General features: G+C 35.6%; 1 pseudogene; it reads left to right on the plus strand.

Moving 5' to 3' along the window:
* The first annotated feature begins 25,322 nt into the window (after positions 1–25,322).
* LOC136794213 (uncharacterized) lies at positions 25,323–36,507 on the plus strand (annotated as a pseudogene).
* Positions 36,508–72,089: the final 35,582 nt, after the last annotated feature.

Below are 72,089 nucleotides of genomic sequence, written 5' to 3' on the forward strand. Positions count from 1 at the left end.
AACAGTTTACATTTAATCCCTTATTTGCATAGTTATATTTCTGTTAAAATCATGAAAGTTTATTCCAACTGAAGCTTCATGCTGCTTGGTTACTTTTTATTGTTATTACATTAGTATGGCTTATTATTCATACTCTTTTGAATCCAACTATTTTCTAAGTGGTTTACATATTTCAAATAGTATTACTTCAGTTTCTTTTGCATTCTATTTATATCCTCAAACTAACTAATATAACCTTTAAAATATTATAAATGTCTAAATCTCTGTAACCCAAAGATGAAAGGCATTTTAAAATCTTGATCTTCATACTGTTTTTTTCTATGATTCTATATTTTAATTAAATTTTTAAAACTCTTGAAAAAATATTTAAATTGCAAAATACTTTATTTTCAAAGTAAATAACTTTATGTTAAGAATTTTAATAAGTTTAAGATTATCTCCCCAAAGTTGTCTGGGTAAATTTCCAGAAGATATGAATTCTAGATATAGGATGAGGGTTTGAGAACCACTCCATTTCTGAAAAAAGTACATATAATGCAGATTACCCAAACCCCTAATGTTTCAGTTTCTCTGACATAGTCTGGATAGAATGCTTGACAAATTTTGTTTAAAAATTGTGAAATATATATAAAAGAGATGAGTAAACATATAAATGTATGTGTACAGTTTAACAATCAATAATTAAATAATCCTCAAATTCTTAGCCATCAAATTAAAAAAGAAAGCATCACCAGTATATTAAACTGCCAATCTGTGTAATATTGTGCCCCTTTCCTATTTTCCAGACAAATGGTTATGCATAATTTGGGTTAATGATTCATTTGTTTTTTCCAACATAATCCTGTTGGATTTTCTTCTAAGGAAAAAGAAAGATAAGAAATGGGTAGTTCAACCCAAGACAAGGATGAAGGGAGTTCCCAGGAAATTAGAGAAAAGAAATATCAGTAAAACACTCATGCATCGGGGCAGAAAATCAACCAATTCAAATTGGAGTGGAAGGATGGAGGTTTTAAGGAATAATATCTCCAAGAAAAAAAACAATGGATCAATTCATGGGGGAATTAAAGGCTTTTAAACTTCTGACAAAGATTTAGAGAATGAATAAGAAGACTAAGTATGTGAAAATTAATGCAGTTATCAACTCCAAAAAAGGAATTATAAAATAAATATACTATATAGATATCTGTAAATAACATTTACAAAGATGAAATAATACAAATCCCAATTATTATTCAAAAAGAATAATGATGCAATACATTTGGTAAGATGTAGGACCTGTGGGATTTTATGCACTTATGTGTCTGCACATTTGTGTATGTGTGTTTGTGCATAAAATGTGGACCGTGAATGAGAGCTAAAACCTTGTCCACCCTATTAGTAAGTCAACAAATTGGAGGTTAAAAAAAGAAAAAGCACTAAAAATGTCAGTTATCAATATCTAAATAGTATAAAACACAGCTAAAGTTTGAAAATAACATTAAAAAATAAGAACACATTCAATTATCAATATCTATAAAATATCGGTAGAACCAGCTAAAGTTTTAAAAATGTTTTTCTCTCTAGAAGAATCATGAAGGATAACTATTTAACATTTAAAACTACATCTAAGGATTCCACAAAAATATTTTTGGTAAAATGTTATCATAAAATAAATATATTTATATGCATATTCCAATGTTATTTTTATTGAGATACTGATGAATAAATGTAAAATGCTGGTCGTCATGAGTGGAAATGATTCGTTTCTCTAGACCAGTTTTTGTCATCGACAGAATAATTAAAATAATTTGGGGCTTTAACTTTCTGATTTATTTTCTTTGAAATGAAATTCCCAGTAAAGACAATTATTATACACTATCTATAGTCTTTACATCATTTTATGAAAAACTTTGTGTTAATGATAATGTTACTGACACTACACTATAGAAATAGAAATGTTTGCCGTAATATTTTCTATTCATTGTTTTCTTTAATAGCCTATCCTTACCTTCCTACATTCTAAGAACCAAGTATTTGCTACCAGTTCTCCATAGGGTAGAAACAGAAGTAGAACCCCAATTCGAATTCTTTTTCATCTTAAATTATGACCTACTGCCTTCCTGTACTACTCAGAGGTTCATAAAAAGGGATTAAAATTATATCATTTTTGATATAATAACTTTTGATGAAACTAATACTAATAGTTTATTTTAAATTATTTTCTTCTAAGTTAATCACTTCTGGGCAACTGGCTATAGCATTTATATTTAGTCCCTTCATACCCTCTAGAATTAGATTGGTTTACCCTTTAGAAAAAAATTGTATTTTACAGCAGGATTCAAAATGATCCTTATTAAATTCTAAAATATTTCTGTTAGGTCAGTGTATCTGTAGTTATTAAAGTCATATTTTTTTTATTGTCTCCACAGCACACCCAAGACGCAACCAAAGATATAAGTGGTTTTCCACTAAAATGCTGTTAATTATTTTTACAAATTTGATGACTAAGTAATCCAAATATAAACAGTAAATACAATTATCCTAACTTTTCTCCTTCTATGGAATATTTAAAATCCTTACTTAATTAAAAAATATTTGAAGCCCCAAAATTTATTGTAATTTTGAGTTAGAAAATATCCCATTAACTAGATGAAAAGGTCTGTTCTCACTGTTGATACCTTTTGCTTTGAATAAATAAAAAACACAGACAACTGCTTATATCCACCCAAAGCTTTGTGTGACTTCTAAGTACTGAATTATGTATTTCATATAAGTGGATTTTTCTTGTATGGCTTATTTTTCCAACATAATTCCCAGCTGAATTCAATTTTCATGTAAGTGAGGAAACAGCTATCCTAGCTTAAGGTAGACAGCTACATAAGATAAAAAGGAAAATGAATGTATATTACTAATACAGATGAACAAACATCTCATCTATATTTGGATTAATATACTGGGAAATTGCTCACTCATGTAGTTTATGAATGTGGCAATCAAATGTGATCAAAATGCACAATACTATAACAGAAAGTCTTGCAAAATAAAAGCATGTTCAAGTATAGTTTAAATAAATCCATCATTATACAATAGGTTAAACAAGGGAAGTATACAATTTTAGTAGGGCATTCTTATTTTCTGAGAACACTATTATTAATAGAAATCAATTGTGCTTATTCTCTAAAATATCTTTTTGTTCTGTAAAATAAAATGTTCTGGTGTAAATTAACTACAGGTTTATAAAGTATGGCATTTAAAAATATTCTTATATATTTCAAACTCAACATGTCTTACCAATTGCAGAGTAAACAAATGAATATAATTTATAAAAATGATTTTCATTTTTGATATAACTTATGTCCATGTGTTTTTCTCTTAGTTCCCAGGTACATCGTTTTCACATCTAATAGGACAATATTTATACAATATTTATATATCATGATATTTGCAATACAATTGAACTATAATAAAGTGTCAATTTCCTTGTAATATAGGTTGTTAGTACTGCTAAAGCTATCACTAAATTTATTCCTTTTTCTTTATTTAAAATTTATGTAACTACCCCATTACATATAGGTTTAATCAATTTTTAAGATTATTGGCAAAATCAATATAACATTCCATTTTGGGGCTATATACAAATCCCCTTTATATCTTTATTTATATATTTTTATTATATACTGTTAAATCTTTATTATTATCTTTAAATATTAAAAAGAGGTAATAAACAAATAAATTATTTTCAATAAAATTTTACACATTAAATATATTTCTAGTGCATCAGTCACAGAAATGCTGCCTAGAGATGTGTATCTAGCATCACTGCTACTAAGTAAACTACTAAGCAAACTGCATAATCTCACTATATTGTGTGCATAAACGTTGCAGGTAAGTGGGTGCTTTGTTATTCAGAGAGAACATAAACTTCTTTAATCATTATAACAGATGTTTAAGCATGGATTTCAGAAAGGCAATTTTGCTACTTTAAGGAGACAATTTAATAAGCAAAATAATGCAGAATGCTTAAGAAATACTCTTCTTTTGAAAATGGAAAATCAGTTCTATAAAACTTGAAGGTTTATTTGAGCTATGTCTCCTGTTTTTTATATGGAATGAGTTGTTCTGGTATAATGCTAATAATGGTTTATGCTAACTTTATGGGGGTATCGTGGGAAAGTTAAACTGCAGTTCATGTATAAAGTGTTCATTATGAAATGAAAAAAAAAAATCCCTTCTTGTTATTTGTAAGCTTTTATATTTTTTAATCATTTTAAAGATAGCCTAAAGACTGACAATGTAAATAATACTAATAATTGACATTAATAGACATTATGTGTCAAGTATCAACAAGCACTTTGCATGAACTATTCAATTTAATTATTATGGTTGTGTCTACCCAACAATGATAGCTAAAAATTCTAGTGCATAAAAAAGATGACTCACAAATTTTCAGATACTTGAAAAATGTATATTACTGTAATATATAGCCTATTTAATCGATTGTGCATGTACAGATGGTTAACTCTTTTTCTCCTTGGGGCTTCTAACATTTTTAAATAAAAACCAAAAAATACTTAAGCACTCAGTCAATTGCAAAATCATTGGGAAATGCTGTTTTGTTGTGACAGTAGAGTAAGTTCAAGTTATGATGCAACTCTCCTGCAATGATAGAAAAATATATAAAGAGTAAGAGCTAAAGTCAAACAGCTGTTATGAGTAATTTCATATATTCATGGCCCAGCTAGAGAACAGACAATTGGCATGAATACCTTTAAGATTAGAGAAAAATCCAATTTTTTATGACCATGACATAAACTGAAAATATAAGATTCAGTCACGCTAGCTCAGTGCAGTTATCTTTGGTTTTTTTGTTTATGGTCTGTGGGTATTGGAGGAGAGGGGTGAGGAATGAAGGCACGGGCAGCAGAGACAGAAGATATAAGCACAGGAGTGCAGCTTTCAAATCCTCCTGATCATGACACAGTAGTATGGATAAAAATATATGTCTACTTTCATATGTAAATATTCATTAAGCTGAGATTAAAAAATAAATTGCAGGGGGCTTCCCTGGTGGCGCAGTGGTTGAGAATCCGCCTGCCAATGCAGGGGACACGGGTTCGTGCCCCAGTCCGGGAGGATCCCACATACTGCGGAGCAGCTGGGCCCGTGAGCCATGGCCGCTGAGCCTGTGCGTCCGGAGCCTGTGCTCCGCAACGGGAGAGGCCACAACAGTGAGAGGCCCACATACCACAAAAAAATAAAAAATAAAAAAATAAAAAATAATAATAAATTGCAGGACCAACATTTAGTGAATGCTTAAAGAGGAAAAGCATCTGAGAGAGCCAATATGTTGGGGAGGACTGTAAAATCATTCTAAAACGGGGATCTGATCTTCACATTTCTAACCCAAGATTGAGAAATGTGTCGTCACTTTCATCTATTGGACTGCAAGGTTTGTGTAAATAAGCTTGGAAACAATAGCAACGAGAATGAATTGGAATGGACATTTGGATATAATAGGTCACACAAAGTGTGTGGGTTGCTAGAATCCCTCCTCCTTCCTGGGAGGGTCTTGGAGTGGCAACTTTCAGATGCTGACAGAACGAGATGAAAAATCACTTTGTGGATGCTGTGTTTCCAACAAGCAGAACTGAAGTCCAACTTCTTGGAATCTTTCACTTTGAGATGATATAGAAATCTTATGAGGCTGCATACCCCTAAGAAGGAGAAGCCTCTCTCACGACTGGAGCAGGTTTCTTTCTGAGACTAGGAAAAGACATCTGTTACCCCAGGAGAGAAATCATAAGTCATCCTGAACTTCTCTTACTCTCTTTGATGCTCTAGGCCAAATAAAAGGAAACAGGCCATCAGCTTTCAGCAAGAGTGGTATACAGGAAATAACTGTTTACTAGACCAGAGTGTATATTAAAAGTTCAAGTACTGGGGGGGACTTGTAAAGCTTGGTGCTTTTTAAATTTGATTTAGCTGTTCTAATTTGTTTACTATCTCTTGTAACACTGCCCCATGAAAAGATATGATTCTCTAATGGTTTGTAATGTATCATATGAGGTGTGTAAAACCGAAGATTGTTACTCGTAGATACCAAGGATTTGTTACTCTTAGATATGCCCTTAAGCAAGATTGGATTTTGACTTATAATTAGTTTTTCATATACTAATTAATAATGTACTTCTAAAACATGCAAAGTAAATAACCAGCAGAGAGTGTTTTCTTCTGATTTCAATTGTGAGCAAAAAGGCTACACTAGCCTCCTAAACACTGGTAGTATGTTTTGCTTCCCTTTTAAATAAAAAATGTGAAAGTAGCTTGATTACCATCTCAGTAAATCTGAAATGTATATTTTCTGGCCATTTAAGCAAAAGTATTTTTCTTTTTCTTCCATTACTAATGTTTATTTAGTCCTTCACGTGATTCTTGCTGGTGCACGTTAGTTAGACAACTTTCGTTTTTTAGTTATAGAAATGCCTGGGTAGGTAGGTCCCTGTGGCATAATAACTGGATCTGAGGGTTCAGATGAAGTTTGTTCTCTCTCTGTTTTTGTCTCTGTCTTCTCTCTCTCCATGCAAGATAAAAATTCCATGCAAGAGGGTAAGTTGAAACTAGTTCCCACAACTTCTGTCCCTCATATGACCATGTCACCAACTCGAATAGAAAAGTCCCAGGGGAGACTGTGATTGGCCCACCTACATCTCATACCTACCCCTAAATCTGTGTAGCAGAAGATGAGTGAGATCTGATTAGTCAACCTAGATCCTGAGTCCACACCTGTCATGGGATGGGATACTATATCTGACAGCACCACTACTCCCACTAGGACCAAAGCATTAAGGATGGGGTGGTCTTCAAAGGAAAGGATGCTAGACAAGAAATTTAAGTCCACCATGGTATACACCAAGCCAGAATCATGAAATGCAGAGCAAGCCTACATACATCAGTATTAAAATAGTTATTTACTTACCATATTAGTCAGGGTTCAGTCAGAAAATAACACCAGTTACTTTTTTTTTTGCGGTATGCGAGCCTCTAATTGTTGTGGCCTCTCCCGTTGAGGAGCACAGGCTCCAGACGCGCAGGCTCAGCGGCCATGGCTCACGGGCCCAGCCGCTCCGTGGCATGTGGGATCTTCCCAGACGGGGGCACGAACCCATGTCTCCTGCATCGGCAGGCAGACTCTCAACCACTGCGCCACCAGGGAAGCCCAACACCAGTTACTTTTGAATGTAGAGAATTAGTTAAACAGGTACTGGAAGATGTAAAAGACAGGTAACACAGAGCTATTTCAGAGCTGGTAACTGCAAGAAGCAGCTAGAACCTCCATGTCTGGGAGACACTTACCCCCCAAAAAGAGGGTGAAATTTTTAGAACCTAGAAGGTTGGAGGGGTGTACCTGGAGTTCTGGGAGCCAGACCTCTGAGGAGAGAATATTGGCCCACTAGAACTGGTGTCTGTGAGGGACCATTCCTGGATGAGGTTCATTCCTGGATGTGAAAATGCAAACTGGAAACAGGTGCCAGATGCCACTCTGAGGGTGGAGAACATTTCCTGAAGGGACAATGAAAGGAAAAGAATGCAAAACAAGGAGGAGCAAGTCCTTTCTTCATCCTCCAGACTTCTCGTCTCCTTCTAGTGGCCCCTGTTGGCAAAGCTTAACGCGGTTCCTGCTGGCAAAGCAGAAATGTATTTCATAGAGTCCCAGCCTCAGCATGACAAAGAAGAGGCTAGAAGGGCAGATTTAAAGCTAAGAAACAACAGCTTAATAACTAGCACATCAATGATGGCAGCATCAATTCTGCATCAGCTGGAGAATATTTATGCACTAGCGATGAGGTTTTGTCTATCTATGGATACACTAATAATTAGAAACATACACACCTAAGTGCAAGTTACTATCAGACATCTCCTGGGGCTCAGTCCAGTCTCATGACCCAGTAGGTACTTAAAACTTTGTAGTCTTACATCAGGTTCTTTCTTCTCTAGTTGGAGGGTTTGGGAATCATAATCTACTTAGACCTTGGAGCGTGTTTATCACCCTTTCAGGGAAGGAGGTATCCGAAGCTTTTCTTTGCATTATGAATTCAGAACTGTCAGCTGAGACTATTGCTTGGATGCAGCCTATTTGAACAGAAACAATTTTTAGGCAGGTATTTTTTCCTTTAAGTTTATTCTGAACTTTAAAAAGAAAAGAAAACCAAAGTCTTTGAATTTTCTAAAAATATCAGTTTTAATTCAGTTCTCTTTGTTTTCCTTTTTTAAGATTTTCTTATACTTCTACTCTCCTCCTAGAACATCCCAAACATTGTTTTAGAAATACTAAAATATTTAGTTGATTTTTTTAGTCAACCTTAAAATTAATGACAGATACAAGAAAAAACAGAAATTAGGATTTTATTATGATAAAGATGGCCTGAATTCCTTTAGGAGGACTGTAGCAATCTTGATAAGCCTGCATAAATGATTTGTTTTTGAAAATTCACTAAATAGCAGTGGAAAAGTTTAATGTGAAATCTCACCACAGCTAATTATATGTATTAGCTCTGTTGAGTAGTTTGCTAGCCCAGATAACCTTTAAACTTTGGCTGTAATGGTAATTTACTTAATGGAGGGTCTTAATAGAAATATTGAAACAAATGTACCTCCTTAGATTTACTGAGATTGGATTGGGAAGTTAGAAGACATGAATGTGCTGTACACACATACTGACAGAAAACCATGTCATTTTAATGATTCATAATTTCTAATTAGCCATGATTATTCTGAGTGGTTGTGGATATACATTTTAATTGTAGCACATACAGTAATTTCCAATTTCCGTGGAGACGCTGATGAAGTGAAAGTCGTACTGCAAAGTCATCATTTAAATATTTGAGAAATGGAAGGCTTTGAGAGGGGTAAATATCCACAGCTAATTATAATTTCTATTGATCTCTGAAGTTAATTTTGTCCCTGTAATACAGATAGCTGTCTCCTTTCTCTTCCCTAGCTCAACGTCATGGTGGGGTTTTGAAATTGTGATGCCCTGTTCTCAGTGGATGGAGAGAATCCTATACTTCCATCATGTATCCGACTTTTCCAAAGACAGAAAAGTAGTCAAAGTTGTAGAGGCAGGTCAGGCGGAGCAAGTGAACAAAATCTCATTGTAGTTGGAGAGTTTAGTTTGAATTAGGACTGAGTGCTGAAGGCAGAAAGGCCTCACCTTGACACTCATATTTCACCTGATTTTTAAATAGAATTATTTGGAGGGTACTTAGATTTATCTTGTATTTATAGGCTTTCAAGTCCAAAGTGAAAGAAATGGTAGGTCTGCAAGCAAATGACATGTCTCTCAGTGGTTTCTGTTGTGAGAAGAGGAAATAAAGCAAGTTAGCAGATGTGTATCTCCATGATGATTAAAACAACTTAAAGCTATTTGATGGCTTCTTCTAGATACAGGGATATTCTATGTATCTTCTAGGTCTTGGATTATATGGCACAGAAAAGCTGAAATAAGTATACCTAAAATAGCCTTCTTGGAAGTGGTGCTCACCTCTATTCATTTGGAGCCCAGAAACTGAATGCAATTATCAAGGAGTCTATTCCATGTCAACATCCATTTGTAATGACACACAGAGCATTTCTTAACTTGAGGTTTCATGAAGACAATGGGGAGATTGGCTATGAACAAATATACCTACATTTAGATTGAGAAATGGGTGTAATTTATGGTAGAGTTAACCAAAACAAAAAATTACTTGTCAAAACTATAAATGATATTCTGAGGATTTGATATAATCTTTCAACTTCTCATCATCAATAAAATGGTGATAATACTTAGCAGGATATGACCAAGTGAATAACCTCTGCCTTTGATTAATCAGATCTGAATTTCTTTTCTTATATTCTGTTTGACTTAGTGTACCTTTCATGTTTGTCTTATGCAACAGCAATAGGCTTAATTACATAGTGTCCATATATCTATCCCAATTACTAATTGCAAAAAAAAATGCTTGAAATTTATTTAAATTACTGTAACATCAATAAGTAAAATTGTTATAAATTTTGAAAAGTGCATAAATACATTTATATAGTTAACAAATACATATTAATGCATAGATCCTCTATGTGCTATTATATTTACTTCAGATTACCAAAACATTCTTGTGCCTATTGCAATGAAAGGAAATATAAATGAGAATGTACTTACTTAGTACAGTGCTTGGCACATACTTATAATTCTATTTTTTATTATTACTAATAAATATATGTGTTCCGTAATAAATATTATAAATGGAATGAGGCATACATTACAATGATATATGTGATCCTTACCTCCTTGAAACTTATGGTTTAGCAGGAAAGTCAGCTAATTAAACAACAAAGCCAGTAAAGGTTAATAAATATTGTGATAGACCAAGTATAGGTTTTGTTGAAAATATAATAACAGGAGCAAAATATCCAACCTAGTGGCTACTTTTCTTTTTGTACTAAAGCTCTGTATGCACATAGTTTAAATTCTCTCTCTCTCTCTCTATATATATATATATATATTTTTTTTTTTAATTGAAGAAATGGTTTGATCTGAGCTCTCCAATTTCCAAATAGTTTCCAATCTTTTCAGAGATTAAAGGGCCTTTCATTTTGAGTTAGAGTTGAAAACTGACATCCCATTGGGCAAGACTCTATGCTCTTTGACAACTATTTTTAAAACATAATTATACTCTCTAGGTAAGCAACTTAAACATTTAATTGTTTTGCCATTTCACACCCAATGTTAAGTAATTTTCTCTTTATGTATAGTATTCTATCACTTTATATAGGTCATGAGGTAGACATACAGAGAAATATATAGAGAGAAATTAGTTTAAAGTTAACTTTCCTAAGAAAGCACAAAAACAATTATATTGAGAGCAGAGTCACCAGGGATCAATGACCACTTTACAAAAATAGTTAAGGTTATCAAAAAAGATTCTTCAAATTGCAGTCACAACTTAAAGGGTCATTACCCAATTCCTCTGAGTGATGACGTTTAACTGCAAGTTCATGGCTCTCCAGGGTTCCATTACTGGGCATGCTGAGAAGTAAGGGTGGTGTCTATAAATTTTGTGACAACTTTTGCTCTGTATATACATTATGCATCTTTTTGGAGAGAGGGTCTATACTTTTAATCTGTTTCTCAGACCATAAAATGGCAAGAAACCCTATTCTCAAGTGTGTGTCAACTTAAATCTATAGGAAGCGACCAAATGACAGAAGTAGCAGTCCATAGCCTCTTCCAGCTGGAACTAGATGACTACTGGTGAGCCTCTGTTCTAATTTTCTTTCAAAACCCCACAAGATTGATCACGAGTCATTTTTCAGTGTGCCACAAGGAGCCATAAAGTCCCTATGACAGTTTCCTTAAAGGTTAGCTTGTTGATTTGTGACTTAGAAAGTCTTTTATTCCAGCATGTGATTTTCTTGAGGAGTTTGTGGGGAAAGATCACGACAAGAAAGGAGGACATTTATGACATGATAAGCAGTGCGTGCTGGGGCTTTCACGCTGTGTAGAGGATGGATGAGGGCGGGCATTATGTTATACCTAGTAACCTGATGTCTTGAGGATGCCTTGTGCTTTTAAGAAGGACACTCAGTCCTAGTGGAGTGTCACCTTTATATATAGGCGGCAGAGCTGTGCCATTAACTTTGTGAGGTATTGAATAATCTCAGTAGTTGTCAAAGCTCAGACTTGGAGCAGTTTTTCCTGGGTTCAGATCCTGGCCTTCTCACTTAGATGCTCTGTTCCTCTGGGCAGCTTTCTTAATCCTGTCTGCCTCATTTGTAAAATAAACATGGTAGTAATATTACCTACTTACTGCATGGGCTTGTTCTTAGAATTAAATGTTATTATTTGTTAAGTATGTAGAAGAATGTCTAAACACTGTTTAAAAAAATAAAACCAAGTTCTGAAGTCCATGTTGATAGACAGGTAATATCTAAATTGCTGGGAGTTGGGAACTATACTCAATACTCTGTAATAACCTATGAGGGAAAAGAATCTGAAAAAGAATAGATATATGTATGTATAACTGAATCACTTTGCTGTATACTTGAAACTAACACAATCTTGTAAATCAACCATACTTCAATTTAAAAGAAAGAAAGAAAAGCATTTCCCCAGCTTACTAGAAACTATACAAAGCATTTTCTCTAATGACTGCATTAATGGTCTACTGTGGGAATATACTGAAATTAAAAAAAAATTGCTGGGAGTCATATTTTCTATTGATCTGATTGCCTGATACCATTGCCCTCCATTAAGTATTTTAATGGCTCTACTGCTTGCTGCTTTGGTTTAGATGTGAGGAAAGAGGCCTCAGGTCCCACCTGTGTGGTCCTGGCCACTAGAGCAATTGACAAGAGCAAGACATGTTTGAGAGACGTCACTCAAATGTTTGTGCATTGGGAAATATTTTAGTTCAAGTTGTTGGGGTCTGGGATGGCTTTGCAGTAAGGTGTAGGAAAGTGCTAGAGAAAGAAAAGACATTAACGGTAGGAATATGGGCTTTGGGGAGCTTATCAATTTGCCTGAATTCTGATCCAGCTGAGAAAATCTTGGACATTTCAAACATGTATTACCTTAAGATTATCTTGAGAGTGTGGGTATACAAGGGGTGGTGAAATAATCTGACTCCAATTCAAGAGACGGCCTTTAATATATTCTTTAAATTCAGAAGAAACACTTTTCCTCCTAAACATCAAGATATGCAAATAAACAAGGATACCATGTCTTATTCTTTCATCTTACACCTGTTGAGTTAAAATATACATATATCACTTCTAAATCTCTTAATCTAATTTGAGCCAAAAGACACCAGTTCATTTTTCAGCAGAACTGTCTAATTAATCTTCTCTTTTAAAAAAAAATTAATTTATTTATTTCTTTGTTTTTGGCTATATTGTGTCTTCATTGCTGTGTGCGGGCTTTCTCTAGTTGCGGTGAGTGGAGGCTGCTCTTCACTGTGGTACGTGGGATGCTCATCGCGGTGCCTTCTCTTGTTGCAGAGCACAGGCTCTAGGCACGTGGACTTCAGTTGTTGCAGCACATCGGCTCAGTAGTTGTGGCTCGTGGGCTTAGTTGCTCTGTGGCATCTGGGATATTCCCAGACTAGGGCTGGAACCCATGTCCCCTGCATTGGCAGGTGGATTCTTAACCACTGCACCACCAGGGAAGTCCCTCTAATTAATCTCTTCGAATGACAGTTGTCAAAAGTTTTCCTGCGTATTGTCATGCAGTTCTTGTCTCAATATTTAGCTGCTGCAACTATAATTCAGAATTGTAATCACTCACCATCCTGGAGACTTCTAGTTGCTAAAGATTTTAAATTAAAATGTTCCCAGTGGATAGTAGAGTAATATGATAGATTCCATTGAAACTCATTCTCAATAAGGTCTATCACTGGAGTGAATTTTCTAGATAAATCAAGTCCCTCAATGCCACTATTGATGAAATTGATTCTTCAAAGACCGTCTGCATATGTAAAAGGTATACTCCTAATTTATTTTGTCTCCATGTACATGGTAAGACAATGATATATGAAGTAGTGTTTCCCAAATTTGGCTCATCCTGAGAATTACATGGGGAAGTGATCTATGGTAGGCTCGAAATTTTATTTTAAACAAATGTCCCAAGTGATTTGAGAATCAGGGAAACATATCGATGTAAAGTAAGGTGCAAAATGGTTCAGACTTACTAGGACATTTGGGAGAGAGTGAACAGTTTCTTAAGACTCAACAGAATTATTCTCTTCTGGGCTTTATAAGCATTGCTTTTTATTAATCAGAGAAATTAGTGGCAGGAAGTATGAATAAAAATAGAAGTCTAGAGGATGCAGGTTTTACAGACCACTTCTATTTAACAAAGCTGACACGTTTTTACATAATGAAAACAGAAACATAATTGCCAAAAAATTGTAGATTTAATTCAAATCTCAAAACAATAATCATGTAGATTTACTTAAAATCTCAGCATTTTAAGAGAATTGTGTGGGGTTGATAACACAAGAGAGAAATTATGTATTTGTTCAAATAATGGAAACTCACAAGAAGCCTGGAGACTAATACAGTTTTAAATACTAGCTGGGATTCCTCCTTGGTAGTCAAATAGTTAAATCAGACACATCACTTTATTGGGGTTGGAAAAAAAACATGGGATGGGATTCAATGCTTTTTGTTTACTTAATTTAGAGGTAAGAAGGTAGATTATGAACATATAATTTAACCCCCAAATAGACCAGAACTCTTTACTGATAAAAATCAGTGAATAAGAAGCTACCCATCCATGAGCCCCAGTGTCTACCCATGCAGCCCTCCAATGTACACTCTAGTGTCTGTATATGATCCAGAGATCTGACTGTTCCAAAACTGGAATCTTAATTGACACCTGCCTTCCCAGGTCACTGATCTGCACTTCTTTATAGTTTCGTCACTGTGATTTCTAAATTATTTCATCCTTCTAGGTCTCAAACTGTCCTTGGATAGTTTCCTAGGACCTCATTTCCCTAACTCCTTATCAGCCATCAAAATGTCCTGTAAACTGAAGGAGTTACGCATAGATGCCAAAGATGATCTTTATATAGATCATTTTTCCTGACTCTTAATAGTCTGTTAACTAGTAATCCACAACTTTATCTCTCATTTCCTGTCTGCTCCTGCTTTTGCACACCTCACCATCAATATCTCATGTAACGTTAGCCACTTTGTCATGATCATAAACTCAAACTGCACTGGAAGCCTAATAACAGAACTATTTTCTCCTCATTTCTGCTTCTTTGCCCCCAGCAGTTATGTTCCTGAAATGAGAGTCATTCTCATTAAGGAGAATTAGGGACAGACTTTAAACTCTGGTCTTTATGTAGTTCCACAGGCTTTGGAGGGCACAGCTGGTCAGGGAGAAGGAGGGGTTTCCATTTGTGCGAATTGCTGTTCATTTTTATTATTTGGGCCAGATTTGTTTCAGATATGACTCGATCTTCTTTATTTCTTACTCCAGAACATGGCTGACTGGGAGTCCATACCAGGAATACAAATATGGCAACTTTGTTATTTTCTCACTCACTTGTGTTTGCTCGCATATCACCTGACCTGGTTGCTCTGCAGGCAACTATTAAATACTTGTGTGCTTTTACCAGTGTTTGTGAATCCAACACTCAGGGCTGAAACTTTTAAGCACTCGCCTATTTCTAATACTCTTATGGATTCATGCCCTCATCACCTCTCTTTTACATACTTAGCAGCCTTGAAAATAAAGAATATGGTCATTTAAATACCAATAAGTCAAAATACACTAATAGCAAATAAGAAAATGCAGAAGCCACTTCTAAACCTTCTTTCCCGTCAATACAGCATGCAAGTCTGACTGACACACAAACCAATAGTCTTCCCCTTACAACAAATTTCCTCTTGTCTGTGGGTTGAATTTAATTTTACTTCTCTTTTCTGGTTGTTTTAAAACTACCAGAAAACAAGTAACAAAAATCCAATTATGATTTAACTTACTGATATGAAATACTAGAAGAAAAAATAATGTCTTTATTATAGTTAGTTTACTTAACTATAAATTATATAATTGACTAAATGAAGAGATTCCATCATAGATCATTTTAAAATAAGTACTCTAGAAATTAGTAATAGAAATAACATTAAAATTCCTGTGGAAATGAATCTACATAATCTAGTTTGTTGGGTGACAAATTTTAAAAGATAAAATCTATAGGCTAATATCTTTTAAAGTATGAGAGTCTTTAACAATCACTAATATAATTTATTTATATTAGAATACTTTCTACTTTTTGACTGAAAACCTATCTATATGCAGGTAACAGGAAGAAAAAGAACCACCATATGACATGGGAAATACACCAAACACTTAATCAGACCTTTTTGGATACACCCAGAATTGACTGTATGTTTATAGTGTTATAACAAAAAAATACTCTGAATATTGTCAAGAAGGAATAAATAGAAAATTATAACAATCAATAGGCTCTGATTATCCTTGAAGATATAGAATTTTCATACTTAATAAAACTCAGACGTCCAAGTTCCCCTCCTGCGGTTCCATTAAAGTGTTTTTCAGACATCAATTTAACATAAAAATTCAGAATGAGACTGATTGTAACAATATTCAAATTCCCAGAAATGGTATAAAATTATATCTTTAATTACAATAAAATTTCTAAAACTAGTGATTCACTTTGAGAGTCTATATTCTTTCACAATACTATAACATATTTGGAGCAAATAAGTTCATCAGTTTCCATTTCTGTAATGTTCACCATCTAGTCCAGGAAGAGAGCCTTTGATTGGCCACTCATATGATTTTAGGTGGAAGTGTTTGTGTTAGAGGATTATCCAGAGTAATCTTTTTCTTTCCATTCCTGTTCTTCAGAACACTAAAGATGCTGCTTTAGCCTTTCCAGGCCATTACATATGGCTAAAGGGTTTATTCTCCTCCTTGGTCTCCTGTTCTTACCCCTATTTCAAGATCCAACCTACACCCCATGGTTTCTCCTAGCCTCTTTTCATAGATTCTTATCATTGCCATATAACCAATTGTCCGTAATGAGATATTCTTTTATTTAGGGCAGCAGGAGTAAAAAGAGAGGGGAGTTAGAGAGAAAAAGGAACATTTATACTTGTCTGTACATGACTTTATTAACAAGCTGATTCCACATTTTGGATATTTTGTCAACAGACTATGATTCATAGCCTCAGCACTGTTTCAAAACATGTCTGGTTTCCCAAGGAGCATTTCCCCGCCAAATTAATTTACAAAAAACAAGTTACAACCTACTTTCTTAATATAATCCTAATATAATCTCTGATTACAGTTTTATTTATTCAAAATCCATTGAGTACTTTTTCTAATGAATACAAACTGCCTTTGCACACTTTAGCTAAGTGCCACAATTTTTTTAGGATTAAAACACATTAGGCAGTCTCTGTCAATCGACTCTTCATTACATATCTGGAAAGACACACACAAACTTATACACCTTTACCACTAGCTTTTTTACTCTATGATTTTCGTGTGCACATGAGACTGAGTATTAAGATGCGGTTTTAGTCAAGGTCCTGCCTCTAATTGTATGACTGTGGACAAATCCAGGGCAGATTACTATGGAACTAATAAATGTTAGTTCATTAGTTCACACACATCACTTGTATAGGCTTCTTTCATGCTACTGTAAGAGACCTATGTGGTCACATGATTGTATACCTTTGTAAAAATTTGCAGAAGTAGATATTTTAATTATAAATGATTAAGATTACAGCTGCTTTCCACTCTAAATTTCCTTCTGTGAGATGAGACTTTCCCTCTTATTAGGTGGCATTCTGGTCATCTTTGATGGTTTTTGGATCTGGCACGAGGAAGTTGAGTTGAGGGCAGATTGAAGTTAGGTTATATGGGATATATTTACGTGGTTTGCATTCATTTTTGTGAATAGTTAGGTAGATAGCCCAGTGTGGGATGATTTTTTTGAAATACCCTTCCTACCATGTGTTGACATATCCAAGATGATAGCACATAGCACAGCGTGTCAGCCAGTTAACTAAATAACATTATTTTACTTTTCTGATTTTTCCAATATTTGCGGTATTTAAAATTTCCAATTTCTCATATTTTTCCTCGTTCTTAATATGTACTTAATTTTGTATTCATAATTGTATATTCTTCTTATTAAAGAAATTTCCCCTTGTATAAGCCTCAGATACCACAAGACCTTACTCTACCTTTGGACAAGTTAGTAATCTTTTGTAGGTCTCAAGTTTCCAAATTGTAAATAAACATTTGGACGTTATTTCTGTCTAATAAATCTACGAAGTATGACAAGAGGGTGTAGAAAAATATTAAAAAATAATATTTCTTTGAAAAGTAAGTCAACATCCTAAATTCTTGCCAAAATGAAATTTTTACCCTTCTTCAAATATGCCATGTCCTTTCTCAATATATTCATATTGTGCCATCACATAATACCTACTTATCTCTTTTCTCTGTGTGAGCAACTGCAACTTATCCTTCCAAGTGGAGCTCAAGGTAAATGCTTCTGTATTCGTTTTCTACTACTGTGTACAAATTACCACAAATCTCACCTCTTCGCAGAGCACACATTTATCATCTTGCAATTTCCACAGATAAGTCTTATCACAACTCAGCTGGGTTCTACGCTCAGCCTCACAAAGCTGCAGTCAGATGCTGGTTGAGGCTGTGGTCTCATCAGAGGCTTGTCCATGAAACAATCTATCAATACCCCACACTCCTTCAGGCTTTGGCGTAAGTCATCTTCCAGATGTACTATAAAGTCCCCGTTTCCTTTCTGCCTATCAGCTGGGGTTTGTTCTTAGCTCTTAGGTACTGCCCACAGTTCCTTGCTACACTATATAGACCCTCTCTACACATGGCAGCTAGCTTCTTCAAAACTAACAAGGGACTCTCTGGCCCTCCTAAAAAGTCTTCTACCTGATAAAGTCAGGCCCACCCAGGATATTCTCCCTTTTGAATAATTCAGACCCTACTGATTTGGGACTTTTAATATATCTGCAAAATGTCTTCCCCTTTGTATATGTTACAATATCTCTAAGCAGTGCTTATTTTTATTTTTTTCTCCCCAAAATAGTCACAGGATTTATTTACTTTCAGTAATGTTATATCGTACTGTAACGTATCTGCTACTTTTACATCTACCCCACATACTCCAGACCAAAAACTTCTGAATATTGTATGTCCCATATGTTGCTATAATTTCAGGATCTAGCAGGTCCTGGTATATGATAGGCATGCAACAGCTGGTTGTTCAGTGAAGCACTCCTTGTTGAAAAATTTAATGTAGTCCACTAAAAAGTCAGCAACTGAAAACTTCAGTATTGCTGTAGGGGTGGATGTTTTTAAACTCAATCTTACTGCAAAATAGAAATTAAAGTTAGTACAGTGCCACTGTTTATTTAGTGAATGGAATGATGAAGGAGGAAGTTTTTTAAAAAAGAAAAAGGAAGACAATCATAACGGTCACCTTAGAAAATAAATTAGAAAAGGATCGGGTGAACGTTAGGGTCATGTTTTCAGAGCCTCGGTTACCACTTCATATCCTTTGTTGATGTACTCCCAAGTTTTGTTCCCTAATCTTCCTTATCTTTTCCATGCTTTATTTTTTTCTGTCTATATCTAGCTATCTAATTGCCTATCTTCATCAAGAAAAATGAACCTCATTAGTGAAAGTTATCTGCTTTAGAATTGCAGGTGACAAAACTTTTTCATAGATTATAGGCAAACCATGACACTAAATAATTACATCTCCATCCACTACCTTTATGAGTAGTTCAGAAATTAGACTGATATGTCCAAAAATGACCAGAAGTAAGGTTTAGTCCAATAGCTTATATACTCTTGCCCTTAGTTAAAGTGTACTTGCTTCCTGGGATGGCAGCCATCCATCCAGTTTTCTGCTTCCTCTACTCCTAACGGTGCAGGAGCAGAGCTAGGAAATGACTGTGAGTTTTCTAGTCATTCAATTAGTAACTGCTTAGTGAATGACAATTATGTTCTAGATACTAAACTAAGCATTATTAATACATCAACAAACAAGACTGAAGAAGTTTTGACTATGTGAAATTTATGTTCCAGAGGAGGGAAATAGCAAATATGTAACAGATAGATTAATGATAGATTGTGATGAAAGGAAGGAAATAAAACAGGGTAATTTTGGTAAAGTATAACAATCTGTGTTACTTTATGTAGGATAATTAGGGAAGACCTCCTTGAGAAGACGATTTTGGTACCCAGTCTTGAGAAATGAGAATAATAAGGGGAGATATCTGAAAGAGGTATGCGTAAAGACCCAGAGTTGAAAAAGAATTTTAGGTTTTTTAAAAAAATCGAAAGGATATTCATGTAAATACTGCACAGTAAAAGAGAAGAGAGTTTGTGATGAATGTGGGAGCTAGATCATGCAGACTTCAGGCTTAATTAAAGAATTTGGATTTTTAAGAGGAATGGAAAAAATCACTATAGGCAAAGAGGTGATATCAATTGATTTATATTTTTAACCATTTTGCAAAAAATTGCTTATTTTAAGAAAAGAGTAAAAGCAGGGAGACAAGTTAGAATGAAATAGTTCTAGACAGATATGGTGTCTTAGTATCTAGGGAGAAATGTGAAAATGGAAAGAATTATATATGAGATATGTATTTTGGAGGTAAAATTGATTAGATTTCGTCATTAATTGGATATGCTTAGTGAGACTAAAAGAAAAGGAAGATTCATAGAGAGATCTGTAAGGTTCTAGGTTAAGCAGCTAAGTAGATAGTGGTACAATTCACTAATAAAGTAGAAATAGGGGTCAGAGAAAGAGTATGGTATTAAAAGACTCATTCTTGTAGATATATTAATTTTGGGATTCCCACCAGACATCCAAACAGAGATACCAAGTAGTCAGTGAATACCTGAGTCTGGACATCAGGGCAGATCCTGGGTTGGAGAGGCACAGTGAGAAAGGCATCAGTGTGGAGATACTGTTGGCCAAACTTGGTTTCAGATTCCAACAAATACATTTACCAGTGATGTAACTTTAGACAAGTGTCTTAGTACTGTTCTATCTTCATTCCATCTTTTATAAAGTGGGAATAGTAGTTGCTATTAATAATTAAATGTCTGGAAAATAGCATATAGAAAATTACATCCAGTAAATGGTGCCCTAATATGAATGATGGTATCTTGTGTTTAATGACTTCTTTAGAATTCTAATAGGTATAAGTGGGAAGAGAGCATAACAAAATTAGCCATCTAAAGGAGAGAAAAGTGCCATATCCCCAAATGCAGAATTTTATAAATGGGAACTTTAAGAGTAAGTCATATGAATCAGCAACTGGTGTTGCAGCCAGTTCTGCCAGTAAAGACCTGTGTATGTTCATTTCAATGTGAATCAAATGCTGGTTTGATTTGGGGCATTGTTTCCTAATCGAACTAGACTGACCTTGAAAGGCAGTTCAGGAGAGTGTGTGGTTTGAACTTGTTTTTTTCACAGCAGTTTCATGTTATAATAGCTTCCTGGAGCCAAAGTAAATACTGAGGAGGGAATTTCCAGTTTTCTACTTATTAGCAAAGGCTGCCTGAGGTTAATGGCATGCCAGATGTGTCAGCCACTTCACATCCTTTGCCAAAATTTAGGGACTTCCCTGGTGGTCCAGTGATAAAGAATCTGCCTTCCAAGGCAGGCAGACCTGGGTTGGATCCCTGGTCGGGAACTAAGATCTCACATGCCGCAGGTCAAACAAGCCCGCCCACCACAAGTATTGAGCTTGTGTGCTACAACTATTAAGTTCACGTATCTCAACGGGAGAGCCTGCGTGCTGCAAACTACAGAGCCCACGAGCTCTGAAGCCCGCGTACCACAACTACAGAGCCCGCATGCCCTGGAGCCCACGTGCCACAACTAGAGAGAGAAAACCCGCACGCCACAACTAGAGAGAAGCCCGCGGGCCGCAACGAAGAGACTGCATGGTGCGCCACAGCGAAAGATCCCGCATGCCTCAATGAAGGTCTCATGTGCCGCAACTAAGGCCTGACGCAGCCAAAAAAATAAGTAAAATGAATAAACTTTAAAAATAAAAATAAATCTTTTGCCAAAATTTAAAAAAGAGAGAGAGAGAGAGAGAGAGAGACAGAGAGAGAGACAGAGAGAGAGACAGAAGAAGCATAAAGGAAAGGTAAATTTTAAGAACAAGGGGTGTTCGGTAAGACTCTGGAGAAAAGACGGAGACAGGGACTGAGCAATAGGGCCAGTGTACATTAAACTACGAACAAGGTTTTTCTATTTTAGAAAGTTCAATTCCAATCAAGATTTAGCAACTCTTTTCCTCCTTTCTTCTTCCTCCTTTCTTCAAGTTTCTCCACATTTTCAAACCTCCCTTTAGTAGAAACATAGATCTTTCTCAGTGTTCAATCTCATGTTTGGAAAAGTATTCAGAATAAAACCTGGAGACTTCATTTGTATAAGCTACATACCAGAGACCTCCTTTCTTTTCTCAGCTCTGCCATCTTCTCTGTGGTTTTAGCAACATTTCTGAATGATTTCCTTATCTATAAGATGAGCAGGTGGGACTTGTATATAAGGAAATTTCTAGCTCTGGCATCTTGTGATTTGATTCATCTCTTATGTTAATAAAGCAGGAAACACCTGGTCACAGCATATGCGTTCACAATCAATTGTTTGATCTCTCTTTTTTTTCAAAATGAGGTGAGAAGGGAAGGGTGAGCTCACGAAGGAAAAACAGACTTCACATGGTAGGGCATCTTAGTCTTTTCCCTGCAATGTCTTTTGTTTAGGCTGTGGGTGTATTCATGTGTGTGCTTGTGTGTGTGTGCATTTTCAATTTCATATTTTTTCTGGGAAATTTGAGTGATTTTATGGATGTGAATATTAAGGACAAAAAATTAAATAACAGGAAAAATTTGTTTTGATTTTTAAGGTAGTTATCTAATGGGGAGGTGGAGGCAATCCTCAATCTATAACTCAAAGATATATTAAAAAATCAGCAAAAAGTTAAAGTTTTAAAAATTAAATATTGTTGCCATAGTGATAGTGGAAATAAAATTTATCAATTTTTGTAGAGTTTATTCTTAAGTATTTTTTGACAAGAACATACATGAAGGGTTTGTTAAAAATTCTGTAGGATTTGAATGAAGTATATGAAAATATGACTGACTCTTTATTACTCATTCAATAGTTCTTTGTTTCCATTTTGTTTTCTTTTTTCTTAAAAAATTATTGAAGAGGAGGGTAATTAATCCTAATTTGGAGCAGGGAGCATTTAAAGAAGAGGCATCCCTCTGTTGTCACCTAGTCATTTAATTCCTGACCGAGGGATTGGACAAGTCTATATACATCTGGAGGCAGGAAGATGGCCAGAAGGGATACAAGAAGGTTCTGGAGAAAAAATTTTCTTATTTTTTTAGGGGGTGCTGCGATTTCACATAAGCTTTCCAGTGGAAACAGTGAGAGATTTTGATGCTGGTAGTTCTAAGATTTTGTTGAAATGGAAAAACATTGATTGATTTTTACATTGCTCTTCACCTCAGCAAAAATCAATGTTTGTTTACTATAATCTCTGTAAGCCATATGCATCTCCAGCTAATAACGTATATTTTGATGCCAATATTATTTTGAGTTCTGAATAGAATCGTTCACAAATTATCATTTAAGGTTATATGCATATTAGAATTAACACAGCTAAGTTTTATTTCAGACACTTAGTACAATGTGGAATTATTACAAATTCAAGGAAATAATAAACTACTTTACAAGAAGTGCATAATTTTAATTCTGTCCTTTTGCCTTTCTTCCTTTCATTACTATTTCTCCCCTCTGTCTGAATATATTTCTAATGTGGCATCAAGTTCGGGATCTATAAAATAGAGGTCATGTTTTTCCCAAAAGAGAACGGTGAAACTTTGACTAACCACAAAAATCACTTCTAGCCTTTTCAACACTACAATTTTGTCAACTCTCAAATTTTAGCTTTCTTTCATATGATCGGGAAATTCAGGAAGATCACACATGCAAATGCAAGAGTACTACTTAGAAAATGGCTCAGTATTATATAAAAGTAAAGTAATAGGGGCACGATCTTTACCAGTAGGTTCTCTAAAGATGTGGTTATAGATTTCTGGCAGTCCACCAGCCTAATATCCACGTTCCCCTCAGCTTCTGACCTGGACATGTAACAAGGGGAAGAGGAGAAACAAGATCGCTGGGCACTTTTTTTTTTTTTTTTTTTTTTTAATGTATGCTGCTTGTGTGTGTTGAAGTGTTAGATGGTTAAGGGGCAGTGATAGGTATGAAATCCTTACAGGGTGGGAATTTCTAGCCTAAGGTCAGGCTAAGGCTCATCAAACACCATATGATGTTCACTTCTGGTGGGAAAGCTAAGTAGATGGGCCAATTCTGACATGAATCAAATCAGAGACAAGTTGACTTATTTGGAGGAGAAATAGCAGAAATCTAAGAAGGCAAAGAAGCTCAACAGTAAGCAAAGATGGGGTCCAAAAGTAGAAGTTATTGCCACATGATAGAGAACATGCATGATGTATGGTAAGCTTTCACATCTGTCCCCAAGTATAGTTTCTCTTAAAAATGAGGACAGCAATTCAGTATTCTTTATTGATTTAAAATTTCTAATAAGCAGCTGCTAATAATTTGCTTTATCCTGAGCTATCATTCTTAGTATTTTTTTTCCTGTCATTGTAATTCTAAGCAGCCTCCATAAAAGGTGACAAAAAGCCACATGTTTCCTCAAACATAAGTTGATTTGTCTCTTTTTCAACTCTACTTTTTTCTTTCTTTAATGAGCTAACAATACTCGATGGGTCCACTTTACCACACCTTAGTCGCCTATATCTATTTCCACAACATTCCACATTTTCCCTTTAATTCTCAAAATGTTGCCTCACTTCAGTAGGCAAGTGGTACTTTATAGAATGGGTTTCAACTTCTCCATTGGGTTTTGAATTTCCCCAGTCTCTTTCAGAGACACTCCCTAGTCTTATCATGACTTCTATCATATGTAAGTTGCTTATGCCTTGTATACACCCTCATATGAAACAACAAATTAATCATGTTACTCCATTCACGGAACCTATCATCATTGGACAGTATGGAATGCCCTTTTGCTTTATTTATTTAATTTGCAACTTTCTTCACTCTTTTCCTACTGTTGGCCTCCTTCCTCTCCCCCGTGGTCAACTAAATTAAATTTGTCTGATATATATCCTCAAGTTTGTGTGTATCCTTGCATTGTTTTCTAGTGTAGGCATATATGTTTAATTTATGTAAATGTTATTGTGCCAAAAACCTTGTTATCTTATTTCTTTTTCCACTCAGAATCTAGTTATCCATCCACCTTTCTGTGCATATTCTAGCTCCTTGCTTCTAAGTGCTGCATCGTATTCCACACAAAACCTATAGAATGTTCTACATCTCCGAAAATCCTCTTGAAATTGACTCTCTGCTACCCCACTGAAGCATTGACTGTGTTTTGAAAGTCTTTGGCATTGTTCCCAGGCATTTTTGGTTCTTGCAGTGTATGAATACATGGGAGGCATTTGGTATTGTCTGATCACTTTTATATATAATTCTGGCCAATGAGTCCGGACAGATGTGACATGTATCACTTCTGGCCTAGAACATTTAATTGCTGGCTTGAAATCTCCAGAGTTCATCTTTCCCTCTTCACGGTGGCTGACGGTGTTTGAGATGGGTGGCTACACGCTCAGTCTGAGTGAGTACAGTGAGCAGATCTAACCTGCCCATCTTGCGATGGACCTTCAGCGTGAACAAGAAAGAAACCTATGGTATTCCAAGTAAGGGGTTTGGGGTTTGGAGGTTACCACAGCACAATCTCATCTCTCCTGACTGATATAATCATCATACAAGCCCCTTCCTAGACCTGTGTGAGAATATCTTGGGGCTATGTAACCAGAAACAGGAATGTTGGGACATAGGGTATATGCACTTTACAGCTGAGTAAGTATTGCTGGAGTGCTCTTGAGTGAGATTAAGCTCATCTGCTTTCTCCACATCCCCGCTAATAATTACCACCATGTGATTTTCTAGTTTCTGCCAATCAGATGGTTGTAAAGTGGTAAATTATTTTACTTTAATTTGCATTTCTCTGATTACAAATGAGCTTGAGGATCTCTTCATATACTTGATAGCTATTTGTGTTTAACTGTTTATCATCTGTTCACATCATTTGCCCATATTAGCTTCTACTCGCAGAATGTATGTTTAATATGGTATAGTATATTTACTCATACAATACATATAGCTTATTTTAATATGTATTCTTTTTTCCTGAAAGGGGAAAGGTACATTTCCAGAAAATTTTCTTTGCAAAGGTCACTAATAATTATTTCTTGTCCAATGTAAAGGACTTTTCTCATACACATTCATCCTTGATAGCACTGTAAAATCTGGGGTTGCCGATCCTCCAGTGTTGCTTGGAACGTTTTCTCCCTTGGAGTCCTGTGTGCAATCAATATTATTTATATATTCTGTTCTCATTGTTACCTTTCTGTTCTTTTCATGACTCTGTTTAAAGGTTTGTGTTCAGCCTTTTGGTCCCTTCTCATTCCGTTCCTTCCCCACAAGAACTCATGGATCCAACTATTACCTATATACTCATATTAATGAAGCAATCAAATCTTCCACCTTAAGTTTTGCATTTAAGCCTGCAACTCTGATTACATATACAACATCTCCACCTGATTGTCTTATCATGACCCCAAACTTAACCCTTTAAGATGGAAATTAAAATATCACCTGAAAAATATGTCACCTCACATAGAAGCTATTTACTTCAGTTGTAAGTCACCACAGCTGTCAAGATGGAAACCTTGAAGTTACGTGTTTTTATAAATGTGTTTATTTATTTTCGGTTGCATTGGATCTTCATTGCTGCGCACGGCTTTCTCTAGTTACGGTGAGTGGGGGCTACTCTACGTTGCAGTGCACGGACTTTTCGTTGTGGTGGCTTCTCTTGTTGCAGAGCACGGGCTCTAGGCGCAGGCTTCAGTAGCTGTGGCACACAAGCTCAGTAGTTGTGGCTCGCGGGCTCTAGAGCGCAGGCTCAGTAGCTGTGGCACACGGGCTTAGCTGCTCCGTGGCACGTGGGATCTTCCCGACCCAGGGCTTGAACCCGTGTCCCCTGCATTGGCAGGCGGATTCTTAACCACTGCACCACCAGGGAAGTTTCTACCTTTGTTATTTCATTCTCTTTTATCTTCTAGGCTGGGTGACTTATTTGGATTTTCTCCATTCCAAATGTGTTTTGGTTTTGCCCCCTTTTCTCTGCTATCCTTCTCCCTTATCCATGGGCGCCTCCCTATCCAGAAGTTTACCACCTCAGACCCAGGTCAGTGGAAATCCCACTGACTAGTGTCTGTGACCAGGCTCTTATATTGTATCAGGTAGATGCCACATTTTTTATTATACTGTTGTTGCTGTATGTATTTCCAGACATTGTTTTACTTTTTTCTAATAGCACACATAGTAACTGGTATGTTCCATACCAGTGATCCCCGGAGGAACCACAAAAGACCAGTGGCTTGTGTTCAAGCAAGGTGGGGCAAGACTGTCCACGAGCTGATGGCTTCCCTGAAGAGGATCATCATAGCTCTGATTGACTTATTGCTTAAGGCCAGAGGGTGAAGAAAACAAAATGTTGGGGGTAGCTGGGATGGAATATATATCTCCCAGTCCTTTAATTTCCATGATAAGAAAACACAAGTGGCTTTTCTCTATCTCTGTGATGACTTCTCCTCTGTCTCCTTTTCTGTCCTATGTCATACGGTAGAAGAAGCCTGCCCCCCCCATATAGAAGCCCAGAACTTCTTTTAACTTAATAGGTGAATTTCTCAAAAATGAGAATCACTATGAGAAGGTCCCCTAGCCCACTGATATAAAACTTGTTTTTTAAAAATGAGCTTTATTAGTTAGTAGAGCTATATATTTTTTTGTCATTTAATACACTCTTTCATTTTTTAACTTGCCTAGAACTTGAGGAAAAAAAGTGATCCTACTTATTGGTAAACACCTCAAAACACAACTACTTACCTACTCAAGTCCATCATTGTAGTACGAGCACAGCCGTAGACAATGCAGTAAAATAATTGTGGCTGTGTTTCAAAAAAACCTTTATTTATGAACACTGAAATTTGAATTTCATGTAATTTTTATATCACTAAATATTCCTTTTCTTTTTAAAAACTATTTTTAAATGTATAGAAATTTCTTACTTGAGAGAGCCAGTTTAGACCCATAAACAGTAGTTTGAGGAACTCACTTATAACGTCAAACCTAATACTTTTGTTATTTTCTCTCTCAAAACATTTTAAAGGCTTCATTTTGCCTGTTTATTTAAGACCTTATTTCTACTGCTAGTTTCTTGGCCTTCTGAACCTATTCAACAACAAAAAAGCATATTTTCCCATTATAGCTCCTAGCACCTAGTTGTTACTCAATAAGTATTTGTTTCTAAAACAATCAATAATTAATTTAAAAAACAAACAATATGGGCTCTCCACTCTAGAAAACTTGTTTCTAAAGTATGCTTCCTTACTTTTTATTCTCTTAATTTAAATATTACCTGTTCTAAAACTTCCTTATCAACCACTTTTATTCCATACAATTCCTCCTTTATGATGAGAAATATATTTTGGAGGGATAAAATTGAGAATGTTTGCTAGTTTCTATGTGATGCCATGGTTTTGATAGAGGAGAGAGAAGGAATAAATACAAAGTGAGTTCCAAAATCAGGAAATGTGGCATTGACATTAAGAATTTATTCCTTTTCAGGTCTTATCTTGTCCTGTTTTTTATCCAAGAAGATAGTGGCAAATGCACTGGTTTAGTGCTTTTCTGTGGACAGAGCAGAGAAAGCATGGGAGATATCATTTATCAGGACCATTGACTAAGCATATATTTCTACTACAGAAATTCGGTCCAATTTAGATTTGGGCCAGCCAGTTCAGTGGAGGCCAGGGCACAATATACTTAAAAAGAAAATAGAGTTCAGAAAGAAGACAGAAGGGAGGCATGTCTGTTTATTCACTCTTCACAATAGCCTGTGGCAAACTAGTCCTTCTCTTAACTCTCTCTTTTGTCTGTGAAAGACAAAATACATTCTGCGTGGTAATGGTTTTCTGTAGTTTTTAAAAGGAAAGATGCATTGTAGTGAAAGAGGGAAATTTTAAAGGAATGCTTATTTTTCTCTGCATCCCTCTTGGGCAGCTAGGAAGCTTGGTGATATTTTTAATACTCTAGATGAATCATGACTGCTGTCATACTTGTCATCTCAAAGATGAAAGTATTGTACTGAGGAGAAAATTACTTTGTGAAAATATTTTTGATGGTTTTCTTTTTTGCAAATTAAGAAATGTTCAGTTTTACATCTCTAGATAACTGTTGCCCAGTTATCCTCCAAAAATGTACCAGTGTATGTTTTCCATTAACTGTGTATCAAAATAACACATAACTTTCTTTAAACAGCATTTTAAAATCCACTTTCATTTTTGTTCATCTCAGCTTGCTCTCCCTCACTCCTCCACCTCAATTTCAAGATGAACTACTATGTTCAACATTATATCATTTCCATCACCATTTTTATTTCAGCTATAAGCTTGATGCTCCTTTTTTCAATTTTTTTGATGTTTAATAAATTGTTCTTTCTTAAATCTCAGAAAATTATAACTAATCCTTTGGAAAAAATATATGATAGTCTCATTTGTACCTTCATTTCCTTATATCTACCTGGTATAATTAATTACCTGAAACATTTACTATATATATACATATATTTATAATCTATCTTTCTTACAAATATTGGCCATAATTATTTTCAATAGACCAATAGTTTCTTTAATATCACACCCTGATTTTATTTTATTCCTTATACTTACTTTTGAAATTAAATTCTTGGTGCCTTCCTTGTTCAATGCTGTTCAGACAATATTGACTATTTTTTTCAGTAACATCCAAATTACATTTGAAAAGTACTTTCTAAGTAATTACCTTTAATATAATAAGACTACTTCTTTTCTAATATCTTAAAAAAAAACTGAAGTAGGGAAAAGTTAAATGGAATTTCTTAGTAGTGGAATTCATCACATGTCCTATTATCTCTATATAACAACTCTGTTTCATATTCCTGGTGTATGGGATACATGTTCTCTTGTCAACAACACCTATAAACACAGCTGTGTGCTGCTGCTCCGGGCCAAGATGTCCTTGATTTGGTCAAGGAACCAAAAGAGATGTGAAAAGGATAGATGCTCCGTAAGGAAATAAGCTGGTGCACATTTGTTGTCAAAAATAGAGCATTTAATGAAAATATTTTTTTCAAATAAGCCCCTGAGGCTAACTTAACAGTTTTACTGGAGTCTTTATATGCTTACAAGGCTAGTATAGAAGCAGTTTGCTTCAGATATACAAACAATGATACCAGTTTAATTCAAACCATGTATAACATGTATCCTAAAGCTACTTTTAGATGAAGATATATTTACAGTGGAACTACATCTAGTCCCACTATAGCACCTTGTTTACTGGGTGGATGGAAAAAAAAAAAAAAGACTAAAAAAAGAAGATTAACCACACTATTACAAATATTTTCCTGATGTAAACACAGGCCTGGCTAAATATCTGTATGTTTGGAAATTAAAGGTATATGATGTTTGTGCAATTATCTTGAGGATGTAATTGTTTTTAAACAGTCACGTTTAAGGAATTTCTTCATATGCTTTTATGCTTATACATTTTCATATACTTATATATTTTAATCATAAAAACAGAATTAAAAATATATTTTTAAAATTCTTGACTTCATGGAGATAAAAGAATAATAATCTAGAGTTCAGAAACATTGACAGAAAAGAACTATATGTAAAACACAATATCTGCTTTAAAACAAACCCATTTAAATAATTTTTTCAAATTTTAACCTATTTTCTCTGAACTTCTTTTCATTTTGCTTTTTTCCTAAAGTCATTCCTCCTTTTCCTTCTTGCTTTTCTCTCTCATTAACTGCATAAGTGAAAATAAAGGTAACACTTGAAAATGACTGGGAATCAGATCTTATTTTTCTCCCAAGTTTGAAATGACGGGAACAATTCTTGTGATGGTTTTATATAGAGTGCAAAATTGAGCATATAAAGGATGAATGGTATATTTTTCAGGCACTGATGATTTTAATCCTATTGAACTTTCTACTTTTGAATTTTAAAGTTAGATCAGTCAGCAAATTTGTTTTTTTTTTCCCCCCACTGATATTAAGTGTTTAGGTAGAGACACGGAGTAGACAGATTTAATAGCCTAATAAAGATTGTACTTGATAGAAACATATGATGGAAGAAATAACCAAAGTAAACATTCTCACTCAGAAAGGGGAAGAAAGGCAGATGCACTGCAGACAGTGGCAGTAGCAAGTTTGATGTCCTGAGGGGTTAGACATAGTGAGGGACCCCATCCTCTGGATGGAGAATGTGTCTTGAGTCGACCCCGAGTCCATCCGGGTCGCGCTTGCTTTTGTCCAGGGCCCAACACAGCACTTTGCTCTGCCTATGGGACACTGTCTTTTCCATTATCTTCCTTGCTCTAACTGAACTAGGCGACATTGACGGATGTGTTCATCCTGGCCCTGAGCTCTTTCTCAGATTAGTTTCCAACTATTAGCCGGTGGTTGGATGGAGCCCCACAGGTCACTTTAACTTGTGAACAATCACAGTTTCTTTTTGTCCAGCTGCCGGTTCTCTTGGCAAGGCAACTCTCTCAAAAACTTTCTAATGGTTTTTACCTAGTTGATTCCAGTGACCTCCGTGTGTCAAAATCCATGCTTACAGTTCTTTTAAGAACAGCATTCTTTTCTAGATATTATTCTTAATTGGTGATTTTTCTTTGCTTTCTTAATCCTATCCTTTCTCTCTAGACTTAGTAATGTATACTTTGAGCCTAGTGATTTTTCAGAGGAAAAAAAGCAAATACTTTGTCAATGTTCCTAGGGCATTTTTTTTTCTTTTCTAATGGAAAGTATTTGCTCAAGATCACAGCCTGAATTCTTTCTCTGGGATACCATAACCAAAACAGAAGATTTACCAGTATGTAAGTATATCGGCGTTTTCCTTGATTTAATTCCGGTGCGAGGTGAATTTTAACAGTCTTCCGTTGGTCAATATTCTTCTCATTTTTGTTGGGGTGAGAAGTGGTAGCCTCCTTCAGCTCTGAAAGTCCTGATTTTATGTACTCTCCCGATTTCTTTAATTTCTTCTCAAGCTGATCAGATTTTTTCTGAGCTTCTCTTTCTTTGAACATATTGTGAAATGCAGGTATTCTGTTTTCAGACTTCTTCTAGAACTACAAGCTCCTGAACTGCTTTCACGCTCTGATCTTCTTTCTAAGTTACAAGAGAAGACAGCTTTACCAAATCTTTTATTTCAAAACACTGAACTTCTGTTTTCCACCTTCCAAGGTATATATATATATATATTTTTTCCTCACCAATTGACCATTATGACCAATGCCATATATTTTAGATTTTTGTTACATTAGCACTGCATCTCAAAGTACAAATTTCAGTAGTTTTAATAATAAATAGCTCCAGAGTCTCAGGTATATTGTTTATTTAGACCACAAATCCAACACAAGTCTCACTTAATCTAGGCAGAATTAGTTTCTATCTTTGCATGGGCTTCTGTGATCGGTATGGCAGGAAGGAGAATGGGGAAAGGGGGACTTGCTGCTTGATTCTTAGAGTGTCTTCCTGGAAATGAGATGAATCACTTTTGCTCACATTTAGGTAGCCAAAGCAAATCACATGGCCTCACCTAACTTCAAAATGGTCAGTGGATTGCAATTCTATCACAGCTAGTAGGAGAAGAATATCAGAATTTTTTTTTTTTTTTTTTTTTGCGGTATGCGGGCCTCTCACTGTTGTGGCCTCTCCCGTTGCGGAGCACAGGCTCCGGACGCGCAGGCTCAGCGGCCATGGCTCACGGGCTTAGTTGCTCCGCGGCATGTGGGATCTTCCCGGACCAGGGCACGAACCCGTGTCTCCTGCATCGGCAGGCGGATTCTCAACACTGCGCCACCAGGGAAGCCCCAGAATATTTTTGAAGAGTCGTAACAATAAGCCATCAAAAATATTCATTAATGGAAAGAATGAGAAGATGCTTCAAGGAAATAAATAAGAATAACAAAACAAAACACAGATACTCTTTTTTTTTTTTTTTTTTTTTCCAGCAAAAAGAGGCAATGGCAGGGAAACTTAAGGTTTGGTTAACCCAGAGCCACAAGACAAGAAGGAAATTATTTACTTGGGTGGTAATAAATGATAACCTGCCGATGACCTGGTCAAGACAGAAATGTGAATTCAGAAGCAGATGTGTATCAGCAGTCAAGTAGACCAACATATGATTAACTGAAAATCTCTTGCTCAGAGCGAAACCACCATCTCAAATAGTATTCTTACGTATAGCCTCTAATCACAGAAGTATCCGGTTGTAAAAGAAGCCATTACATAATTCACCTTTTTCTCTCCTTCAAAGAGAACATTTTCCTTATCTAGGCAGAAGGCAAGGCAGGTAATGTAATGGAAAGACCTCTGTACTGAAATAGGGAGGTCTCTGCCAACTTCTAGCTGTATGAGCACTGATGTACCGCAAAGGAATGTCTTTCAAACTTGAGCTACTCACAGTCTCTCTTGTGGTTTAGTAATTTTAAACATGTTAAGTTCTCAATTCTCATAGCAATCTGGTTTCTGCCTCCATTACTTGATCAAAAATAACCATGCTAAGTTCTTCTCTTCCTGTTCTCATTGCCTCTTTCTTGTATCATACTCTCAGCACATCTCACCTAGATTATTGCCTACTGATCAGTCCTTATTGCTGGCCCTCCCCCTCACAGATTTACTCTCCACATGGCTTCAAGAGTGATCTAAGATGTAGTAGCTGCTCATTAATTGTTTAATTGAAATTGATGTTCTTGAATGATGTTCTCTACAAATTTGGGTGGACAGGGGAGGGAAGGTGTAGGAAGGGGACAAATCTATTTTTTCTTTGGTAGATTCACACTTATTTTCTCAAAAGATAAGAACTTTCCTGCTATACTCCCTTTCTTTCCCTTCAGGATGAAGTTCTAAGTGTTTTTATACATATAATCATATCCAGTGGTGTGCTCCCAGGTACTATGCCCCAGCAAATACATTTTTCTCCATCCCTGTCAATAAAGCTCACCAGAAGCAGTTTGCCCTCAGCTGGCAAGGCCAGCAATTTACCTTTGTTATCCTATCTCAGCGATATATCAGCTCTCCAGCCCTATGTCATAATTTAGCTCACAGATGTCTTGATTGCCTTTTCCATCTACAAGATATCACACTGGCTTTTTACATTGATAACATTATGCTTATTACTCCTTGTGAGAAGTAGCAACTACTCTAGGCTTACTGGTAAGAAATTTGCCTGTCAGACTGTGTGAAATAAATCCCATGTAATCTCAGGGATCTTCGATCTCAGTAAAATTTCTAGGGGTCCAGTGGTGCAAGACATGTCAGTACATCCCTTCTAAGATGAAGGATAAGTTGCATTTCGCCCTTCCTACAACTGAAAAAGAATCACAATGCCTATTGGGCCTCTTTGGATTTTGCAGGCAACATATTCCTCCTTTGGGTGTGTTACGGAGTTGGAACTCATTTACCAAGTGACACAAAAAGCTGCTCATTTTGAGTGGGGCCCATAATAAAAGAAGGCTCTGCAAAAGGTTCAGGCTGCCATGTGGGCAATTCTGCCATTTGGTCCATAGGCTTCAACAGATTCAGTGGTGCTTGTAGTGTCAGATAAGGATGCTGATTGGAGCCTTTGGTAAGCCCCTGTATATGAATCACAGTGCAAGCCCTAAGGATTTTAGAGCAAAACCCTGCCATCTCTATGGATAACTACTCCCTTTTGAGAAATAGCTCTTGGCCTGCTACTGGGCCTTAGTAGAGAATGAATGCTTAACTGTGGGCCATTAAGTTACCATGTGACCTGAGATGCCTAGCAGAACTGGGTGTTATCTGACCCACCAAGTTAGATAAAGTCATGTGTGCACAGCTACACTCCATCAAGAAATGGAAGTGCTGTATACATGATTGGGCTGAATAGGCCCTGAAGGCACAAGTTAGTTACAGGAAGAAGTGGCCCTAACGCCCATGGTTCCAACTCCTGCTACACTGCCTTCTCTCTTCCAGCCTACACATTTGGCCCCATGGGGAGTTCCCTATAATCAAACGACAAAGAAAGGGAAGACTCAGGCCAGATTTACAGATGATTCTGCACCAAATGCAGGTACCACCTGAAAGAGGACAGCTGTAGCATTATAGCCCCTTTTTGGGACATCCCTGAAGGACAGTGGTGAAGGGGAATCTGCCCAGTGGACAGAACTTCAAGCAGTGCACCTGTTTGCTCACCTTGCTTGGAAAGAGAATTGGTCAGATGTGCAGTTATATACCAATTGATGAGCTGTGTTTGGCTGGATGGTCAGGGACTTGGAAGGAACACAAATGGAAAACTGGTGACAATGAAATTTGGGAATGAGGTAGGTCAATAGATATCTCTGTATGGGGGAAAAATGAAGATAGTTGCAGCTATACGAACTTCACAAAGGGTAACCTCAGCAAAGGAATAATCAAGCGGATAGAATGACCCATTCTGTGGGTATAAGTCAACCTCTCTTTCTAGTCATTACCCTTTGGGCTCATGAAAAGTGGCCATGGTGGCAGGGATAAAATTTATGCATGGGCTCAGCAACACAGACTTTCACTAACCAAGGATCATCTGGCTATAGCCACTGTTGAGTATCTAGTCAGCAGCAGCAGAGACCAACACTGAGTCCCCAGTATGGAACCTTCCCCAAGGTGATCAACTAGCTAACTAGTGGTAGACTTATTACACTGGATCCCTTCCTTCCATCATAGAAGGGGTCGATTTTTGTTCTTAATGGAATAGACACTTTGGATATGGATTTGTCCTCCCTGTACTCAGTTTTTGTGCCAAAACTACCATCTGTGGGCTTACAGAATGCCTTATCCACTGTCATAATATTACAGACAGCATTGCTTCTGATCAAGAAACTCACTTTATAGCAAAAGAAGTGTGGCAATGGGCAGATGCATATGAAATTGATTGGTCTTACTATGTTCCTCACCATACTGAAGAAGCTGGCTTGACAAAATGGTGGAATGGCCTTGTGAAGACAAAGTTACAGCACCAATTGGGTGGTAATACCTTGCAAATCATGGGCAAGGCTCTCCAGAAGGCTGTATATGTTCTGAATCAGCATCCAATATATGGTCATGTTTCTCCTATAGCCAGGATTCACTGGTGCAGGAATCAAGGAGTGGAACATCACTCGTTATGACATCACTCACCCTAGTGACCCATTAGCAAACTGTCTGCTTTCCGATTCTGCAATCTTATACCCACCCTGTTGGCCTGGAGGTCTTAGTTCCAAAGGGAGAAGTACCACCATAAGGAGACACAACAATGATTCCATTGAACTGGAAGTTGACTTCCAGCTGGCCACTTTGGACACTGCAAGCCACTGAATCAATAGGAAAAGAAGGGAGTTACTGTGCTGGCCAAGGTGACTGATCCTGATTACTAAGTGGAAACTGGACTGCTACTCTCCAGTGAAGGTAGGGAAGAGCATGTCTGGAATACAGGAGATCCCTTAGGGCTTGTCCTAGTATTACCATGCTCTGTGATTACGGTCAATGGAAAACTACAACAACGCTATCCAGGCAGGAATATTAGTGGTCAAGACCCTTCAAGAATGAAGGTTTAGACTGCTCCACCAGGTAAAGAACTAAGACCATCTGAGTTGCTGGCTGAGTGCAAACGGAATACACTGAGTAGTGGAAGAAGATAAAAATACCAGCTATTCAATACAGCCATGTAACTGGTTACAGAAATAAGGATTGTAATGTTAATGAGTATTTTCTCCTTTTGTTATGAATATGTATATATACATATGTGTATGTACCTAAATATTTATATACACATAAATATATATACACTAATAAAATATCTTTATTTTCTTCTCTCTCTTATTCCCTTATCATGTAACGTAAGTTACATTGAACTTATATCATAGTATTTAAGTACTGTTAATTTTATGTCATTGCATTTTTTTATAACATTGTATAACTTTTTTAAAAACATCTTTATTGGGGTATAACTGCATTACAATGGCATGTTAGTTTCTGCTTTATAACAAAGTGAATCAGCTATACATATACATATATCCCCATATCTCCTCCCTCTTGCGTCTCCCTCCCACCCTCCATTTCCCACCCCTCTAGGTGGTAACAAAGCACTGATCTGATCTCCCTGTGCTATGCAGCTGCTTCCCACTAGCTATCTATTTTACATTTGGTAGTGTATATATGTCCATGCCACTCTTTCACTTCGTCCCAGCTTACCCTTCCCCTCCCCGTGTTCTCAAGTCCATTCTCTACGTCTGCATCTTTATTCCTGTCCTGCCTCTAGGTTCTTCAGAACCTCTTTTTTTTTTTTTTTTTTTTTTTTTTTTTTTTAAGATTCCATATATGTGTGTTAGCAAACGGTATTTTTTTTCCTCTTTCTGACTTCACTCTGTATGACAGACTCTAGATCCATCCACCTCACTACAAATAACTCAGTTTCGTTTCTTTTTATGGCTGAGTAATATTCCATTGTATATATGTGCCACATCTTCTTTATCCATTCATCTGTCGATGGACACTTAGGTTGCTTCCATGTCCTGGTTATTGTAAATAGAGTTGCAATGAACATTGTGGTACATGACTCTTTGTGAATTATGGTTTTCTCAGGGTATAACGCCATTGCATTTTAATTATGGGATATCATGGAGAAGGGTAAACATCACTCAAGGATTTTACCTCCTCTTCTGGGGAAGGAGTTACTGTGTTTTCAGTTCTATGTATGATAGTTGTATCATGTTAGGTGGAATTATGATCCTGCTATTATCTTTATTTGGAGATTAAATATGATTTAAAGAGATGCATATGGGTGCCAACTTACAAGGGGTGGGCTTGTAGTGGTTAATTTTATGTGTAACTTGACTGGGTCACAAGATACCCTGAAATTTCATTAAACATTATTGGGGGTATGTCTATGAGGGTATTTCTAGAAGAGTTTAACATTCGAATTGGAAGACTGAGTAAAGTAGATTACCCTGCCCAATATAGGTGGGCCTCATACAACCATTCAAGGCATAAATAGAACAAATAGGCTGACTAAGGGAGAAGTTGCTTTCTTTCTGCCTCAGTGTTGTCAGCCTAGGACATTGTTCTTCTTCTGTCTTGGTCTTGAACTCGGACTGTACCATCAGCTCTCCTGAGTCTTGAACTTGCTCACTGGGACTTCTCAACCTCCATAAGAGAGCCAACTCCATCTTTTAAAATGTCGTTACAATTAAAAATGCCGTTGGTTCGGCCAAAACATTCATTCTTTTTTTTTTTTTCCATAAGATGGTTCTAGTAGCACTTAGTTGTCTTTAACTTCATTCGAAACAATTTTGTTAGATTGTATGTGACAGCTGTCATATCAGTGTGCATTTAAAAAAAGACATCAAAATTGATGAATTTTTGTGTAACCATTTTAATATTGAAGATGGAAGAAAAGAAGCAACATTTTGGCACATTATGCTTTATTATTTCTAGAAAGGTAAAAACGCAACTGAAGTGCAAAAAAAGATTTCTGCAGTGTATGGAGAAGGTGCTGTGACTGATCAAACATGTCAAAACTGGTTTGTGAAGTTTCATACTGGAGATTTCTCGCTGGACGATGCTCCATGGTCTGGTAGACCAGTTGAAGTTGATAGCGATAAAATCGAGACATTAATTGAGCACAATCAATGTTATACCACGTGGGAGATAGCCAATATACTCAAAACATCCAAATCCAGAGTTGAAAATCATTTGCACCAGCTTGGTTATGTTCATTGCTTTGATGTTTGGGTTCCACATAAGTTAAGCGAAAAAAACCTTGACCGTATTTCCACATGCGATTCTCTACTTAAACGTAATGAAAACGTCCCATTTTTAAAACACATTGTGATGGGTTATGAAAAGTGGATACTGTACAATAACCTGGAACAGACGAGATCATGGGACAAGTGAAAGGAACCACCACCAACCACACCAAAGGCCAGTCTTCATCCAAAGAAAGTGATGTTGTGTATATGGTGGGATAAGGGAGTCCTCTATTATGAGCTCTTTCTGGGATAGCAAACGATTAATTGCAACAAGTACTGCTCCCACTTAGACCAAATGAAAGCAGCACTTGATGAAAAGCATCCAGAATTAGCCAACAGAAAACTCATAATCTTCCATCAGGATACCATAAGACCACATGCTTTCTTTGATGACGAGGCAAAAACTGTTACAGCTTGGCTGGGAAGTTCTGGTTCATCCGTCAAATTCACCAGACGTTGTACCTTCAAATTTCTATTTACTTATAACTTTACAAAATTCTCTTAATGGAAAAAATGTCAATTCCCTAGAAAACTGTAAAAGGCACCAGGAAGAGTTCTTTGCTCAATAAAATAAAAAGTTTTCAGAAGATGGAATTATGAAGTTGTCTGAAAAAATGGCAGAAGGTCGTGGAACAAAAGGGTGAATACGTTGTTCAATAAAATTCTTGGTGAAAATGAAGAATGCGTCTTTTATTTTTACTTAAAAACCGAAGGCACTTTTTGGCCAACCCAATATATTTTATACTTCCTATCAGGTAGCTCCATGACAAACTGTAATGTTAATGCTCACATTTCTTTAGGGGTCTATGCTGTAATTTAACCTGATATGTGCTTTAGGCAATTTCTCAAAGAAATGAGAAACTTAATTTGATGTATGTACATTTAAGTATTGGCATGGATATTCATATTGAAGCTAAAGATTTTTTTCCTCTCAATATATTTCATAATAATTATTATCTTGAATAGGCAATCATAAACTTTTTTGGCAGCCCTCAATTTCCTTTAAAATGTTTCACTCTTGGGCTTCCCTGATGGCGCAGTGGTTGAGAACCCGCCTGCCGATGTAGGGGACACGGGTTCGTGCCCCGGTCCGGGAAGATCCCACATGCCGCGGAGCGACTGGACCTGTGAGCCACGGCGGCTGCGCTTGCGCATCTGGAGCCTGCGCTCCGCAACGGGAGAGACCACAACAGTGAGAAGCCCGCGTAACGCAAAAAAAAAAAAAAAAAAAAAAAAGTTTCACTCTTGACATGAAATATTAGAGCATAGAAGATTAACGCATAAGCCCAGTACAAAAAGACCCTCACTCCTGGATTTAGATTTACAAAAGTATGCTGTATATACATGTATATATGATTGAAAAGTAAGAAAATGCTCAGAACAAAACTCCTTACTCAATTTCACTTTCATCATAAGAGAAAAAATTATCGGTCTTTGATTTTGGTTTACCTGTTTCTCATTCAAATATATAGCAGTATTCTAGTCCATAATAGAAAAAAAGTAATCAAAGTATATTTTTAATAGCAGAATCATCATTTCTACCATTTAATTCTTACATAATGACTGAAATAGATATGATTTCATGTCTGCTTCTTATTTAGGAATAGTATCATAATTTGATCCAGCTCAGAATTAGAATGTGTTGTCAATAAATGGTTAAATTAAAGAATTTAATAATAGAAACTTAGCATGAAAAAGCTTGGTTAAAAGTTGCACAGGTATGATGGAAGCATGGCCTGCTATGTAGAATCAACATGCCATGGAGAAATATATCCATTTGTAAGCTTATCACAGAAAATTAATTAACAAAGCAGTATCAGATCTTGATCATACACCTTTACATAGTTTTGTAGAGCTGAGATTGTCATTAATATGTTATAATTAAAAGTATGTCTATAAACAAAACTAATATTTAGTTTGAAATGACTCAGCAAAAATGTATTATTTTTCTCAAAAGAGAGAAGAAAATATATTTGACTAAGTTTTTTATAAGGAATAGGAGAGTTTGATGATAGAGCACTGTCTTTACCTCCTTTTAAAAAAAATTATTACAAGGCACAGAAAAGCAGTACTGTTGGTAAGAAAACCCCTCATCCTGAACTGTCAAGACTTGGATGTTTCTTAGCTAGGTCTGAAAGCTTAAGTGAAAGAAAACTTGATTTGTGAATTGAGTTTTCCCTAATTTAACTTCTGATAAACCATATTCTGCTTGGCAAATTTCTTTAGCTTAAATTATACAGTTTCAAATAACCTTGGCAGATATCGTAAATCAACTATCATCTAACAATCTATCTTTAAAGAAGGAAACAACATATGTCTTTAATTATAAAAATCATTGTTTTATAAGGTAAGACCTATGGTAAAGGTTTTTATTATTTAATGTAATATAACCCTCAGATGGCATTTTCAGTTTTAAATTTTTGACAGGACATTTAGGAAATTAGTATCAAGAAACCTCAAGAAAAAAATATAATTTGTAATATTTATTTAGAAACCATTTTTTTTCTCTTTTTGTAAAGTTGAGATAATCTGGAAAATGTTGCAATGACATTTTTACAGTTCATCCAGAAGCACTAGTGTTGAGTAAAAATGTGCTTCCTGAGTGGCTTGTTGTTCTACTTAGAATATAATTCATATTGCAACCATAGGAATAATTCACCTGCCAAGATTAAGGAATTATTCCTAGATATATGGGCCTTGAAACAAATATTTAAGAGCAGTAATTTACTGCATTGTTTGCTCATATAAAAATTTTACATTCTGAAAATCAGGGTCCACTAGAGAACCCAAGTTGGATTAGAAGTGGCAACAAAAAGTATTCCTTAGTTTATGTTTCCACAAATTGTCGAAGCCAAACTTTAGAAAGTTTCCATGCATAAAGTGGCAAAGTTGGTAATTTCTGTAACCAAAACAATGAAGACATTGAGTTCTGAATGTATGTTTCAGGATTTGAAACCCCAAAGATCTTCCATTCTCTCTTAAAATTTTTTTCTCAAAGCTGTTCAACTAAAGTTTGTAACAAAATATTAATTTTTGCTTTTAGTGATAGAAATCCAGGGAATAACAAAGAAGATATGTGAGGGTGTGGATGATGATGATTATAAAGAGAAGGAGGAGAAGAGGGTAGGACTGTAGAAGGAAAGTATTACAGGTGTGATAGAAAAATGAGAAGAGTTGCTATCAGCTGGAAACAATTTTCAGAAATGCCAATAGACTTCATGTTAGTATTTATTAATATTAATATTGCAAAGAGGGCCCTAATAGTAATATTAATATTAGGGCCCTATGTGCCATCTTTAATTAATAAATTAATTAATTAAGGAAAAGGATTATGAGGGACTGAAGCCTATCTTCGTCAGCTTGCAGATGTCCAGCTACTCCAGAATAAGTTTTGACTAAAGCCACACAATAGTTGTCTTAACTGGGAGTTCTTTTAGAAGAACATGCTTTCAATCATTTATTTATTCAATCAGAAAATATTTATTGAGCCTCTCTATATGCTAAGCACTGTGCTAAGTGTTGTAGATAATGTGGAAACAAGACAGATAAGGACTCTGCCTTATAGATAGGATGAGATGAACAGTAAAATAATAAATTAATACATGAAATAATTATAGATCAGATAAATGTCCAAAAGATATCCAAAGGCTGCTACGATATAGACTAATTCTAGCGTGAACTATTTTAGAGATGTTGGTCCAGAAAGGCATTTCTGAGAAGTTCATTTGAGGTCTTTTAAGATGAAGCACCAATAAGATGAGAAGAATCTCATCATGCAGAGTGCTAAAAAGAGAAAGAGAAAAAGAAACAAAAATCACCTTATTAAGCACAGAGAATAATAAACTCAAATAAAAGTGTCCTGTATCTCTGAGAAACAGAACAACAACAACAAAAAGCCTACAGGGCTGAAGTCTGGCCAATAAGAAGGACAATAATACACAAGATGAAGTAGGAAAGGGAACAAATCAGAAAACTCAAATCGGAGGTTTTGGATTTTATCCTGCCTGAAATGGGATTTTTAAATGAAGGAATGATATGATTCCCATGTTTAAAAGATCACTCTGACATTTCTATGGAGAATGAATGGTAGGTAAACAAATGTGTGGGCAGTGAGACCAAGTAGAAGAGAATTACAGAGAACCAAAAAGAGATGACATTGGCTTGGAGTGAGAAGGCAGCTGTGGAGATGGAATGACATAAACATAGAAATATATAAAATATGAGTAGGACTTCATGATAAATTGGGAGAGGTGAGAGAAAGGAAGTAGTCAAGGATGAATAGCAGGCTTGAGTAACAATGCAAATTTTGTGATGGGAAAGATTGGGATAGGAAAATTTTTGTTTTGAAATGTGTAAAGAAGGAAATTAAAGCTTTCCATTTTGGACAGTTTAACATTGATATTGTTAGTTGTCCTGAATTTTGATTCTCTCAACCCCCTTTTTAAAAAAATTAATAGAATCTCAATTTTTAGCTATGCTTGTGGCCACCTGGAAGAAAAACTACATTTCCCAAATTCTCCAATATAGGTGACCATGTGACTTGGAATGTAGGCATAAGCTGGAGTGCTCAACTTTGGGAACTATCTTAAATAGAAGGAATGTGCTCTTCTGATTCCTTTATTTCTCTCCTTCTAAGTTGGACATTGGTGGGTTAAAGACTGCCAAATACATTGACAGTTCTTCCATAAAGCTCTATTTATCCTTCCCTTGTATCCGTGCTACATTTCTAATAAATTCCTAAGTAATGCTGTTTATTCTGATGCTTTGACCATACTTTGAGTAGGAAAGAGGTAATGGTCATCAGTGTCATCATCAATGACTTAGAAAGGAAAATTGAAAAATGATTTGAGTGGTGGGGAAGAATTAATACTGAAATGAATTACAGAGTGAATGGAAGATAGGGAAGAGTCTATGAACCTTAAACCTTTTGTCTGAGAAGTTTTACAATAAAGGGTGAGAGTGAAATGCTGAGATGTCCAGAAGGAGATAGTGGATAATGGAGGTAATTAAGACATGGAATATGGTGAGAAACACTTCTATTATGAGGAAAATAATCTATTGGAAAAAACCATATTGACAAGAAGGAAAGCCAGAATGAAGTGGAAGAAACAAATTCTTAAAGACTAGTTTTAAGAGAAGGGACAGTCTTTCCACAGAGAATAGGAAGCAAAAGTGAAAAGATGAATTTTTAGTCTTGCAATGGGAAGTTGAGGGAAGCATGTAGTTTAATATGGCCTGGCACAGGCTATACCTGATGGAATGACAGGAGTTACCTTACTGTCCTCAACATGAGAATGCAATGCTTCTCCTCTGTGGACTCATTCTCCTTTTTGTATATTATTCTATACTATTACATACACATTCCATGTAGCTGATATTGTCATCTTTAAAAAATGATAACTTTTCCCCCTAAAAATATATTGTTAAATTTTTTAAAAAGCAAAAGGCAAAAGAAAAAATATGTATGTAAATAAGCATGCATATATCTGCTCTTGGAAGAAAAAATATAAGAAAGAAACCAGAAAACTATGAAATTATTATAGGCAAGGTATGAGTGGAAAGGAGAAGAAAAAAAGAGGGAGTTACACTTTTCTGAGTGTACCTTTTTATATGGATTTGACTCTTGGGAGCATGTTAATGTTTTACATATTCAAAAATTAAAAATAAGTCAACAACAATGAGAATTTTAAAAACTAAAATTAAAACAGATGAACTCAACTGTATTTCAATATCACATCAGAGGGATAAAGGTAAACCAAACAAAAAATTTAATGAAAGTAACTTTAGAACACAGTATGTGACTATGTACCCTCAGTCCAGGGGTGGGATATTGGGATTTGGGTGGAAATGCAAAGAAATATTGAACTTTTTTAGTAGAATTCCTTTTGTACTAGTATGGCTGAAACAGTTCGCAGATTATTACACAGGATTTGTAGGTTTGAGCAAATGAATAAGTGTATTGTTATCGCTGAGCACCAGGGTCCCTACTATAGATGAAGGAAAATATAAATATGGCAGGGGGGGGCGAGGAGGGAAGGAAGAATAATGTTGAGATGGATTGCAGTTAGAAGTATCAGTATGAATTTATGTTATAAATACTACTTCTGTCTGTTGCAAAGCCAATAAATAGAGAAACTCCAGTGGCAACAAGCACATGTAGAACCCACACACCTCTGTAACACTCCCCATGAAAAATTAAACAGGAATCTTCAGATAATTTACCAATTTATGGTCTAGAACAGAGTAGGTTGAGTCTGGAATAATTAACTATTCAAGAAAGTAAAAAATGTGCAAAAAGAAATGATGACCTATTAAAAGGACACCATCACCAGCTTGAAGGTGATCCCACTAACCAAGCCTGGAACAAGGTAATTAAGCAGGGAGAGTAATGAATTATAAATACAAACAAATGTATCCATACTGATAATCAATAAGTAAGTAAATAAGGAAAAAGAAGGGAGGGCTCTTCTTTAAAACAGAATGCTGATCAATAAATGTAGAGAGAGTACAGGAGTTAGAAAATCATCATAAAAAGTATTTTTTTCAGTTAAATATGGAGGGGGATTTTTTGATGAAGAGCAGAATTTCCATGGTCTTAGAGGGTCTCCCTACAGATTGCTTTTAAGATGCAAAGGGAAATATGGTAACTCTACAGTGGAGAAACAAGACAGTATTTGCTTTGTTGATCCAAATTGCCATCACCATTGAGGGATAGAGAGACATAGATGCACTTCCTAATATGACACCTTGAATAGTGCACAAACTTTTACAAAGAATTTAGATACACAGGATACACATCTAAATGTGAAACTAAATGTGAAGAAAGTTCTGACAAACCCATTAAGACACATTATTAAAAAGAAAAGAAAGGGAACCATATTGCACTGTTGGTGGGAATGTAAATTGATACAGCCACTATGGAGAACAGTATGGACCTTCCTTAAAAAACTAAAAATAGAACTACCATACGACCCAGGAATCCCACTACTGGGCATATACCCTGAGAAAACCATAATTCAAAAAGAGTCGTGTACCAAAATGTTCATTACAGCTCTATTTACAATAGCCAGAATATGGAAGCAACCTAAGCATCAACAGATGAATGGACAAAGAAGATGTGGCACATATATACAATGGAATATTACTCAGCCATAAAAAGAAACGAAACTGAGTTATTTGTAGTGAGATGGATGGACCTAGAGTCTGTCATACAGAGTGAAGTAAGTCAGAAAGAGAAAAACAAATACCGTATGCTAACACATATATATGGAATCTAAGGAAAGAAAAAAACAAAAGGTCATGAAGAACCTAGGGAAAGATGGGAATAAAGACACAGACCTACTAGAGAGTGGACTTGAGGATATGGGGAGGGGGAAGGATAAGCTGTGACAAAATGAGAGAGTGGCTACCAAACGTAAACTAGATAGCTAGTGGGAAGCAGCCGCATAGCTCAGGGAGATCGGCTCGGTGCTTTGTGACCACCTAGAGGGGTGGGATAGGGAGGGTGGGAGGGAGGGAGACGCAAGAGGGAAGAGATATGGGAACATATGTATATGTATAACTGATTCACTTTGTTATAAAGCAGAAACTAACACACCATTGTAAAGCAATTATACTCCAATAAAGATGTTAAAAAAAAGAAAAGAGAGGGTCTGAAGTCTTCCAAAATGTTACTGTCATGAAAGACAACAGCTGAGGAATGTTCCAGATTAAAGGAAACTACATATAACCTGTGATTTTGGACTGGATCTTAGATCGGAGGGGAAAAAGCTGCCATAAAGAATGTCATTGACAAAATTGGAATATGTAGAGAAGAAAACATGGAGAGTGAGTCAATATTAAATCCCCTACAAATTTAAACTGTACAGTGGTTATGAAAGAATATTATTATTCTTAGGAAATATACCCTGAAGCATTTAAGAGTAAAAGGGTAAAAAAAAAAAAATGTGTAGATAGACAGATCTCATGTGCTCAAAATGTAGCACACCTTCATAAAAGAAGATGAAACTAGGCTGATATTTATTTGGATAAAACACAAGACAGAAAATAGAAATAATGCCAATCACAGAAGGAAAATATTTTTGAGGAGGTTACTAAAAATATAATAATTCTACGTTAGGGAAGTGTACATCAATATTACCATGACATTTTCCAGTGTTTCCCAAGCACACATGCCTAGATTAGTTGTTTTAAAGAAATATGTAAGTTTAACTCTTCAGGAGCTGTCATTCTGAGTCTCCACTTGCCTTGACCCTAATACCCTAAATTTACTGATGAAAGCAGATTTTATCCTGATTTCACAAAGCAGGAAACATTCTAAACTTCAAGATATATAAATTCTGCAGTCCACTTGTGTTGGTGATAATATGAAAAGGGTTGTAGCATTCTTATTGGGTACTAAATTCAGCTTATGGTAGTTGAAGATCGATATCCATTAGAAAGGGGAAATTATAAGGAAATAAACATTTACTAGTATGTCATTTTCCTTTTATTGTCATATTTTATCCAAACAGTGCAATGATGTTTAAATGGTCCCTATTCTGAAAGGTTTACTTTTTTCTTCCCACTTTCCTCCTGCAATCCCAAAATGAGTTCTGGTAGATCATCTACTTTTAAGTGTGAATGAACAGATATTTAGTCTTATTTAAAGTCTTACTTAAGTTAAAATTAAAAACAAACAAAAAACCAAACCATTGCAAGTATGTTATCATTATTTATAAATTACAAACAAGGCATATTGATCATCACTTGAATATGTTATTTTTGTTTGTTTTTCATAATTTTATTTATTTATTTTTGGTTACATTGGGTCTTTGTTACTGCATGCAGGCTTTCTCTAGTTGAGGCGAGCGGGAGCTACTCTTCGCTGCAGTGCGCGGCCTTCTCATTGTGGTGGCCTTTCTTGTTGCAGAGCACGGACTATAGGCGCACGGGCTTCAGTAGTTATGGCACGTGGGCTCAGTAGTTGTGGCTCGTGGGCTTCAGTAGTTGTGGCATGTGGGCTCAGCAGTTGTGGCTCACGGGCTCCAGAGTGCAGGCTCAGTAGCTGTGGAGCACAGGTTTAGTTGCTCCACGGCATGTGGCATCTTCCCGGTCCAGGGCTCAAACCCATGTCCCCTGCATTGACAGGCAGATTCTTAACAACTGCTGTTTCCTCCTTCATGTTATACAAAAAAGAATTTTATTTTAGGGGTTGAATTAATGTGTGAGTTCACACATCTCAAGAGTGGCAAAACCAGGATGTATATTTTATTGAATTACTCTAGAGTTGTATGTAAATAAGATTTATTTCTTTGGATGAACTGGTGTTTCCTAGGAGAGTCATAGAGCTCACTGTTTTTTTCACTTTAAGCTTTGGAGTGTCAGGAAAACTGGGACTCAGTTTTACACATGGTTATGCCTCTCCAAGCCCAGATAGAATAGTCTGCCCCAGTATTTGCAAAATCAGAGTTTGAACTCATCTCGATCTAGCTCCAAATTCCATGCATGTTAAGTTGATAAATGTTTCATACTCAAACAGTGGTCAGTGGAGACTCCTTACTTACCTTAAGCCAGGTGGCTTGTATGGGATCCTCTGTCTACAGGAGCTTGAGTCTATGAGGAAATGTAGTATCATTTGCTCACTGGAGTGCAGGGTGGGTCATCTAGAAGGAGGAAGATTTTTAGCAGCTGAAATAATCATCTGATTGTCTCAGCCAATGAATCATTCATCTGAAGGAGCTATACAGTGAGGGAGAATTCAGGTACAAGTACAGTGACAGAGCAGGTATCACTGAAAGTGGAAAAATAAACTTGTACAACTACTTGAGCTGAGTAGTAGGGAACTGTAACAAGACTTATTGGAGAAGGAGGCCAAAACCTGGTTTGTAGTATAATTTTTGCTGTATCATTACTGTTGTTACTACTTATTGTGGGTTGAATTAAATGTGACCTTATTTGGAGATACAGTCTTTGTAGACTCAAGTTAAGATGAGATCATAGGGAATTCCAGTGGGCCTGAAAAAAAAAGTAGGGAAGATCTTAACATAGAGATAACCAAAATTCTGAATTCAGATGTTGTTTGTAAAATTCTGTAAACAACTTTTAAAACATAAAAATTTTGCTTGCTTCTGGAGAAATACTATCCTCACAGTAGTGGATCTGGAAATCAGAGGAAAATTTGGACACATTCATAGGGAAGAATGCCACGTGAAGATAGAGACAGATATTTATTTGAGTGATGTGTTTACAAACCAAGGAATGCCAACCACCAGAGGCTGGGAAGAGGCAGGGAAGGATCCTTCTTAGAGCCTTCAATTGGAGCATGGTTCTGCAGAGACATCTTGATTTCAGACGTCTAGCCTCCAGAACTGGAAACCGATGTACTTCTGCTGTCTTAAGCTACCCAACTTGTGACACTTTGTTATGGCAGCTCTAGGAAACTAGCACATACTCGTATCACCTTGGCTCTCTTACTGCAACCTGAGACACTAAGAAATATCTTTCTTCTAATCTGCATGAAGACACTGGGTTGAAAATCCTCAAGTGATTCAACATTTCTTTGGTTCAGTAGTATCCTCCAAACCCCAAATCTGAATCTACTCTTTTCCAGATCTACTACCGTAAGAGCAGTGCTTCTTCAGACATGTTATGTTTCAAAGGGTATTACAGACTCTTACAAACAACATCTGTGTTCAGAATTCTGGTTATCTCTCTGCTAAAACTATACTTTGAAACTATATTTTCCCCATTTTAATTTTAATTTTTTCTGAAGCCATGTTAACCCTACTTCATCTAGAAAAGATCAAAGGCAAGATACATGAAATGTAATAAGCAGACTGAAGAACGGGCAAAAGACTAAAGAAGAACAAGAACAGGACTATCAAATGAAGCAGAACTATGCCTGGGCCACACATTTCCTTTTTAACAAACTGTGTTAAAATTAAAATCTGGTCAGTTGCACAATTTAGAGAGCCCATACAACAAAACCAATTATTAAGCAGAAATATTTCTGGAACAAAGTCTAGACAGGAGTTTCTCTCAGGATCCTATGTTATAAAGAACAAAATCATTGACCACTCTCTACAATAGACTCAATGTCATATTTCATAGAGTTATTTTTATAGTTGCCTTTCATATAATTTGAGAGTTTTACTCAAATTTCAGTATAGTAAAAATAATTAATGCAGGGGGTCAATGTGCCACAACCCAGAAGTCTAGCTGATAAGTTGATCCCCCCTTGAGTGGCCAGCTTAAAGTTTGCCATTTCCATGTTTGTTGTCCCCTCAATTCTCCACATGTATTTTCCTGTTTTGATTCTTTATTTAATCATTTTTTGGCATTTAATAGAGTCTAAGCACCTACATTTAAATTCAAGGATTTGCCTTATTCCTATTTATATTCCCCAGAAGCTTAGCACAGTGTCTCGCCCAGAGTTAAACACCTAACTCCCATTGAACAGAAAATTCTCAGACCACACTAGAGTAGAGACAGTGAGTAAAACCACTTACTCCCATAACTTACCTTTGCTCCAAGACATAAAATTCTCCCTTCTCAGGACCAAATAGGCATTTTTCCAAAGAAGACATACAGATGGCCAACAGGTACATGAAAAGATGCTCAACATTACTAATCATCAGGGAAATGCAAGTCAAAGCCACAATGAAATATCACCTCACACATGTCAGTTTGGCTATCATCAAAAAGACAAGAAATAACAAGTCTTGGCAAGGATATGGAGAAAAAGGAATCTTAGCACCCAGTTAGTGGGAATGTAAATTGACGCAGCCATTCTGGAAAACTGTATGGAGGTTCCTCAAAAAATTAAAAATAGAACCACCATATGATCCAACAATTCCCCTCCTGGGTATTTATTTGAAGAAAACAAAAACACTAGTTCAAAAAGATACATGCACCCCAATGTTCACAGAAGCATTATTTACAGTAGGCAAGATATGAAAGCAACCTAAGTGCCCATCAGCAGATGAATGGATAAAGAAGATGTGGTATATTATATATATATATACACACACACACACTCACACACACACACACACACACACACACACACACAAAGTGGAATATTACTGAGCCATAAAAAGAATGAAATCTTGCTATTTGCAGCAACATGGATGGAGCTGGAGGGTATTATGCTTAGTGAAATAAGTCAGAGAAAGTCAAATACTGTATGTTTTCACATATATGTGGAGTCTAAAAAACAAAACAAATGAACAAATAAAACAGACTCACAGATACAGAGAACGACTAGTAATTACCACAGGGAGAGGGACAGGGGTAGGAGCAAAATAGATGAAGGGGATTAAGAGCTACAAACTACCAACTATAAAATAAGTTACTGTATATAATATACAGCACAGGGAATATAATCAGTATTTATAACCACTTTGTATGATGTATAATCTATAAAAATTTTGAACCACTATGTTGTACACCTGAAAGTAATATAAGTCAACTGTACCTCAATAGTCTTTTAAAAGTTCTGTCTCTAATGAGGCTACAGTGTTTTTCCTCATTCACTCTCCAGATGGGTTCACTTTTAGTCCTATGACCGACACCCTGAGGGTAGATCAACTACTCGTCGAAATTTCTTTGTCAAGAACTGCTGGCAGGACATTTTATTGACTTTTGTGCCTTATCTATCCCCACTTGTCTTTACTTTCTGGAATCCAGATGTTGAAGTTGATGATGAGAAATAACTTTCTCTCCCGGAATTACACCCTGTTGCCTAGACACAAAACTTGTAATCTTAATTTTAAATGAGAACCCTACTGATGAAGCGTGTTATTTGACTCACTTTTATTATGGTCTCCACTACCAAGGCTCTTGCATTGTTCTAAACGAAACGGGCCAAAAGACAATCTGAGGATAACCAGGTATTACAGTGAGCAGGATTTGGTTCACTGAATTGGAAATTCATATCTAGACATTGTCCAAAGGAGTTAAGAAGCATATGGTTTTGAAATAATGTGACAATCAAATTGCCCTTCCCAACATATACTCTTTCTTCTCCCCTTCTGACCCTTGCTGTCCACCTACTTCCTATAAACTTAGCCCATTCATTCTCTGACTTGTTTGCATTTCCAGTGGTTATTCAGCTTAGGACCTACTGCTGGAACCTTTGCTGCACTGAATAAATGGATGTGTAAGAAAATAAATGACTGTATTTAACTTGGAAGGGAGAAGTTACTCATACTGTAATACTCATTGGGGGCACGAAAATGGTGACACATACATGGTGGGCACTGATCAAGTGTCTTGGAACTAAAGAAAGTCCCATAGTGGCCAATGAAACAGATGAACCAGAGGGATGTAACAGTGGCCCAAAATAATGGGCCATTTTAAAATTCTGCTCCAATTTTTAAGCCACTGATGATGATTGTTAATGTGAATATATTTAGGACTCTATGATACAACATATGACCTTTTTGTGAACCAGAAATTTAGGTTTTAGTCCTGGCTCAACTACTACCATTTTACTTGTGAAAATTTCAGCAAATCTGTATGAGGCTTAATTTATACATCTGTAAAATAGGAGATAATTGTCCATTGTTACCTTTATGACACACAGAAACATAGAAATATGAGATAATAAGTGTGAAACTACTACAAACATTATAAAACAAATGGAAGTAAGATATTCTTAGAATTTCAGCAAGAATTTTGCAGGAATGTAGTACTAGGGAAAGTTGGATGAAGGGAGGCAGAGATCTCTCTAGAGAAGTAAGTATGTATCTGTGAGACTATATTTTATAATGACAATTCAGGCATTAATAGGATAACAGAATTTCCCCTCACTGTAGCATCTTTACAAATATGTTAGTAGAAGGGTTTTCGTATTCTGTATTGAATAGTATTATTCCACTAAATAAAGTCGAAAAGAGTTGTATGATTTCACAGTACCATTTTTAGTATGTACAAATATGTAAATTTTGGGGAAAAAGCACTTTATTTTGGGGTGGTAGAATTATGGATGGTTTTGTTACATTTGGAAATGGAATAGCAATCAACAAATATTACTTAAAAATTGTTCTCATAGGAAAGAATGGCTGCATGTTAAGCTAATGATGGATAATACTATTTATGTAAAATTTTGCTTTTGGCACCACTCTGAAATGAAAACTTTTCATTTTAAGCCCTCAATTATCATGAATAATACTTCACTTTTAATTGATCATCATCATAACTCATCATCAAATTATCAACTTGAGCTCTTCTTGTGAAAGGCACTACACAAGATAAAATAATGAAGATGAGCCCTGCCACTTTTCTATTCTGTGAAATAATTGTAGAGGAGGAATCTATGCAGGCTTTTAGTGTTCATTTGTATTTATTCCTAAGGAGAAGGGTCTTTCCTACCTTTCATCCTGAAAATGCTATAATGCAGGAGAGATTTCAGAGAAGGCAGGCCAGGAGGCAGCATCCAAAGTAACTGTCTAAAAATGGGAACCATTTCCCTATCTCTGTCTCACAGATGTGGGTGTGAAGGTATCTCCCCTTAAATACATAAAACATTCTATGCCGGCAAAATTGGCGGTAAACATCTATGGCAAAAAGAATGCACTATCATTCCTCCTGAGTTCTTGCCTTCTTTTCCATTTATCTCCCTCCTTGCCACTGCTGGAGATGATATTTTAGAGATACAGTTTAGCAATATAACAGATTAAATACGAGGAATAACAAGTATCATTTCTCTCCAAAAGAAGGAATCATCTTTACTCATTGTTGAGTCCAGGGATAGGGGACACTGACTCTCTTCTACATGCTGCCATTCCAAACAAACCCCCTTGACCATGATGCTCTGTTTTTGAGGAAACCACCTCCCGCCATTGAGACTGTTACAGGAGAAAGAACCTTATGCGGCTATATAGGAATGAGTACTTCTAAAGCATGTGTGGGTGGTCTGTTAAAACAATAAGGTATGAAATGAATCTCATTGCAAATAGGCCACCCTGCATATAAACATGAAATTATATATATATATATATATACACACACATATACCTATGTATATAATTACATGTAATTGAAATAATACGAAGCCTCTGGGAGAGATGATATGTTATTGAGAGGCTTTCAGGGATTTTTTTCCTTCTACAGCAAATTAATTTTATAGAAAATAGAAGTCTTTGTGAAATACATATCACAAAAGATATATTTTTCCCAACCTCCACATATATCTGTTTAGCTAATTATTATTTCCATACATACACATAAATTCATTCATATATATCCTGCTTAAAAATTATTCTGCATCTGTAACTCTATTTCTGTTTTGCAGGTAAGTTCATTTGTACCTTTTTTAGATTCCACACATAAGCAATATCATATGATATTTGTCTTTCTCTGTCTGACTTATCTCCAAAACAGAAATAGAGTTACAGGTGTATAAAACAAACTTATGGTTACCAAAGGGGAAAGCGGAGGAGGGATAAATTAGGAGTTTAGGATTAACATATACACACCACTATATACAAAATAGATAATCAACAAACACCTACTATATAGCACAGAGAACTATACTCAATAATTTGTAATAACCTATAAGGGAAAAGAATCTGAAAAAGACTGGATATATGTATACGTATAACTGATTCACTTTGCTGTACACCTGAAACTAACACAACATTATAAATCAACTATACTCCAATAAAAATTTAAAAAGAAATTAGTCTGGAAAGAGAATTTCCTAAGTATTTTTAAATCTTAAACTACATATGAACCTAGATTTTCTAAGGGAAATCAGAGTTTAGGTATATCAAATATAAATGGTTTCAGCATTTCACTGTGCAAGAAAGCATAAATAAAATATCACTAGATCATCATATCAACCCACACTCTACCCAGAAGTTTTTGCGGTGGTGTTTTATTTGTTTGTTTGTTTCTGTGGGTAGGGAAAGGGTAGGGATCCCCTTGAAACTCCACCCAAAGATATTTTCAAATTCATACTATGTCCTCCCTATCTGTATTTCTTTCCATATACATTTGGTTCATCACAATATTTCCTGTTTCTTTTTTTTCCCATCTGTATTAGTCAAGATTCTCCAGGAAAACATAACCAATAGGATGTGTATCTACGTAGATACACATAGGGCTAGAGAGAGAGAGATTTTTTTTTTTAAGGAATTGGTTCATGAGATTGTAGAGACTAGTGATGCCTTCACCTGATTGAATGAGGCTTACCCATATCATGACAAATAACCTGCTTTACTCAACATCCACTGACATAAAGTTTAACTCCATCCAAAACACACCTTCACAGAAATATCCAGAATTATGTTTTACTAAATCTCTGGGCACCATGATCCAGCTAAGTTGACACATAAGATTAACCATCACACCAACTAATGAGAAGAGTTGTCTCGCTATTGACATCTGTGTATCTATAGAAAGTGTTTAAAAACGACAGAATGGTGAATGTTTCTCTGTGATAAATCCAAGGGGAACAAGGGAGAAAAATATGCCTTGTGAGTAATTTAAGTCCTGGTTCTGCTGTCCTGTAGGTGATTTACCTCAATTAAATTAGTTACGTGAACCATGCTTTTTCATCTGTAAAATGAGGATAGATCTTTCCGCTAATTCACATTTCATTGGTTTGCAACTATTTGAGAAATACAGATTGAATCACCAGCTTTCTGCCATATTTAAGGCTAAAAAAATTTTATCCAAGTTGGGTTTTTTTTGCTTGTTAATTTTTAAAAATTTACATCTGTATGGTACCTCATGTTTTCAGTTATATTGGATAGAGTGAATTATATAGGGAAAATATCTGAAATCCTCCGTAGCTATATCCCTCTCCATTTTGTTTATTTTCCTCACTATATAAGTTTTAAATATAGGAGAATATGAAAGATAACTAAATAGCAATTATCTGTAATGGTCTTAAAAGTACAAATTAAAAACTTTAATAACTATTAGAAATTATCTTTCTTCAGAAGTTAAACTTCAATAGTGACTGACTGAGGTCTATCACAGAAACAACTTCATTTCCAAGGGAGTAAAGGGAGGACAGAATATATTGAATTTTGCTCAATTCCAGTTTAACGATTTGGTGTCTCCTTTTCTCTAACCTTTTTCTGAGGGCAACCACTTGCCCTTAAGGAAGCTTAACTTGAAGCTTAAAGAGAAGATTCAATTATAGTCCTTTGATTAGGAACGGTCTTTGAACTTTAAGACAGAGTTTAAGTTGTTTTGCTATTTAATTTTCCCCGGTCTTAAATCTCACGCTGTAGCTACTCTTTTAGTGAGAACTACAGTGATGTGCATACAGGATATTAAAAACAATAAAATAAAACATTTCCCGTGTGATAATTACAGTCCCACCACCTGTCATTATTTTAAGGAAATTATAATGGGGAAAACAAAAGTGTATTTTTGGTTTATTACTGAATGGAGAATTAATTTTCAAAGAAATTTTTATTCATGTTCATTCTGCAAGTGGTATAAAGGAGGAACAGATGTATAGTAGGAGAAAGAAAATTTGCTCAATATTTGTTTTTCATAATGGAGAATGTAACTATAATTAGGAATGGCAATCCTTAAAATCTTCAACTGATATTTAATATATTCACAAATTATAAAACAAATTTTAAAATATATTCACAAATTAAGTATGTTTATACAGTCCAAGGACAAAAAATAAGATACAATGCTTGCTCATCTGTCCACATTAAATGTTTAGATAAATATATACATACACATGATATCATATTACATATATGTCAAATTTATGTCATATTCCTCTCCACTGAACAATATTTTTCTCTCTTTGTCAAACTTCATCAGTCTTAGTTTTCTCAATCACAAAACTTTACAGGCAGAAAATAATCAACAGTTTTACTATAGAGAGTGTGCAAATGTTTTCATACAGCTCTGTTATTAACAATAATGACCTCAGCACAAAGTATTTCCAGGGGAATTAATGACTGGGGTTAATGGCCTGAAGCAAAGCCATCCAATCATGAATCCCTAAGAAATACCCTGTGCTTTGATCATTATTGCTTCATTACAACATAAAGATAATTAGCAGCAATTACAGTGGGAAGTATGGGAACAGTTCAGCCTTGAAAATTATCTCTTTCGGTGCCACTTTGCTGAAGATTTCACTGCTTCCAGTGAATTTAGTATAAACAATTCTGTAACAAAAAAGAATTGATATAAATGACACTGAAAAGTAATGTGATCCCGAGTGGCCAGTATTCCAACTGAAATTAGAGATATGCATAGCTAACCAAAGAAAGTGAAATGAGCCTGTGTAATTAAAACACCAAGCTAGTCAATCTAAACTAAGAATTTTAAAACAGGTATTTACCTCATGCTCAGAAAAAATTTAAAAATGGGTAGTAAAATCATGCCCATATTTTGATGAATCTCAGGAAAATATTAATAGGGAAGAAAAAAAGATAATCTGAAAAAAATCATGAAATTCATTTTTGCATAAATTTAAAATTTGGGGGGCAAAAGGCAAAAATAAAAGTATCTTTTGTTTGTTTTTTATTGTTTAAGATCTAGTTCTTTATATTTTATTTTTTTATTGATGTATAGTTGGTTTACAATGTTGCGTTAATTTTAGGTGTACAGCAAAGTGATTAATTTTACATATATACACACACACACACGTATATTTTTTTCAGATTCTTTTCCCTTATAGGTTATTACAAAATATTGAGTATAGCTCTCTGTGCTATATAGTAGGTGTTTGTTGGTTATCTATTTTATATATAGTGGTGCATATATGTTAATCCTAAACTCCTAATTTATTCCTCCCGCTCTTTTCCCTTTGGTAACCATAAGTTTCTTTTCTATGTCTGTGGGTCTATATAATAAATGTGTTTTAACTTTGCATATCAATTTTCAAATTATTCTCCATTTGCATATAATGGAAACCTTTTCCAAAGTAATGCATATGTTGTTGAATTACATGATGCTTGGGTAAATTCTCATAAATTGAACATGCGTATTTAATAAAAATCGATATGAGAATACAATTTCCTGCTTTATGGCTTCTGCCCCACAAGACTACTTGAACGATTGTTCACTAACAATGTCTTCATCTAGAAGTTCAGTAACCTTTTCACATATTACTTTCCCCTACTCAGTTCAAAATGAACATTTGACATGGTTAAACTTGCTTTTTTTTTTTTTTTCCTTTAAGCTCTCTCTCTTCCCTTGACTTTTATGACAAATGTTTGTCCTTTCTGTCTCATTACTTACACACTGAGTCTTTGACTATCTCCTTTGGACTTCATTTCTCTTCCCATTCTCTAAATACAGGTATCGATTAAGGCTTGTTTTTGATATTATTTTCTTCCCTGTAAGCACCCTAATAATTCTAGAATATCATCTGCTTCCACAAGTTTAATGATTTTCCTTTATAGATGTATACCAAGCCTATTTCTCTATTTCAATCCTCTCACAAATTAGTACTTCCTAACCCTCTATTAGACATGAGGCCATATATATGCTTTTGGCAATTCAAGATACTATATTTAAACCTACCTCATCACCTCCCTCATCTGCCCCTTTATTAATCCTCCCCTTGTTCGAAACATCTATCTTTTGACATCACCATTTCTAGTCACTGATTGAGTTCTATTTAACTCCACATCCAAGTTTTCTAGACTTGATCTCTGGACAACTCTAACATTCGTTTTTCTCTTTTAATTCCATAGCCACATCCCTAATTAATCTTTAATCTGAATTATTTCAGTAGACCTTATCTGTTCTTAATATTTCTCAATCTACCACAAATAATGTATCCTTAATAAGACTTTTTCTCATTTTGCCACCAGCCTCCAACTGAATGTAAAATTTGATGGGTACATGAGTTTTGGCATGTAAGACAGGGGTCTGAATCCTGGCTTCAATAAGTACCATATATATGACATTGGGGAAATTATTTATTCCATTGTATTTTCAATACTGACACAAATAATAACACCTGTATTATAAGCTATTATAACATGTAAAACTACTAATAATTATAAAAAGCCTCTGATTTCACATTGATTAGTTTGCTTAAACTTTTGTTAGATCTGGCAATGTAGATACATGATAAATATGTCTTAAATAAAATTAATGAATCATTTTATAGCTTTTGGGTATCAGTTCCTTTCTGATCCCCCTACCTCACTCCTGCTAATTATATCCACCTAGATCTATATGCTGCCTCAAAACAGAGATGATTTTACTTATTTATTAAAAGTATACAGTTTTGGTTTCCACTTGGGATATATAAAGCAAGAAAGAGTAAAACTTCCACTGTTAAAATAACAACAAAACTGACAAACTTCAAATTCACAACTTTTCCTAAGCCCATCAGAAAGCTGGGTTTGCAGAGGGATTAACCAACATGAAATAGCAAAAAAAGACTATGTACCACTGTTAAGGAAAACAGGAATCTATGGGCCAAATTCAGAAATGACACAGAGGTTGGAAATATTAGACAGTGAGTTGAGAACAACTGTGATTACTGTCATAGTTAAATGTTGCAGTGGAGAAGATGGAAAACATGGAAAGTCAGGTAGATATTTTCAGTAGAGTGATGAAGCTATGGGAAACAAGTGGAAATAATAGAAATGAAAAATACAGTAAAAGATGAGGAATGCCTTCAACATGCTCATTAGTAGACTCAAAACAGATAAGGAATAGGTCAGTGAAACAGGTTTGTAGAAATTACCAAACTGAAAAGGGGGGGAAAAAAACCCCACAGCGTAGAACAACCAAGAGTTGTGAGGCAATTGCATGTGATCTAACCTACGTGTATTTGGACTTCCAGAGGCCAAAGAGAAAGAACAGAACAGAGAAATAGGTAAAGAAACAATGGCTAAGAATTCTCCAAGTTAATAATATCAAATCATATATTTAAGAAGATCATAGAACAGCAGCAGGATAAATAAATGAATAAACTCACACAACTAGACATCCCATATTCAAACTGCTGAAAATCAAAGACAAGGAGAGAATCTAGAAGGCAGCCAGGGGGGGAAAATAATGACACATTACATACAAAGGAACAAAGATGAGAATCAAAGACGACTTCCCACTTCTTGTCTTTTAAGCGCTAAAAGAAAAAACTGAGAAGCAAAAAAACTATACTCAGTGAGAATATTTCTCACAAATGAAGGAGAAATAAAGACTTTCTGAGGCAAACCAAAACTGAGAAAAGTCATTGCCAGTCATTCTGCACTACAACAAAATGTTAAAGGTGATTTTTCAGCAGAAGAAATATAATACCAGACAGTAACTTGAATCTACAAAAGAAATAAATGGGACTGGAACTAAAATAAGTGAAGGCGAAATTAAAATTTGTTTTTCTTACATTATTGCCTCTGAAAGATAGCTGTCCAAAAGTAAGAATACTTAGCAATACATTCTGCTTATATCATATACAAAATTAAAATATATTAAAGCAGTAGCACAAAAATAAGAGAGAGGAGTTAGAAATATAATGTAAAATTATTTGAAAGTGTACTCTATGTGTACTGTATACACTAGGAAAACTCCATTTTTAGAAAAAGAGATATAAATAATAGGTCTAATAGGCCAGTGATGGAGATAAGACAGAATCATAAAAACTGCTAAATTACACCCAAGGAAGGCAGAAAAGAGAAAAAGTGAAACAAGGAACAGATCAAAAAATAGAAAATAGCTAGCAACTGGTAGATTTTATTCTAACTATAGCTATAATTACATTAAGTGTAAGTGGTTGAAACACATCAATTAAAGGAAAGAGGTTGTCAGATTAGATTAAAAAGATAGACACACACATATGCTATCTACAGGAAATACACTTTAAAGTAAAAGTATGGAAAAAGATATACCATGAAAACACAATTCAAAATCAAGCCAGAGTGACAATATTAATATCAGGCAAGGTGACTTTAGAAATAAGAAAGTTAAGAAGATACGAAGAATGACATTACATAATATAAAGTGGCCAATCTTCTAAAAAATATAACAGTCCTAAATGTGTATTCACCTGATAACATAATTTCCAAGTACAGAAAACAAAACTGATAGAACTGAAAGAGAAATTTATCAAACCTACAAAACCAATAGAACTGAAAGAGTAATTTATCAAATCTACAAATATAGGTGAAGACTTAAATACTCCTCTTTCAATAATCGATAGAATAAGCAGACATAAAATCAGCAAGCATATAGGAGACCCAAACAGTGATATCCATCACCTTAACATTTATAGAATACTTTACCCAACAATGGTAAAATACACATTTTTAATGCACTTGGAATATTTACCAAAATCCATGTAATATGTGGCATAAAGCATACTCTAATAAATATTAAAAATATAAATATCATGCAAAGTATGTTTTTAGGCCATAATAGAACTAAACTGATCACAAAATATTAAACTAGTAATCAATAACAGAAAACTCTGGAAAATTTCAAAATTTTGGAATTTTAAAAAAATCACACTTCTGTGGGTCAAAGAGGATATCTCAAAAATTTTAATAAATTTAAATGAATTTTAAAAGTATTATGAATTAAGTGAAAATTAAAAGTACAGCATATCGAAATGAATGGAATCCATTTAAAGCAGTGTGTAAAGAGAAATTTATACTATTGAACATTTATAGTAGAACAGATAAGAGTCTTAAATCAATAAGCTAAACATTCTCCACAAAAAACTAGGAAAAATAACACAGAAGCAAATTACAACTAAAGCAAATGAAGGGAAAAAATGATAAAGATAAGAGCAGAGTCAAAACAATAGAAAAAATCAACTAAGCCAAAATCGTCTTCTTTAAAAAGATTAATAACATTAACTTCTAGGCTAATTAACCAAAAAAAAAAAAAAGAGAGAAAAGTCATAATATACCAATATTAGGAATGAAATATGAGTTATCATACAGAATTCATGGACAATAAACTGTTAACACAGGAACAGCATGAAAAACACTGACATGGACCAATTTTTTGAAAAACACGAACTACCAAACCTTTCCCAAGAAGAAATAATCTGAAGGTACCTACAATGATTAAAAATTTGGGGCTTCCCTGGTGGCGCAGTGGTTGAGAGTCTGCCTGCCAATGCAGGGCACACGGGTTCATGCTCCAGTCCGGGAAGATCCCACATTCCGCGAAGCAGCTGGGCCCCGTGAGCCATGGCCGCTGAGCCTGCGCATCCGGAGACTGTGCTCCGCAACGAGAGAGGCCACAACAGTGAGAGGCCCGCAAAAAAAAAAAAAAAAAAAAAAAAAAAAAAATTTGGACTAACAGTTATAAATTTAATAATGACAGAAAATTCCAGATACAGATAATTTCACTGGTGACATCTATCAAACATTCAAGGAAGAAATAATTCAAATTCTATGCAATCTTTTTAGAAAACAGAAGAAGAGGGAAACTTCTCAAGTTATTTTATGAAGCCATAGTTACATTTATATCAAAACTAAAAACATTAGAAGAAAAAAAATTACAAACCAATAGCTTTCATAAGTATAGATAGCAAAATCTTCAATATTATAATGAAACCAATTCCACAAACATATAAGTAAAGCATAACACATCACAAACAAGCAAGATTTATTATGTGAATGCAAGACTGCTATAATAACTGAGTATCAATCCATGTACATCATCATGTTAGTAGACTAAATAAGAAAAACCATGATTATTTCAAAAAATGCAGAAAAAGCATTGACAAAATTCCACATTCCATTGATGATAAAACTCTCAGCCAAATAGGAATAGAAAGAACCTCCTCAACCTCATAAAGGGCTTCTACAAAAGACCTGCAGTCAATGTCATACTTATGACTTATTTCTCCCCCTCAACATGGGGAACAAGGGAGGGACGTTTGCTCTCACAATTCCTAGTCAACAACATGCTGAAAGTCACAGACAATGCAATAAAACAACAAAGGAAAATAAAGGCATCCAGATTGGAAAAGAATGATCAAAACATTCTCTATTCACAGACAATATAACTGTATAACTATATATATATATGAAAATTCTACAAAAATATCAATTGTATTTCTCTATAGTAGCAGTGAACAATTGAAATTCAAAATATAAAAGAAAAACTACAATTTACAATAGCACCAAAGAAAAAGAAATACTTAGATATAAATATTATAAGATATTTGCAGAGTCATTATAGTGAACAATATAAAAAAAATCAAAGAAAATGGTTTGGATTAGAAGACTTACAATGATTATGGATTAGAAGACTCAATAGTGTTAAGATGTTATTCTTAAATTTGGATTTTTCATCTCAATAAAAATCCCACCATGACATTCATGGAATTAATAAGTGTATTCTAAAATTCATATAGAAAGACAAAGGAATTAGGATAGCCGAAACAATTTTATAAAAGAAAAACAAAGTTGGATAATTCACATTATTTGATTTCACGCTTTGCTTTAAATCTATAATAATAATAAAAAAAAGTGTTGTATTGACCAAAAAGAAACATATCAGTTGAATAAAATAGAGAGTCAAGAATAGCCCCACACAAATATAGTAAACTGATTTTTGATAAAGTTGCAAAGGTAATTGAATGGAGAAAGGATAGTCTTTTTTATCAAATGATGCTGGAACAAGTGGACATTTATATGCAAACAAAACAGAACAAAAAAATTAACCCATATCTCACACCTTATGCAAAAATTAATTCAAGATGCATCATAGCCTTAAATATAAAACCTAAAACTAGAAAACTTCCTGAACACATATAAAAATATCATTGTAGCATTTAGTTAGGCAAAGAGTTCTTAAATATGACCCCCAAAAGGCATAATTCATAAAAGAAGCCATTGATAAAAAGTGGGCTCGGGGCTTCCCTGGTGGCACAGTGGTTGAGAATTTGCCTGCCAATGCAGGGGACATGGGTTCAAGTCCTGGTCTGAGAAGATCCCACATGCCGCGGAGCAACTAGGCCTGTGAGCCACAACTACTGAGCCTGCGCGTCTGGAGCTTGTGCTCTGCAACAGGAGAGTCCGCGACAGTGAGAGGCCAGCACACTGTGACGAAGAGTGGCCCCCACTTGCCGCAACTAGAGAAAGCCCTCACACAGAAACGAAGACCCAACACAGCCAAAAAAAAAAAAAGTGGGCTTTATCAAAATTAAAAAGTTTGCTCTGTGAAGGACACTATTAAAAGAATGAGAACACAACCATAGACTGTGAGAAATTTTTGCAGATGATATATCTGAAAGGAATTACATCCAGAGCACATAACACAAAAGTAGGGGAACAATTTTTTAAATGGGCAAAAGATTTGAAAAGATATTTTACCGTGGAAAATAGGTTGTAAATAATGTGAAAAGATGCTCAACATACTATTTAGAGAAATTGAAATTAAGTCAACATTGTCATACCTATTTGAATGACTTTTTAAAAAAGACAAATTAAAAAAAAAACAATAGCAAGTGCTGGAAAGTCATAGAGCAAAGGGAACTGACACACATAGCTGGCAGTAAAGCAGAAGTGATGCAGCCACTTTAGAAAAGACAGTTTGGCCATTTATTATAAAATTAAATGTATGACCTATCATTCCCACTCGTAGAAAGAAATGAAAACTTAGGATCATCAAAAACCTGCACATAAATATTTATAGTAGCTTTATTTGTGATAAAAATTTAGAACCCACCCTAACCTCTCAACTATGAATGGATAAATGAACTGCGGTACATCCATGCCATGGAAAACTACTCAATAAAAATGAATGAACTATTGATATACTTCACTACGTGTTTAAGCCTCAGCTGCATTTTACTAAGTAAAAGAACTCATATCCAAAAGGTGATTATACAAATTATTGTATGATTCCACTTATATGGCGTTATGGAAAACATAAAACTGTAGGAATAAAAGACAGATAGGTGGTTGCCAAAGAATGGGGCTGAGGTGGATGCTTGACTACAAAAGGAGAGCATGAGGGAATTTGGAGGCTTTTGGAAACGTTCTATATCATGATTCTGGTGGTGAACCCACAGATATATGCGATTCTCAAAACTGAAGAGTAGATTTTGTTTCAGGTAAATTAAAAAGTAAAACTTTTCAAAGTCTACAATGCTTCGAAACATACTTGACCAAATATCGGTGAAGTATTAAATTTAACTTAGTGCCAATGAGATCACAAGTGATTCCAAGTTCTATTGATCAGTATTAGGAAGTATTCCAGCCCAGGGTTACAAGGCTTCTTTTGACATAGACCTAAATCTTTAGGGATCATCCAAATCAGGGCTATCGTATATTCAAGTTGGCTTTGAAAGCTTTTTTGGACCTTGTAAAAGGTAAAAACAGAAGTTGTAGGAAAGTTTTACAATGCTTTGTTTCAACAAGGCCTTAAGGCCTTTGTGAAGATTGATAAATTTCTTTAACATAGCAAAATGTTCTAATAAATGTAAAGTTAGCTTATACTTGAGTCTTCCCCCATTTCTTAACAGGTGTCAGTGTATCGTTTTCTTATTGCTGCTGTTACAGATTACCACAAACTTAGTGACAACACAATCCACATTTATTATCTTATACTGTTGGAGACCAGAAGTCTGAAATGGGTTCTGTTGGGCTGAGATCAATGTATTAGCAGGGCTGTGCTCCCTCCAGAGGCTCTATGAGAGAATGTATGCCCTTGCATTTTCTAGCTTCTCGAGTCCACCTGCATTCTTTAGTGCATTCTTTGGCTGGTGGTCTCTTCCTTCATCTTCAAAGTCGTAGCAACTTCGAATCACTCTCTGACTCTGACCCTCTATTTCCATTGTCACATCTCCTTCCAAGTCTGCCCATTCTGTCTCCCTCTTACACTGACCCTTGTGATTACACTGGGTCCACCCAGTTAATCCAGGATAATCTCCTACCTCAATGTCCTTAATTTAATTATATCTGCAAAGTCCCTTTTCCCATGTAAGGTAACATATTGACTGGTTCCCGGAATTAGGATATGAACATCATTGGGTGAGGGTGGAAAGAAGGGAGAAAGTTATCAGACTATCACAGCCAGCATTTTACCCCCTGGCACACATTGCCCCATCAACCTGTATAGTATATAACTCAATTTATGCCCAATTACTAATAAATCATGAATTTCATATTGTCTTCTTCACTAAGACAGCCTAAAACTAAGTTGCCCTTGCCAGAAGATCAACACACTAGAGACCCCTTTATTATGTATGAGAAAGGCCTAAGGGCATAAGACACCCAAGTTTCCTCTGAAGAATTGCCTGTTGGAATGCAATGTATGTCTTACCAACAGGCAGCTCAGACTTAATTGGTTATAATGTCCCTGAGTAAATAGACAAAAACAACATTGAAGGCTAAACACAATGTTACCTCTTCCCAAGATAAAAGAATGTCACCAAGGAAAAATTATATATAATATGTAATATATAATATTATATTTTATTATACTATGTAATAAACATATACAACATTCATACAAAATACATATCATAATATGTAAATTTTAAAATGTATAATATATATTATATAGATCATATCACATATAAATGTTTAATAGCTTCTCTGTCTCTCCCTTACTAGGTATTCCACAAATATCGGAAAAATACAGCAAAATACAAGTGGAAAGGGAATAAAATTTTAAAATTCTATAATAGAAATTTTAGAAAAAATATCTATAATGTTATAAAGATAGCCAAGAGCAATTAGTCCTTCAAAGACATCTAGTTTACTATTTTAAGATGAATTAACTGTGATTATTGTCACAGTGGTTTTACCCATTTTACTATTTCTTAAAATTTTGGTGTAATACTTTAAACATTTCTATTCTCCCCCCAAGTTCATTCCAAGTTTGTGACACCAAGAAGGTCTCCCATGTTATGGTTACAAAAATGACCCTTTCCCTCAATAATATCAGTAAAATGTATGACTAACAGTATCCCAATAAGGCAAAATAATAAACACTTTGACTTCCCTCCCTAACAAGAAGAGCTAACAAAAGATGGCAGGTTTTGTCTGTTTGTTGCAGTTGCACTTACTGTTAGCTCTGTTTGTTTATACTCCATCAAAAATAAAACAAGATTCAGTAGTTATATCTCTTCATAAAACCATCTGCTTCAACAAAAAGTATTCTCTCTATACGACTTTTTATATGCACTTCTCTTAGAAGGTCACATGATAACTGTTGTCAAGATTATTGTCATCTGCAAATATTTATTTTTGTTCACATTCAACATGCACACAAATTCATTACGATACATTTTAATTGTAAAAACAAAGAAGAGCTGAATGTCTTAAGCAATCAGGCAGTGATTAATTTTTGACCAGTATTGTGTGATTAGCTCTGTGAGGAATGAAAGAAATATAGGTAATGTTTCATGTCCTCTTAAGGCTTAGAATCTAACTGGGAACACGTGTTTAATATGTGTAAAGCACTAACAAGGTCAATATGTGTTTGATCTCTTGTTTTGATCAAGAAGTAGAGCATCAAGTTTCCACATGGAGTAACTTCATGTAGATTATATTTACAGCTTCTGGCTTCTCTCTGACCCAAGAGGCAGGGGAGAGGCTCATCTGGTTGGGGAATTTAGGAAAAGGAGCTTAGCCTCCTCTTACTTGTCTTGTCTTGTCCAATCTGCCTGCTGGCAGGCAGCATGGACTCCAGGCAGTGATCTGCCAGACCCTAGGGTGGGGTTGTTCAAATTTGGGCTGAAATAATGGATGTCAAACTCCCTGCAGCCTTAGCTCTAGGTAAGTCACAACTTCCAATTCAGCCTTTCCTTATCACAGAGATCGTATTTCAAGCTCCACTTTTCTCATTTGGTTTCAAACTCAGGAAGGAAAAGCACTAAAATGTATCTCCCAAAAATGCCACTTTGACCTAATGCAAAGAGAAGAGAAACTGGGGAGCCCTATGAGATCCTGGGAGGAAGCAGCCTGAAGGAGTTTAAACTGGGTTTAAACCAGTTTAAACCAGTTAAACCAGTTTAACCCAGTTAAATCAAGTATAGGAGAAAAGAGATTCCAGGCATGTACATGACAGGAGGGGGGGGGAAAAAGGGGGATCACTGAGAAATAAAGGTGATGTATCTCAGTCAGTCAGGAAGCTGACCTGGCAAGGGTGGATAATTCTGGGGCATTTATAAAATTTAATCATAAAAAAATGAGGATCTTGAAAGCTAGACCAAATAATTTAGACTTGATCTCACAGGTAACAGAGAAGTATTTCATACCCTGGAAAAGGGGAAGGAAATAATGAAATCGTTTTTTAAAGATGATTCTTGCTGTGCTGTGAAGGAGTTGGATGGGGAGGGGGGCAGGGGGCAAGGGCAGGTGGACTTAAAGACCAAATATACCAACCAGAAAATGTGTAGAGCCCTGGACTTGAACAAAGTGGAATGAAAAAAAGGAGTGATCTGATTATGCAAAATGGCTCATTTTTCCCAGGAAAATGTTCCCTGTGAACATATAACCTTTAGAAGAGCAGAGAAAATTAGTCATATGGACTTTGACTTTGAAAAGTATTTGTAATCATTTGGAAAGATGATTAGATTGCAATTGTGCTGATTTGCGACTTTGATAACTAAGCATTAATTTGGAGAAAATGGCATTTAAAAACTTAAATGAGTTTCTGGGTTATCTTAGTTCTCACTTGGTAGATAAGGAAACTGAGTCTTAAAGTGAACTTGTTCTGGTTACATAATTTGTGTCCAGCTGGGACAAGCCCAGCCGTATGAACTTCTACATCAGTTCTCTGTCCACTAAAGCTTGCTGCCATGAGCTAATGCCAACCACATTTGATGAGACAAATACCCTAAATAAAATAATCCATTGTGGTAGATTACCAGTAGGTTGTCCCTAATAATAAGGAAACATATATGATATAGGAAGATGAGGCCAGGTATATTATGATTGACAGTGCCCTAATAAGAGATTGATTTTATCTCCCATATAATAATCCCTATCGCCTTTGCCCCTTCACACGTGTCCCCTCATTTATAAAGATTACATTTTGGTAGAGAGAGAAATTTGATCAAGTCGCTTTGGTAGTAGTGTGAGGCTCACCAAATGATGTACAGGCGCTGTTTTAGCTAATGTGTGTTATGTGAATAGCAGTGACGGAAATGCCCCATATGTAGCTGGGACTGAAAGAGTGTAAACATATTTGTGTAATGTTTCTGGACCCTCACACAGCAGCAAACTTGACTGCAAACATCATCCAGAAGTCTGCAGCTCCTTTTACTCATTCCACAAAGAGCTGCCATGTCTTCAGTTTCAGTGAACAAACAATTTGCTCTGTGAACAGCTGAAGCAAGCTGTGTCAACAAGACAGGGTTTGAATTATGACATGCTGCTGTGTCTATGAAAGCAGAAGAGAGGAGTACATGATTACGGCCTAGAGCATGTGGTAGCTCTCCAGCATCAGTTGTTGATGGAAAACATCTGCTTTCTTCCCCTACCCCTTGAAAGTTTCTCTTGGGAAATAGGCCCCCGATGCTATCACTCCAAACCAGCTTGTTCCCTCATCAGAGCTCTGAGGCAATATTTGAGTCTGTTGAAAAATCGTTAAAAAATAGCACGAATAATATGTTGGATGGAATAAAGGGGGATGTGATAAGGAAATGTGAAAGCTTAGTGCGTTCTCAGCCTTAAAATATCATCTGTGCTTTAGCTCCTAATTTTCACACTTCACAGCTGCTAATGGATCTCAGCAGAACTAAAGTAAGACTGTTCACAGAAAGAGATGTCTTTTTGTCATCTCTGTCAGGTTTCTTTCCTTATTCTCATATAGAAAGTTTTTATTTGCCTCAAAGTCCCTTGATAGCAGCTAAGTTGCTTTTCTTGTACTTTTCTAACTTGAGGCCCTCTCCTTTCTTTTTTTCAAAAAAAGAATGTCTTCTGTAGCCAACAAAATGATGTAGATAATAAAGGATGATGGATATAAACAGCTTCTCCTGTCTGGATTGCCATGAAAGTCACTGGAAACAGAACGTGGTAGGGGATCTGGTGATGTGCTCTGGTGCCATGAGCTCGAGGCAGATGTTCCTGGTGTTGGAAGACCTCATAGGCCCTCATATCTGGGATATTTCCAAATCAAACAAATAATTTTAAGATCCTTATTCGGGGCTAGGAAAAGAAAATTCAAGTTGACTCACTAATAACACAAGCAATAAGCAGTTAAGGGAAAGAAAATTTATTCTCTTTACAAGTTCTGATGGCCTTGCATAATGACACCAACCTTTCTTAGAAAATGACAGATTCCTGGGGTTTCTCAGCTGAACACAGACTCCAAAAAGTTCTAAATTCCTTTGTTTATCCATTGCACTTTCCTTTAACATTCTGGAGTTAAAATGTCATTCAGATATACTGACATAATCTGATTAACTTTGAAGATTTTCAACCTAATAACTCCATGGTCAAACTATTTCTATTCTACATGGGGTATTTTTCATATATATTTCTCAGGAATAGTTATAGCTGATGCAGTAAAATAAATACTACCTCTCTGACCCAGTTTTTCCACTTACATGACACTGTTTTGTCTTGTGTGGTTCGCTCAATTTTTTTTTCTCCACCCTAGGGGTGAAAACATATTTTATTTGCACAAAGTAAAATTGGAAGCTTTTATATGACTTCTTTTAACCTTTTTTCCATTTTCTATCTTTCACATTTTTATGAGATAAATATTGTAACGTTCCCTTTAAAAAGACCTTATTACTAAAACACCCATAATTTATTCAGGTCATCTAAACAATGCTGGCAGATTTTCAAGATGTTCTAGTTTTATTACTCTGTTGCTTGTCATTATGAGATAAAATTTTTTCCTGTACTTCTTGACAGTTTCTTATCTCAATCATTTGATCTTTAGGGGTTTTTTACTGAATAATACAAACCTGGACTTCTATTATACGGAACTTCACAGGTTGAAATGGCATTTTGGGGCAGGCCAGAAGGACATTCACTGCCAATGGCAACAACAACAAAATAGCAGAAGAAGGAGAATTCTTTTCAGAGTGTAGACTCAAAGTTAGGCAGAATATTTATAAACAAATGCTGGATATCATATTAAACCAATACAGTCTTTTCATTTAAAACAATCATTTCACAAGTATTTGGAATCTTCCAGGTATAATGGAAGGATTATGGGCTTTGCACTCAAACATAACTGGTTTTGATTAGCTCTCTGACCTTGGAGATTTAACCTCTCTGAACCTCAGTTCTCATTTATTTAATGGCTTTAATAATGACAACTGCCGAGTGTGGTGGTGAGAATTAAATGAATTTAGGGTAGCATCTGGCACCCAGCAAACTCTCTGAATATATAATATTCAGGCACTGTAAATGTGCAATTGAAATACAAGTCTACTTCCCTTCTGGCAATAAATATTTTTATTTAATAAAGCACCTGACGGCAGGAATTTCACAATGTAGTTTAAAAATAAATAATAATGCTTGTGACCAAATACTCAGTGGTGGTACAGAGTAAATGTTACCAGAGAAAGGGAAGACAAGAAAGGTATAATAATTGGGGAATGATTCCTTGATGAAATGGGACTTGAGTTTGGCCATGAATAATATGTAGAATTAATAATGGTACAAGCGGGCCTCCCTGGTTGCGCAGTGGTTGAGAGCCCGCCTGCCGATGCAGGGAACATGGGTTCGTGCCCCGGTCCGGGAAGATCCCACGTGCCGCGGAGCGGCTGGGCCCGTGAGCCATGGCCGCTGGGCCTGCGTGTCCGGAGCCTGTGCTCCGCAACAGGAGAGGCCACAACAGTGAGAGGCCTGCATACCACAAAAAAAATTAATAATAATAATAATAATAATGGTACAAGCAAGAGGAAAGAGCCATCGAGGTGAACTGAAGCAAACCCGATTCAAGAAGCTGTGCTGACAGGCATCATCATGCTGTGTCAGGCACTATGCAATCTATGTGATGAAAGGAGAACCATGTGTTGGAATAAAAATAAGATTGACACATAAGTTTGGTCAAGTTTATGAAGGATTTTGAAAGCTTTAATGAAGAATGTAGAGTTGGTGTGGTATATTGATGGGAGAAAATTTGATTCACTGAGCAGAAAGTAACTTGATTAGAATTTAATCCCTATATTGTTGGCAAATAGAAAGTGAGGCAGCATTTACTTAGAGTAGACAGCTTTAATGTTAGCTTCTGCTGCCAGGGAGGATTTGGAAGTGAGAGATGGAGAACCATAGTGAAGACATTCCTTGGACTTGTGCAATAGAAATTACAAACAGAAATGGTTGTACTACCAGAAGTATAGTTGCTGGGTTTTATGAGGCAGCAGAAGAAAAGGCTCTTTATTTTTTGGAATGAATTTCTAGAAATTTCAGAGAGCGTGCTCGAAATGAGTTATACCATATGTGTCCCGGAAGTGGACAAAGTGGAACTGACATAGGAAACAGGATAATTGAAGATGGAGATACAGAAGAACTGGGACCCAGATACTAGTTACGAAGGACCTTACCAGTACCAATGTGGGACAAATATATTGTTAAAATTGAACTACTTGGTTGTCATGGCCAAGCATAATGTATAATTTACTCAGTTCCTATTGTCACATGAGTGTGTGTGTGT

This window comes from Kogia breviceps, chromosome 5 (genome assembly GCF_026419965.1).
Source record: "Kogia breviceps isolate mKogBre1 chromosome 5, mKogBre1 haplotype 1, whole genome shotgun sequence".
In the NCBI taxonomy this organism is placed as follows: Eukaryota; Metazoa; Chordata; class Mammalia; order Artiodactyla; family Physeteridae; genus Kogia; species Kogia breviceps.